We start from the raw sequence: 72,089 nt of genomic DNA on the forward strand, positions 1-72,089 counted from the left end.
CGTCCTATGATAACCCATATCGGCTCGGCTGGAGACAGATCTGATAATCGAGTAGGCCAAGGGAACATGTTGACACTTAAAAATGGCTTGCGGTCGAGCGTTATCCTGTTGGAAAATACCCCCTGAAATGATATTCATGAATGGCAGCACAACAAGTCGAATCACCAACTTGAACTGCAGATTTGCAGCCAAGGTGCGTGGAATAACCACGAGAGTGCTCCTACTGTCATAAGAAGTAGCACCCAGGACCATAATTCCAAATCTAGGTTCAGTGTGTTAGCACACAGAGGAGTTGATTGCAGGCCCTCAACTGGCCTCGTCCAACAGACGGCCAACACAGGCACCACGGCAGAACCAGCTCTCATTAGAGAACGCAACAGACCTCCACCCTGCCCTCCAATGAGCTCTCCTTGACACCTCTGATGTAGTGGATGGGGTGGTTTGCTCTCAGTGGAATGTATGCTAGAGGGTCTCTTGGCTCAGAGCTATCCTTGAAGTAAATGACTTGTAACAGATCTTTCTGTCAATGGTTGCCAACTGCGCTCGAATTGCTGCTGCAGAAGCAGTATAATGGGCCAGAACCATAAGCCGAACACTATGGTCTTCCCTCTTGCTAGTGCCACATCGCCGTGAGGACACTCTTCTTGTGAACGTACATTCTCGTAGTCAACGCTGCCAGCAAACACGTACAGTAGCCGTATACTCCTGCCAATTGTTTCTGCAAGATCGAAGAAGGAACATCCAGCTTCTCGTAGCCCTAGTACACGACATCGTTCAAACGCAATCATATGGTGATAACTGGGTCTCTGTCGCCTTAAAGGCGTTCTTGACTAACATCAGCTCGTCATATCCAGTGCGCCGGTGGGTTTCTGGCGCCGGACGATATCGATTCTTACTTCTATCTTTGATCGTTGTCCCTGTGCCTTGTTCTCTTTGCGTCTTTGAGGCAGGTTGGTTCAAATGGCTCTGAGCACTATGGGACTTAACATCTACGGGCATCGGTCCCCTAAAACTTAGAACTACTTAAACCTAAAGACATCACACAACACCCAGTCATCACGTTTGAGGCAGGCTATTTATGATGACACTCGTGCGCGAGTCGAGGAGAGTGTGTCCGCGCATGAGCCGAGTCTGTGACGTGATGCGCTTTTGATGTTGTCGTTGTGGGGAGTTGGCGACACCATGTCACGTGGCACGGCCGTATGCCATGAGAGCCAGTTCAGTTGGAGCAACGAAGAAGCATGGGCCGCTGCCGGAAAGTGTTAAAGTTGTATTGACACGGCTGGCCAGTGGCGACCAGGATTTGCTAATACCTCGAGAGCTATGTGGATGGATGGCGTGTGAATTTCACATGAAGAAGAAAAAGTTAATCGCCAAGCTTTCGTGGTGGGTTCCTCCTTCTATATGTAGCGAATATTATTGTGTACTTAAGGACTGTTGACTGTTGCAGTTGCTCGTGCTAGTGGCCAGCAAAACATTCACTGCAGTGGTGGTGAGACGAGTTATGTTCTGGTACGGCCATGAAATTATGTTAATAAAGTGCCTAGAAATAGCGCCTCGCATTTGTAAGTTTGGATTTGGTGCTTAGTGACACGCTGAAGGTAGCTGCTTCACTTGAACGTAATTTCTTAATTTACGAATTAGTGATAGTTGTTGTTTCTTAATAATTTCCTGTGTGTGTGGAAGGCAAGTGGCCATGATAAATTTAGGTCACATTGTGTTTTACGGTCGGATAGAGGCCGTGTGTATTTTTGTCTATGGGCATACGGGCCGTGCTTATTGCATTAGCGACCTATTGAAGTGACATTAGTTTCTATTGCAATTTCAAATACCTATCTGAAGGTTGATTGGCACGTTAGGTACTGCACGTTTGATTTATGTGCTGTCAGCCATCCAGCAAAGACCGATTATTTTGTAAGGTGGACCTTAAGTCATTGGGTGTGGACTGACACCTCTTTTTACGTAGTATCTAGATTTTTTTAAATCATATATATATATATATATATATATATATATATATATATACTACACTTGTATATACTACAATGTGTCTGCAGCTCATGTTTTCCTGTTTTCAGAAACATGTATAGTGGTCGACGCGAGCAAACCTCGCCCCACGAGCTTGCAGGGTGACGGAAATTGGCTCTGAGCACTATGGGACTTAACATCTGAGGTCATCAGTCCCCTAGAACTTAGAACTACTTAAACCTAACTAACCTAAGGACATCACACACGTCCATGCCCGAGGCAGTATTCGAACCTGCGACCGTAGCTGTTGCACGGTTCCAGACTGAAGCGCCTAGAACCGCTTGGCCACAACGGCCGGCGTGACAGAAATCTCAGGATTGAACTCAGGACATCCCGGACCTCGTTAACGCGCGATTTCTCTATTCCGTTAAACGAGAGGCTTGTTTTAGGCAGGAGATTTCCTACTGCCCAAAGTTGACTATAAGTTCACCCTTTGGATCTTGTGTTTGTGAAATTGTAATAGATTAACATTTGCTCGCGTCCATCACATATTCATCAAATTGACGTTTTGCCTTAAGCTTGCATAAAGTCTAGAATCTTCCGGACGTTGAATGTAGTAGAATGCTAAGTGTAAACAGAACAAGTAATAGTACCCTTCAGGTCAGATAGTATCAAATTAATTTTACCTTTACAGTAAGTGTAAAACTGAGTGAGAAAGGCGATAGCCGACATTGAAAACGTTTGGTTATCTATTTCATCTATTATTTTGTTTGTTGTTACCGGCACGTAAAGGGGCCGTTGTCACAAGTGTGACGGTTAATATTGCAAATACTAATTGTGGATAGGGTCTTGATATGCAGATGTTGTTAATTGATGGTTACTGCTGATGAATTCATTTGTACGTGTAATCAACAAAGAAGTGTTGTAACTACAAACTGGTTGTGTTACTGGTATAAAAGGTTAGATTGTGCAATCGCCACACCACAGTCGCAAATGTAACTGAAGCTCACCGCCGTTACAGCGTGTGTTTAAAGCAAACCTGTGGCGTTCCTCTGGATCCCAGGACATGTTGGTATCTGTGAAAATGAGGCGGCCGATATAGCGGCCAAGGCTGCAGTCTCTCTTCTTCGGCCAGCTATTCACATGATTCCCTTCGCCGATCCACGGAGTGTTTTATGTCGTCGTGTTGATCTTTTATAGCACGCACATTGGTCGACACTTCCCAATTATAAATTGCGGGACGTGAAAGATCTTCCCTGTGCTTTGACCGCTTCCTCCCGAACTTGTCATCGGGAGGAGGTAATTTTAACTAGACTCCGGATAGGGCACTGTCTTTTTAGCCATCGATATCTTTTAAGCGGCGATCCTCCCCCACTCTGTCCCCAGAGTGGACGGTGAGACACCTTTTACTTGAGTGCCCCTATTTTACTCCGTTACGCGCCCGTCTACAGCTGTCGCCTGATCTATCTTCCGTTTTAGCAGATGACATCCGATTAGCCGATCGCGTTATCGAGTTCATTAGTGCCAGTGAGATGACGTCAGTAATTTGAAGCTCTTTTTGGTGACAAACAACCCCCCTTCTATAGTGTTTTTTTTAAGCTTTCCTTCTGTTTTTGGTTTCCCCACTTTCTTGAGTTTTGCTCCCATTGCTGCTGGTTTCCAGTTTCGTTTTTTTAGCTTTTCCTAAGTGACAGACCGGGCGCTAATGACCATAGAAGTTTTACGCCCTAAAACCATGTTGTTGTTGCGGCCTTCAGTCCTGAGACTGGTTTGATGCAGCTCTGCATACTACTCTATCCTGTGCAAGCTTCTTCGTCTCCCAGTACGTACTGCAGCCTACATCCTTCTGAATCTGCTTAGTGTATTCATCTCTTGGTCTCCCTCTACGATTTTTACCCTCCACGCTGCCCTCCAATACTAAATTGGTGATCCCTTGATGCCTCAGAACGTGTCCTACCAACCGATCCCTTCTTCTGGTCAAGTTGTGCCACAGACTCCTCTTCTCCCCAATCTCGTACAATACCTCCTCATTAGTTATGTGATCTACCCACCTAATCTTCAGCATTCTTCTGTAGCACCACATTTCGAAAGCTTGTATTCTCTTCTTGTCCAAACTGTTTATCGTCCTTGTTTCACTGCCATACATGGCTACACTCCATACAAATACTTTCAGAAACGTCTTCCTGACACTTAACTCTATACTCGATGCCTAAAACCATAGGCAAAAAAAAAAGCAAATCTGATTTGCGTTCTCATAATGGCCTACTATCGCCGCTCTTATACAACTGGTGCGAAACGAATTCTTGTTTTACGTGTAGAAATACGTCTATCAAGTTTCGTTATGTCACACGTGCTTTTGGTGTTGCGGCTTTTATCCGTCTATGTATTAGTCGAGTCAAATGAGCAGCAATCAGTGTTTTGCAGCCGGGCACCCATTGCTGTGCCGGACGTGAACACGATTGTAATGAAGATGTAGGGTAGCTTGACAAGACCAGTGCAACGACAGACAAGCGGGTCAACGGCCGGAACAGGTGCAGCAGCGGCTGGCGTGGCCACAGTAATTAACGGGCGAATTTGTCCGGCGGGTCGGGTCTGCGCGACACGGGCAGGCGGAGGGAGTGGAATCGATAGCGGCGGACCGCTGGCCCAGACAGCGTGGCGGCCGGGACGCGCCGCGCCGTTGTATCGCCTGAATATTCATCCCGACCCGCCGCCAAATGTTGAGCGCACACTCATGAATGATGAACAGACCGGCGGCCCGCCGCGCGGCCACCGCTGCCGCGGCAGGTGGCGCCGCCGTACTTCACCGGTCAGCGAGCGTTATTATGATGAATCCACTGGCCAGGTGGTTACCGAATGAGCTCCTCCCTTCTGTGTTTTTCACGAGGTGTTGAGAAGCAGAGGTGCTAACGGCCCCGGGTAGTTATAAAAATTCTTATTTAGTGTATCTTCGGGGTGTAAATTATTTTCAGTTGTAGAGGAATACTTTCTTGTCTGGAAATGTTTATCGCTGTAAGACATTAATGCTACCAAGATACACATATGGATAAGAAACATTAAATTTAGAGTCAATGAAAGCAACTCAAGAAATCATGAAAAAGAATATACTACTGCCCATTAAAATTGCTACACGACGAAGCTGAAGTGCTACAGACGGGAAATTTAACCGACAGGAAGAAGATGCTGTGATATGCAAATGATCAGCATTTCAGAGCATTCACACAAGGCCGGCTCCGGTGGCGACACCTACAACGTGCTGATATGAGGAAAGTTTCCAACCGATTTCTCATACACAAACAGCAGTTGACCGGCGTTGCCTGGTGAAACGTTGTTGTGATGCCTCGTGTAAGGAGGAGAAATGCGTACCATCACGTTTCCGACTTTGATAAAGGTTGGATTGTTGCCTATCGCGATTGTGGTTTAACGTATCGCGACATAGCTGCTCGCGTTGGTCGAGATCCAATAACTGTCAGCAGAATATGGAATCGGTGGGTTCAAGAGAGTAATACAGAATGCCGTGCTGGATCCCAACGGTCTCGTATCACTAGTAGTCGAGATGACAGGCATCTTATCCGCATGGCTGTAACGGATCGTGCAGCCACGTCTCGATCCCTGAATCAACAGATGGGGATGTTTGCTAGACAACAACCATCTGCACGAACAGTTCGACGACGTTTGCAGCAGCATGGACTATCAGCTCGGAGACCATGGCTGCGGTTACTCTTGACGATGAATCACAGACAGGAGCGCCTGCGATGGTGTACTCAACGACGAACCTTGGTGCAAGAATGGCAAAACGTCATTTTTTCGGATAAATCCAGGTTCTGTTTACAGCATCATGATGGTCGCATCCGTGTTTGGCGACATCGCGGTGAACGCACATTGGAAGTGTGTATTCGTCATCGCCATACTGGCTTATTACCCGGCGTGATGGTATGGGATGCCATTGGTTATACGTCTCGGTCACCTCTTGTTCGCATTGACGGCTCTTTGAACAGTGGACGTTACATTTCAGATGTGTTACGACCCGTGGCTCTACCCTTCATTCGATCCCTGCGAAACCCTACATTTTAGCAGGTTAATGCACTACTGCATGTTGTAGGTCCTGTACGGGCCTTTCTGGATACAGAAACTGTTCGACTGCTGCCCTGGCCAGCACATTCTCCAGATCTCTCACCAATTGAAAACGTCTGGTCAATGGTGGCCGAGCAACTAGCTCGTCAAAATACGCCAGTCACTACTCTTGATGAACTGTGGTATCGTGTTGAAACTGCATGGGCAGCTGTACCGAAACACGCCATCCAAGCTCTGTTTCAATCAATGCCCAGCCGTATCAAGGCCGTTATCACGGCCAGAGCTGGGTGTTCTGGTTACTGATTTCTCAGGATCTATGCACCGAAATTGCTCTAGTATAATATATTTGTCAAATGAATACCCGTTTATCACCTGCATTTCTTCTTGGTGTAGCAATTTTAATGGCCAGTAGTGTAGAAACACTTTGAGGTTGATAATATTTATTTTATTTTATTTATTGATTTATTTAACCTGGCAAGATTAGTGCCATCAGGCCCTCTCTTACATCTAACCAGGCATTCTACTTATTTTACATTCATACGTTTTAGTAGGCATGTTAAGCTACATCTAGTACAAAAAGTGAAATAAACAATTAGAAAGGTACACATGGAAAAATACATACATATAGAGTTTATATTCGTAGATCGTAAGTATTGTTATAATTAGACATTATTGAAGAGACAAACTTTAGATAGGAGCGCTGGCAGCAGGGAGTTTGAGGGAGACTCATGGTGAAGGGAGGAGAAGAATAGACATGATGAAACATAATTAAGGAAATATAAAGGAAAAGAAGATTGCCTGGCTAATAGAGATAGATGAAGAGGAAGGCATCTCAGGACCAAGATAGGAGACGCTAGCTTTGCTATTTGACAGATGAGAGGATTGACCTGGTACATTAATTTTGTGGAGAACTTTATGAGGATGATAGTAGGAAATGCTTCAACTTCTTCTTAAAAGCAGCAGGAGATTGAATTTTGCGCAAGGTAAGGGGCAGTTTGTTCCAGAGGCGGACAGCGGCAACTGAGAAGGAGTTTGCAAAAGTTTTTGTTTTGTGAGTGGGCACAGTTAGGATACCAAATAAGAGTGGCCTCGTGTTTCGATTATGATGGCATGACAGGTTTTTAATCTCTGAAGCGAGGTACTGGGGTGCTTGCGCGACGAGGAGTCGGTGGAGTAGACATAGAGTGTGGTAGTCACGCAATTTGTCCGGCCGCAGCCGCTTTAGGTCGGAGTATGAAGCACTAACATGATCATATCGGCGAATGTTGCAGATGTAACGCACACAGGCATTCATGGTTAGCTCTAGCCGTCTTCTGTTTTCACTACTCGTGCCTTGTTGAATCACATCACAATAGTGGAGGTTCGGTAGAACGAGTGCTTGCACGAGCTGGCGTTTCAAGTCCTGTGGAAATATGTTCCGAAACTTTTTGAGAGCATAGAGACAAGCAGACGTCTTTCGGCACACTGCGACTGTATTCTCCGCCCAGTTGAGATGCTCATCCAAAGTTACACCCAAGTTCTTCACTGTTTTCTGATATGGTATTGGAGTACCGTCGAGCAGAATAGGAGGTAGCCGTTCGCGGAAATCTGAACTTATTAATTTCTGATGGGCTATTAAGATTACTTGCGTCTTTTTTTGCATTTAGATTAAGCCCCAGGTTTTTCGCCCATGTCACTACTGAAGACAGATCATCATTCATCTGAGCGATTGCAGTGTTTACATCTTCAGGTCTGGCGCTTAGGTAGAGCTGGAGGTCGTCGGCATAGAAATGATATTTACAGGAGGACAGAACCGACGAAATATCGTTGACATATAAAGAAAACAAAAGTGGTCCTAAGACTGATCCTTGTGGCACTCCCGAGGAAACATGTTTCCAGGAAGATTTTACATTTACGCAGACAACACATTGCTGTCTGTCTTTTAAGTAGCTTTCAAACCATCTCATTGCACTATCAGAGAAATTAAACTGTTGCATTTTTCTGAGCAATATGTCAAAGTTAACAGTGTCAAAAGCTTTGCTGAAGTCCAGTAGCGTCAATATTGTTGCCTTTCGATTGTGGATGGCACATTTCAGGTCATCTGTTACTTTAATTAGAGCAGTGTTTGTGCTGTGATGTTTACGGAAACCGGATTGAAATTTGTCACATAGGCTGAATTCATGCAAGTGTTCAGTGATTTGGTCATGAACAATATATTCGAGTGCTTTGGAAACAGCAGGCAGTATGCTAATTGGTCGGTAATCACTAGGCAGTTGTGGGTTTTCGATCTTAGGGATGGGACGAATTATGGTTCTTTTCCATGCAGTGGGGTATATTCCGTTCACGAGGGAAAAATTAAATATGTCAGTTAAGACAGGTACTAAGATATCGGCAACATTCTTAATCATGGTTATACCGATACTGTCGTTGCCTATTGCATCAGAAGAGATTCTCATTATTGCTTTTCTTGCCGTATTTGTTGTTACATGTTTTAGATGGAAGCTATCGATGTTAGTTATCCTGTTTGGGGATTCTTGTGGACGGTAATTATCAGCCGTGCTGGTATTCAGAGGTGCAGAGAAGAATTCATTTAATTCGGTAGCTGACACATGAAAAGTAGTTTCCGATTTTGCCTTTCCGACCCCCAAGCTACGGAGATTCTTCCATAGAGTCGAGGGCGTCAGATCGCTGCAGACAAGGGAGCGAGCGTGCCTGATTTTAGCATTGCGAATAATAGGAAGTACGAGTAGAAGAAAGGTAGGAACATTGCAAATACAGACGACATCAGCGAATGGCCTAAGTTCTGTGACCACAACTAAAAAATAAATCCAACGAGACTGACAAGAAAAGCTAAACACAATTGGCTCGGAAACGTGCCTGAGTAACTTCAACTAACTGGTACAAGTAAACAAGAGATTGACTATAGAACAACATATAAAAAAAACTTTAAGACGAGAACATAGTTCTTAACAGAATACACGCTAAAGAGAATGACGCACCACGTAGAAATTATCGGAATGCGACGGAAATCGCAATAGGTGATGTATATGTACAGACAGACAAACGATTTCTTTAGAAAAAAGTGGATGAATATTCAACAGAAGGGTTCACAAACTGAGCGAATGAGTGATCCTTTGGTCCACGTCTGGCCCTTATTGATTGATACTGTTGCTGGATGTCCTCCTGACGTATAACGTACCAAATTCTGTCGAATTAGCGCATTAGATAGTCAAAATTCCGAGCTGCAGAGCCCTGACCACAATTCTCTAGACGTCCTCGATTTGGGAGAGATTCGACGACCTTCCATGTCCAGGGCAGCGCTTGGCAAGCACGAAGACATACAATGTCTCTCCGTGAGCGTGCGGGCATTATCTTGCTGAAATGTAAGAGCGGGCTGCCTTGTAAGACTGGGCGTAGAATATCGCCGCCGTACCTCTGTGCTGTGAGAGTGCTGCGGACGACAATCAAACGGGATCTTCTATGAAATGAAATAGCACCCCCGATCATCACTATTGGCTTTGGGCTGTTTGAACGTTGCCAGACACGTCTTCGCTGATCATTGGTACTCAGTTTGAAACAGGACTCATCAATGAAGACAATTCTGCTGCAGTCAATGAGCTGCCAGGCCGGCCATGAAGGTCGCCTAATCTCTTCCCAGTTAACTTTTGGACCATCACGGGCAGGGCCCTCCTTCCGTCTTGAGGATCTGGACGGTATTCCTAAAGAGCACATTGAGCAACTGTGTCAATCATTGCAAGCCGAATGTCTGCTTGCACGAGCATAGTGGAGCATAGTGTTTTTGACGCTCTTTCTCAAAATGGTTGAAATGGCTCTGAGCACTATGGGACTTAACATCTGAGGTCATCAGTCCCCTAGAACTTAGAACTACTTAAACCTAACTAACCTAAGGAAGTCACACACATCCATGCCCAAGGCAGGATTCGAACCTGCGACCGTGGCAGTCACGACGTTCCGAACTGAAGGGCCAAGAACCGCTCGGTCACAGCGGCCGGCGACGCTCTTTCTCTTGAATGAATTATCCAGTTTTTCTGAAATTGTATTGACGTGTTTGCCTGTACATGGACGTCACATCCATCGATTATTTTTTGTGATCGAGTGTATTTACTGCTTTATCCATCATCATATCTGTCGCTTTGGACATTGTATTTTTGAACAAACTTTGTATCGGTATACCAACCGCCACAGACTCTTAAGTGTCTTGCACAGTGCAGATACAGCCGCTGGTCCCCACGTGCATGAAATTACGATCTTCAGAACATAATGAGTACCAGACTTCAGAGGCGATATGAACATCGATTCTCTGGAGTGTCAGTCAAGTACCTTGATCTCTGAAGTGATCTCGCTCGGTGATTCACATTAGAGATGAGTGGGTCGTCACTGATTTGTTAGGAGATCGAAACAGTAATAGAAACATTTAGTAGACTCCAGTGAGAAACGCCACAACAAAGACACTGTCAATCGCGGCCAATGATGATATGAAACTCCTGGGAGCTCACACTGCCAAGACGACTGAAGAAACATATTACTTCCTGCAACTTACGTCTGCCGAAATCAGCACGAGTGTAAAATCAAATAAATTGCGGACCTTGCCGTTGGTGGGACGACTTGCGTGCCTCAGCAATACAGATGGCCGTACCGCAGGTGCAACCACAATGGAGGGGTATCTGTTGAGAGGCCAGACAAACGTGTGGTTCCTGAAGAGGGGCAGCAGCCTTTTCAGTAGTTGCAGGGGAAACAGTCTGGATGATATGCCAACTAGCTCTGCAGACGATGAAGAAATTGATGAAATGTATGATGAGATAAAAGAAATTATTCAGGTAGTGAATGGAGACGAAAATTTAAAAGTCGTGGGTGACTGGAATTCGAGAGTAGGAAAAGGGAGAGAAGGAAACATAGTGGGTGAATATGGATTGGGGGAGAGAAATGAATGAGGAAGCCGTCTGGTAGAAATTTGCACAGAGCATAACTTAATCATAGCTACTATTTGGTTCAAGAATCATAAAAGAAGGTTGTATACATGGAAGAATCCTGGAGATACTAGAAGGTATCAGATAGATTGTATAATGGTATGACAGAGATTTAGGAACCAGGTTTTAAATTGTAAGACATTTCCAGGGGCAGATGTGGATAACAATCTATTGGTTATGAACTGTAGATTAAAACTGAAGAAACTGCAAAAAGGTGGGAAGTTAAGGAGATGGGACCTGGATAAACTGACTAAATAAGAGGTTGTACAGAGTTTCAGGGAGAGCATAAGGGAACAATTGACGGGAATGGGGGAAAGAAATACAGTAGAAGAAGAATGGGTAGCTCTGAGGGATGAAGTAGTGAAGGCAGCAGAGGATCAAGTAGGTAAAAAGACGAGGGCTAGTAGAAATCCTTGGGTAACAGAAGAAATATTGAATTTAATTGATGAAAGGAAAAAAATATAAAAATGCAGTAAATGAAGCGGGCAAAAGGGAATATAAACGTCTGAAAAATATGATCGACAGGAAGTGCAAAATGGCTAAGCAGGGATGGCTAGAGGACAACTGTAAGGATGTAAAGGCTTATCTCACTAGGGGTAAGATAGATACTGCCTACAAGAAAATTAAAGAGACCTTTGGAGAAAAGAGAGCCACTTGTATGAATATCAAGAGCTCAGATGGAAACCCAGTTCTAAGCAAAGAAGGGAAAGCAGAAAGGTGGAAGGCGTATATAGAGAGTCTATACAAGGGCGATGTACTTGAGGACAATATTATGGAAATGGAAGAGAATGTAGATGAAGATGAAATGGGAGATACGATTCTGCGTGAAGAGTTTGACAGAGCACTGAAAGACCTGAGTGGAAAAAAGGCCCCCGGAGTAGACAAAATTCCATTAGAACTACTGACGGCCTTGGGAGAGCCAGTCCTGACAAAACCCCACCATCTGGTGAGCAAGATGTATGAGACAGGCGAAATACCCTCAGACTTCAAGGAGAATATAATAATTCCAATCCCGAAGCAAGCAGGTGTTGACAAATGTGAAAATTACCCATCTATCAGTTTAGTAAGTCACAGCTGCAAAATACTAACTCGAATTCTTTACAGACGGATGGAAAAACTGGTAGAAGCCGACCTCGGCGAAGATCAGTTTGGATTCCGCAGAAATGTTAGAACACGTGAGGCAATACTGACCCTACGACTTATCTTAGAAGAAAGATTAAGGAAAGGCAAACCCACATTTCTAGCATTTGTAGACTTAGAGAAAGCTTTTGACAACGTTGATTGGAATACTCTCTTTCAAATTCTAAAGGTGGCAGGGGTAAAATAGATGGAGCGAAAGGCTTTTTACAATTTGTACAGAAAACAGGTGGCAGTTATAAGAGTCGAGGGTCATGAAAGGGAAGCAGCGGTTGGGAAGGAAGTGAGACAGGGTTGTAGCAGATTGTTAGAGCTAGACGAATGGGACGTTGTATTTAGGAAATCGTTGTGGAATTCAGTGTTCCCAGATACACAGTGTCAAGTAGGTGCATTACCTCTCATCATGGATAACAAACTGGTCGATGGCCTACACTTAACTACCGAGAGCGTACAGTTTTCAGTGCTAACAGATAAGCAACGCTGCGTGAAATATCCGCAGAAATAAAAGTGGGAAGTACGACGAACGTATCCGTTAGGAAATTTAGCGTTAATGGACTGTGACAGCAAAGGACCGATACGAATGCCTTTGCAAACAGCACGGTATTGCCTGCAGTGCCTCTGCTGGGCTCAAGACCATATTGGTTGGACCCTAGACGACTGGAGAAACGTGGCTTGGTCAGATGGGTCCCGATTTCAGTTGATAAGAGCTGATGGTAAGGTCGACTGTGGCGTACACTCCACGAAGTCATAGAGCTAGCCTGTCAATAAGACACTGTGCAAGCTTGTGGTGGCTCCACAATGGTATCGATCGTGTTTGCATGTAATCGACTGGGTCCTCTGGTCGAACTGAACCGACCATTGACTGCAAATGGTTATGTTCGATCACTTTGACACTATTTGTAGCCACTGAAGCCGTTCATGGACGGCGATGCGCCGTCTCCCGACCACAATTGTTAGCGACACGTGTGACCACGCAGATCGCCTGACATGAATTCAATCGAATACTTATGCGACATAATCATGAGGTTAGTTCGTGCACAATACCCTGCACCGGCAACACTTTCGAAATTATGGACAACTATAGAGGCAGTAGAGCTCAGGTTTACGGCAGTGGACTTTCAATAACTTGTTGAGTCCATGCCGGTCAAAACGATGTCAGACATGATGTTAGAAGGTATCCGATGATTTTTGTCAACTCAGTGTCCAAGGTGTTCAGAACCAGTCTGAAAAGCTTTTAAGAGCGTTCCAGGGAAAACTGCGCTGAGAAATCACTGTTTAGAAAACAACTCTATACGTTTCGTACTTTCCGGGTTATTTAGCAATGAAGTTAACCAATCAGGTCGTCACACAGGCAGTTTCAAGCAATCTGCCAGAGGCGCTCCTCGTTTGATTTCCTCAAACCGAACATACGTAACTTGTATTCACCTGGCTTAAATATATCACTTCCGAAAAAGGCACGTTAACTGGTAGTGAGCATTTCAGTAAGTGTGTAAGTAGGCTGTTTAGGTTTTCATGTTGGTAACGCCACGTAGCGCTCTGTATGAAAATCACTGACTGTGCTGTGTGAAGGCTGTGGTTGGTTTGCATTGTTGGAGTATATGCTATTGTAATGTTGGGCAGTTGGCTGTTAACAGAGCGTACCATTGCGCAGTTGGAGGGGAGCCGCCCGCAGTGGTGGATGTGGCGGAATTTTGAGAGCGGACGATCTGGACTTGTGTCCATCAGAAAGAGTAAATTTGTGCGTCTGGATGTCACGAACTGAAATATATATATATATATATATATATATATATATATATATATATATATATATATATATAATGACTTTTGAACACTATTAAGGTAAATACATTGTTTGTTATCTATCAAAATCTTTCATTTGCTAACTATGCCTATCAGTAGTTAGTGCCTTCAGTAGTTTGAATCTTTTATTTAGCTGGCAGTAGTGGCGCTCGCTGTATTGCAGTAGTTCGAGTAACGAAGATTTTTGTGAGGTAAGTGATTTGTGAAACGTATAGGTTAACGTTAGTCAGGGCCATTCTCTTGTAGGGATTATTGAAAGTCAGTTTGCGTTGCGCTAAAAATATTGGCTGTCAGTTTAGTGTTGATCAGAATAGGTAAAGAGCGAAATGTCTGAGTACGTTCAGTTTTGCTCAGCTGTTTGAAAATCAAATAATGTAAGAGGTTTATCAGCACAGTAATTCATTAAATTTTCTTAGGGGACGTTTCAAGTGGTAACTGAAGGATCCACAGATGTTTGTCCGTTACCGCTTTTTAGCGCATGCAACTTCTTGAATTTCCCCGTGCAAAGATCTGACTGTTGTTGTTGTTGTGGTCTTCAGTCCTGAGACTGGTTTGATGCAGCTCTCCATGCTACTCTATCCTGTGCAGGCTTTTTCATCTCCCAGTACCTACTGCAACCTACATCCTTCTAAATCTAGATCTGACTGCCTAACTTCATTTCTAAATAGCTCGGAAACGGCGAAACGTATCGAATTCCTTTCTTAACAATTATTTCTCATCACAGCTTCTCCTGTACGACCCTCACAAACTTTACAAACTATTTCTGACCAAGCAGTATACCCTGCGAACGTCCTTAAAGTACACGGTGAAAGATACTTCGTACCACTGTTGCCAAATTAGCGTGCTGAGCGAAAGTTTGTCTGTATGGCTCTGTACACGGATTGACCTCAATCAATTTATTCTCATGATCGATATGCAAGACATGCGTTCGTGACAGTACAGTGGTAGCACAATTTTCTTCGAATACAGGTTCTCTAAATTATTCGAACAGGCCTTCGCGATTACTACCTCGTTTTTCTTCATATGATTCCTGTTTAAGCTACCCAGTGCATTTCTGTTAATCTTTCATAAATGCTATACTGGCCTGTTACGATCCTAGCAGTGCGTCTGGGTGTCTGTTTTGGTGCCTTCTTGACAAGCGCTCCAAAACACTGGAGCAATATTTAAGAATTGATCGTACTAGCGTCTCGTTTACATTTCTTTTACAGAGACATTGCCTTCTCCCAGAAACCACGTAAAGAGTCAGTCTGCGAATTGCATATCGAGCCTATTAAACAGGCTGATCCAAATAACAGAAGAACTGATTGGGGACAACCAATGCGGTTTCCGCAGAAACAGATCCACATTAGGTCACTTATTCACCCCAAGACAAGTAACTAAGAAGACGTGAGAATTCAATGTAGATATCCACATATTATCCGTAAATTTTAAAATAGGCCTATGATAACATACAGTGACAGACACTCCTAAATATAATGAAGGTATTTAAATACCATCAAAATTAGTCAGATTAGTTAAAATGTGTATAGACGAAACTTAATGTCGCATAAAGACACCGGTAGGAGAAACTGAAGATTGTAAGGTGTACAATGGACTGAGAGAAGGGGATGCCAAAAAAAATGGTTCAAATGGCTCTGAGCACTATGGGACTTAACATCTATGGTCATCAGTCCCCTAGAACTTAGAACTACTTAAACCTAACTAACCTAAGGACATCACACAACACCCAGCCATCACGAGGCAGAGAAAATCCCTGACCCCGCCGGGAATCGAACCCGGGAACCCGGGCGTGGGAAGCGAGAACGCTACCGCACGACCACGAGATGCGGGCGAGGGGATGCCATTTCACCTATTTTATTTAACCTTGTCCTACAGAAGATCGACAGAGAATTTTCTAAAACCAGTCCACAAGGGATCCAGCTACAGGATATGAACATTACAAGACTTGCCAACGCAGATGATGTAGCACCAATAAGTAGTTCCAAAACAATTTATCAGAATGATGCAAAACTTGCTGAGTAAACAGGATTACATGTTAACAAAGAAAAGACAGAATACCCTAGTGGGTACTCAGAAGATCTGCAAGCGTGTATATGTCCACTAGCCGCGTTTTCTATGTCTACTCAGCACTGATTTTGCGTCTATAAAAATCTCCCACCAGCTCTAGCCAGTGGCGTAATTGTTATGTTACCGTTTTCTTCCTGCCAAAAACTGTGTAAAAGTAATTTTCCGATCGCTTAGGTTTTCGTCTGCAATGTTCCAAAAATGTGGTACTCTTGAGAATGTCTCATGGTCTCATTTCTTTATTGTACCAATCTACAGTCCTTTCATATACAAACTTTCAGAAAACGATTCCTGGCCTCTCATTCTAGTTGTTTCTTTCCTGCATATGGATGGAGAAAAAATTTCCCATTGCTGCGGGTCTTGGTGTCTGTTGGTCATGACGCTTCCTTCGAGTGGTGAAAAACACAGAGTATGAATTGTTGAACCGCTTTTTGAGCGGCAGGCAGATAAAGATCTGTTCCAATGAGTCCTCTTTTCATCTGCCTTTTGATAAGTCAGTGAACAATGTACACTGCCCTCTGCAGGAAGCATTTTGACGGAAGGGCCCAGCGGAGAAAATACCTAATTTATTTACTTGGGCGAGTCTCCATGGGTCACCATTTTTAGCGTGCTGCTGTACTCTCTTATTGTGTCCTGTTTCGTAGAACATGTGGCAAAAGTCGATTGCGGACTCCAGTTCGACGCCTGAGCTGTAACATTTCTGGACGGCCGCATACCTGCCGAGTCCCGCTGGATCAACATCTCCTAGCACTGGTCAGGATTCAACCACGCTCCACAGAGAATAACATCGGCTAGCGTCCCCTCTCCGCTGGACTCTCAAGATCTCTCCTGACACAGGCGAAAAATCCACTATTGTACGCACAGAAGTGTAATTAGAATATACAGGTGAAGTAGGGATGGGAAAAATCGACCAGTTAAAGCCGATATTTTTCGGTATTTGTTTTGTCTCGGTTGTAAAAGGCGGTTTTTGTTTTCTAATAATAACCGAGTACAAAAACGAAATATCAATTAGCCATGGCAACGCTGCTAAAATTTTTCGTATTTAAATAAACCGTTTGTTTTTAAAGTAATTTGTGTTCGTTAATTTGCATTGTTTTGAAATACTGCGTTTTTACAGAAACTGGGAAAATGGATCAATGGTATTTTGATAACAATGACGACAGAAACGAGCAATCAGCACATGGTATAAGAAATGATACAGCCTTGCTGAGACAATAATGTTCCTCTTGCCGTCTTAAGATACGCGTGTAGGTGCAATGTGTAAGACTTGCCCCAACATGGACTACATGGTAGGTTCTCGCTGTTGTCGCCGCACATTCGTTGTATTACTAAAAGGCGCCAACCGTTGTCTGGAAATATTTTTACAAAGTGAGGAAGCTGTGAAGTAGAGCAGTGCAATAGCAACAAGGGAATGCTCCATTTGCTTTACACGATTAAAGATTTGACTGCCATTCCTATGAAATAATAGAAGAGGAAGAAAATTATGGTAACAGTGATAAATCAGAAACTTAGCAGCAATAGTATTCAATAAAAATATAAAGTAGCCCGTCTGCTGCCTGTGTCTGCATAATATGCCTCAATCTGCTTGTAGCCCTTGCAAACGGACAAAGTGAATCAATTAGAATACTGTTGATTTTATGTAGTGTTCAAATCACTTATCACTTTTTGAGAAAAGCAGCGAACGGTAGACGGACTAAGTTTTCTTTTATTTGCCTGTTTAATTTAATATTTTGATTCTATATATCTTGAAACTGAGTGAGATCAGATTTTTCAATTTTGTCGCAGTGGTAACACCGGTTCCCGTCAGATAGCCGACGTTAAGCGATGTCGGGCTTGGATGGGTGACCATACGGCCGAGCGCTATTGGCAAGCGGGGTATACTGAGCCCTTGTGAAGCAAAATGAGGGGCTACTTGACTGAGAAGTAGCGGCTCCGGTCTCGTAAACTGATATACGGCCAGGAGAGCGGTGTGCTGACCACATGCCCCTCCAAATCCGCATCCAGTGACGCCTGTGGGGTGAGGATGACACGGCGGCCGGTCTGTACCGTTGGGCCTTCATGGCCTGCTCCGGTGGAGTTAGTTTTAATAGAAAAAAAACGAAAATCGGCTATTTCAGAAACCGGTTGCTTTGTGCGGTTTTAAAAGTCAGTTTGAACTGACGTAAAAAAATAAAATAAACGATGTAAAGGAAATCTGTTGTTTCAGCGATAACCACCATCCATAAGGAGAAGATTAGAAGGTGACTTGACCCTTACAATAACTGTTCTTAAACTTGTCAATCGAATTAAAATTAAATTGATTGGTCTACATGTGACTTTAATCGATCGTTATTTGAATGTGTTAGGTCGGGAATGGCTTGATGTTTTCCAAGTCTCGCATTCGCTTTCCGTTTTCGTGTAGGTTCTCAGCATTACACCTGAATCGTTATACGGGTAATGTGTTTACGACATTCACCACTAACCTTGTAGTCAGATACTACTGGAATCTTTTCTTTTGTTATAGCCATTATCATACAGTTAAACACGTTTATATAGATCTGCTCAACTGGAAATTTGGTCTAAGTCTTTCTAAAGTTTCTTATGATAGTCCAGCGGCGCTGTGAATAAAAGCATCGTTAGTGAACATACTTACAGTGCTGCCAATCCTGTCTGATAAAATCGTTTACGTATACTTAGGGTATTTGAGGTCTTGTTACGCTCCCTTGATTGCACCTGATACTACTTCCGTTTCTGTGGAGCATTCACCATCCAGTGAAACATATTGGGTTCGATTACTAAAATGTGAGGGCTAATCGGAAATTAAGGCCCGATAGGTCGCGAAATGGAAACTACAGTGGGAATCCGATGAAGCTTTGCATAGATGTGTTGGATAGTGTCTCTAGTACGCCTATCGACCGTCTCACGTCGCTCTTTTCGATTCAGAGCACACAGTGAGCACCGAAAGATACACAGGACTACAGTGTCTCCCGCCAAGTATGGGTGCCCGCTGCAACGTTTCGCCTAATCCCATGTAACTCCACGTAACGTACCTGTCATGCGTTCCCTTCTTCATAACAACGCTTCGTGGCACACTGTAGGGGCTATGAGGACGCCCCTGCCGCGTTTTCGATGGGAAGCGTTTTATCACCCACCATACAGCCCGGACGTCACCCCCTCTGTGGTTCATCTCTGCTCACCTGAACTGCTGGCCATGTAGACAATATTTTTCCACAGACAGCTAACTGCAGATGTAGAGGAAAGCACTGACAGGTGCCTTCTGTGACAAGAGTATTGGAAAGTTGGTACGACGCTACGACAAATGTCTAAGTCGGAGTGACGACTATGTAGAGAAATAGCTGCAATGTGTCACAAACTGTTGCAAATAAAACAATTTTGACTTTCAATGTGGTTTCCAAATCACGACCAATCGGACCTTACTTTCCTCAAGCCAATCACAGATTTACGAATTTACTCGATATGGTGCTATCTTGGTTACTAGATGATGGTGTAGTACTGTGTCGAACACCTTTTGGAAATCTAGAAGGAGGCAATCTTCCTGTTCACCTGAATTTATTATTTTCAGGATATAGTGTATGAACAAAGTAAACTACGATGCGTATATGCAGACTGAAGTGACGAATGAAAATTTATACCAAGGCCTGTATTCGAACCCATCTACAACTACATCTACGTGATTACATCTACATCTACGTGATTACTCTGCATTCACAATAAAGTGCCTGGCAGAGGGTTCAGTGAACCACCTTCAAGCTCTCTCTCTACCGTTCCACTCTCGAACTGCACGCGGGAAAAACGAGCAATTAAATTTTTCTGTGTGAGCCCTGATTTCTCTTATTTTATCGTGATGATCATTTCTCCCTATGTAGGTGGGTGCCAACAGAATGTTTTCGCAATCGGAGGAGAAAAATGATGATTGAAATTTCATGAGAAGATCCCGTCGCAATGAAAAACGCCTTTGTTTTAATGACTGCAACTCCAATTCACGTACCATATCAGTGACACTATCTCCCCGATTTCGAAATAATACAAAACGAGCTGCCCTTCTTTGTAGTTTTTTGATGTCATCCGTTAGTTCCACCTGATGCGGATCCCACACCGCACAGCAATACTCCAGAATAGGACGGACAAGCGTAGTGTAAGCAGTCTCTTTAGTAGACCTGTTGCACCTTCTAAGTGTTCTGCCAATGAAACGCAGTCTTTAGTTTGCTCTACCCACAATATTATCTGTGTGATCGTTCCAATTTAGGTTATTTGTAATTGTAATCCCTAAGTATTTCGTTGAATTTACAGCCTTCAGATTTGTGTGACTTATCGCGTAATCGAAATTAAGCTGATTTCTTTTAGTACTCATGTGAATAACTTCGCACTATTCCTTCTTCAGGGTTAATTGCCACTTTTCGTACCATATAGATATCTTATCTAAATCGTTTTGCAAGTCGTTTTGATTATCTGATGACTGTACAAGACGGTAAATGACAGCATCATCTGCTAACAATCTAAGACGGCTACTCAGATTGTCTTCTGCTCACTAGACAGATGTGCTAATCAGTACGCCTCCCTTGGCACAGTGGCTTTAAACAACAGCACGGACTGGTCTAGCATGCATCCCTCCTCAATTCAAATTTCCAATCTCAAATTCTCCTTGTAAAAAGATTTATTAATCACTTCAGTTTGCATATATACAATACAGACGTTTGAGACATGGAAAAGCACTTTAAAAAAATACTATGATTTACACTACTGGGCATTAAAATTTCTGCACAACGAAGATGACGTACTACAGACGCGAAATTTAACCGAAAGGAAGAAGATGCTGTGATATGCAAATGATTAGCTTTTCAGAGCATTCACACAAGGTTGGCGCCGGTGGCGACACCTACAACGTGCTGACATGAGGAAAGTTTCCAACCAATTTCTCATACACAAACAGCAGTTGACCGGCGTTGCCTGGTGAAACGTTGTTGTAATGCCTCGTGTAAGGAGGTGAAATGCGTACCATCACGTTTCCGACTTTGATAAAGGTCGGATTGTAGCCTACCGCGATTGCAGTTTATCGTATCGCGACATTGCTGTTCGCATTGGTCGAGATCCAATGACCGTTAGCAGAATATGGAATCAGTGGGTGCAGGAGGGTAACACGGAACGCAGTACTGGATCACAACGGCCTCGTATAACGAGCAGTCGAGATGACAGGCATCTTATCCACATGGCTGCAATGGATCGTGCAGCCACGTCTCGATCCCTGAATCAACAGATGGGGACGTTTGCAAGACAACAACCATCTGCACGAACAGTTCGACGACGTTTGAAGCAGCATGGACTATCAGCTCGGAGACCATGACTGCGGTTACCCTTGACGCTGCATCACATACAGGAGCGCCTGCGATGGTGTACTCAACAACGAACCTGGTTGTACGGATGGCAAAATGTAATTTTTTCGGATGAATCCAGGTTTTGTTTACAACATCATGACGGTCGCATCCGTGTTTGGCGACATCGAGGTGAACGCACATTGGAAGCGTGTATTCGTCATCGCCATACTGGCGTATCACCCGGCGCGATGGTATGGGGTGCCATTGGTTACACGTCTCGGCCGCCTCTTGTTCGAATTGACGCTACTTTGAACAGTGGACGTTACATTTCAATTGAGTTACGACCCGTGGCTCTACCCTTCATTCGATTCCTGTGAAACACTACATTTCAGCAGGATAATGCACGGCCGAATGTTGCAGGTCCTGTACGGGCCTTTCTGGATACAGAAAATGTTCGCCTACTTCCCTGGCTCCCACATTCTCCAGATCTCTCACCAATTGAAAATGTATGGTCAGTGGTGGCCGAGCAACGGGATCGTCACAGTACGCCAGTCACTACTCTTGATGAACTGTGGTATCGTGTTGAAGCTCTGACTCAATGCCAAGGCGTATCACAGCTGTTATTACAGCCAGAGGTGGTTGTTCTAGGTACTGATGTACTGATTTCTCAGGATCTTTTTTTTTTTTTTTTTTTTTTTTTTTTGTCATCAGTCTACTGACTGGTTTGATGCGGCCCGCCACGAATTCCTTTCCTGTGCTAACCTCTTCATCTCAGAGTAGCACTTGCAACCTACGTCCTCAATTATTTTCTTGACGTATTCCAATCTCTGTCTTCCTCTACAGTTTTTGCCCTCTACAGCTCCCTCTAGTACCATGGAAGTCATTCCCTCATGTCTTAGCAGATGTCCTATCATCCTGTCCCTTCTGTTTATCAGTGTTTTCCACATATTCCTTTCCTCTCCGATTCTGCGTAGAACCTCCTCATTCCTTACCTTATCAGTCCACCTAATTTTCAACATTCGTCTATAGCACCACATCTCAAATGCTTCGATTCTCTTCTGTTCCGGTTTTCCCACAGTCCATGTTCCACTACCACACAATGCTGTACTCCAGACTTACATCCTCAGAAATTTCTTCCTCAAATTAAGGCCGGTATTTGATATTAGTAGACTTCTCTCGGCCAGAAATGCCTTTTTTGCGATAGGGAGTCTGCTTTTGATGTCCTCCTTGCACTGTCCGTCATTGGTTATTTTACTGCCTAGGAAGCAGAATTCCTTAACTTCACTGACTTCTTGACCATCAATCCTGATGTTAAGTTTCTCGCTGTTCTCATTTCTACTACTTCTCATTGCCTTTGTCTTTCTCAGATTTACTCTCAAACCATACTGTGTACTCATTAGACTGTTCATTCCGTTCAGCAGATAATTTAATTCTTCTTCACTTTCACTCAGGATAGCAATGTCATCAGCGAATCGTATCACTGATATCCTTTCACCTTGTATTTTAATTCCACTCCTGAACCTTTCTTTTATTTCCTCGATGTACAGATTGAAGATTAGGGGCGAAAGGCTACAGCCTTGTTTCACACCCTTCTTAAAACGAGCACTTCGTTCTTGATCGTCCGCTCTTATTATTCCCTCTTGGTTGTTGTACATATTGTGTATGACCCGTCTCTCCCTATAGCTTACCCCTACTTTTTTCAGAATTTCGAACAGCTTGCGCCATTTTATATTGTCGAACGCTTTTTCCAGGTCGACAAATCCTATGAAAGTGTCTTGATTTTTCTTTAGCCTTGCTTCCATTATTAGCCGTAACGTCAGAATTGCCTCTCTCGTCTCTTTACTTTTCCTAAATCCAAACTGATCGTCACCTAGCGCTTTCTCAATTTTCTTTTCCATTCTTCTGTATATTATTCTTGTAAGCAGTTTCGATGCATGAGCTGTTAAGCTGATTGTGCGATAATTCTTGCACTTGTCAGCTCTTGCCGTCTTCGGAATTGTGTGGATGATGCTTTTCTGAAAGTCAGATGGTATATCGCCAGACTCATATATTCTGCACACCAACGTGAATAGTCGTTTTGTTGCTACTTCCCCCAATGATTTTAGAAATTCTGATGGAATGTTATCCATCCCTTCTGCCTTATTTGACCGTAAGTCCTCCAAAGCTCTTTTAAATTCCGATTCTAATACTGGATCCCCTATCTCTTCTAAATAGACTTCTGTTTCTTCTTCTATCACATCAGACAAATTTTCGCCCTCATAGAGGCTTTCAATGTATTCTTTCCACCTATCTGCTCTCTCCTCTGCATTTAACAGTGGAATTCCCGTTGCACTCTTAATGTTACCACCGTTGCTTTAAATGTCATCAAAGGTTGTTTTGACTTTCCTGTATGCCGAGTCTGTCCTTCCGACAATCATATCTTTTTCGATGTCTTCACATTTTTCCTGAAGCCATTTCGTCTTAGCTTCCCTGCACTTCCTATTTATTTCATTCCTCAGCGACTTGTATTTCTGTATTCCTGATTTTCCCGGAACATGTTTGTACTTCCTCCTTTCATCAATCAACTGCAGTATTTCTTATGTTATCCATTGTTTCTTCGCAGGTACCTTCTTTGTACCTATGTTTTCCTTCCCAACTTCTGTGATGGCCCTTTTTAGAGATGTCCATTCCTCTTCAACTGTAGTGCCTACTGCGCTATTCCTTATTGCTGTATCTATAGCGTTAGAGAACTTCAAACGTATCTCGTCATTCCTTAGTACTTCCGTATCCCACTTCTTTGCGTATTGATTCTTCCTGACTAATGTCTTGAACTTCAGCCTACTCTTCATCACTACTACATTGTGATCTGAGTCTATATCTGCTCCTGGGTACGCCTTACAGTCCAGTATCCGAATTCGGAATCTCTGTCTGACCATGATGTAATCTAATTGAAATCTTTCCGTATCTCCCGGCCTTTTCCAAGTATACCTCCTCCTCTTGTTTCTCTTGAACAGGGTATTCGCTATTACTAGCTGAAACGTATTACAGAACTCAATTAATCTTTCTCCTCTTTCATTCCTTGTCCCAAACCCATGTTCTTCTGTAACCTTTTCTTCTACTCCTTCCCCTACAACTGCATTCCAGTCGCCCATGACTATTAGATTCTCGTCCCCCTTTACATACTGCATTACCCTTTCAATATCCTCATACACTTTTTTTATCTGTTCATCTTCAGCTTGCGACGTCGGCATGTATACCTGAACTATCGTTGTCGGTGTTGGTCTGCTGTCGATTCTGATTAGAACAACCCGGTCACTGAACTGTTCACAGTAACACACGCTCTGCCCTACCTTCCTGTTCATAACGAATCCTACACCTGTTATACCATTTTCTACTGCTGTTGATATTACCCGATACTCATCTGACCAGAAATCCTTGTCTTCCTTCCACTTCACTTCACTGACCCCTACTATATCTAGATTGAGCCTTTACATTTCCCTTTTCAATTTTCTAGTTTCCCTATCACGTTCAAGCTTCTGACATTCCACGCCCCGACTCGTAGAACGTTATCCTTTCGTTGATTATTCAATCTTTTTCTCATGGTAACCTCCCCCTTGGCAGTCCCCTCCCGGAGATCTGAATGGGGGACTATTCCGGAATCTTTTGCCAATGGAGAGATCATCATAACACTTCTTCAAATACAGGCCACATGTCCTGTGGATACACGTTACGTGTCTTTAATGCAGTGGTTTCCATTGCCTTCTGCATCCTCATGTCGTTGATCATTGCTGATTCTTCCGCCTTTAGGGGCAATTTCCCACCCCTAGGACAAGAGAGTGCCCTGAACCTCTATCCGCTCCTCCGCCCTCTTTTGACAAGGCCGTTGGGAGAATGAGGCTGACTTCTTATGCCGGAAGTGTTCGGCCGCCAACGCTGATTATTTTTCAAAATTTAGGCAGTGGCGGGGACCGAAGACGTTTTGATCATGAATCAAAGACGCTACCCCTAGATCTCAGGATCTATGCACCCAAATTGCGTGAAAATGTAATCACATGTCAGTTCTAGAATAATATATTTGCCCTATGAATACCCGTTTATCACCTGCATTTCTTCTTGGTGTAGCAATTTTAGTGGCCAGTAGTGTATTTGCTAATAATAGTATGTATGGACCAAGTCAACGATGAAATAGCTGAATACATATACCTCCAAAATCACTGATCCACAGCTAACATCCAAGAATCTTACTCACTTCTCGCATTGAACAGAACTTTTTTATGTGCAACCGGCTGTCCCCGGAGAGAAGCGAGAAGCCCTCGACAGCTTTGTTAGCTGCTGGAGATGGTAGCACTTGCAGAGTCTCAAGCGGCTCTGCGGAAGAGATTAAGGTGATAGATGGCGCGGGGCGGCTGACCCAGTGCAGAAGGGAAGCAGCTAGCGTCCGGGAGCAGATCGGCTGTCAGCCGGCCGGCAGCTGTCGATACGGCAGTCGATAGCTCGAGGGCGAGCGATCGCACCCTGCCGGCGCAGGCGGTGCGTGTCAGGTGCGCCAGACGCCTCACTTTCTCCGTGTCTCGGGCTAGAGAAATGGCCTCCATTCCCATTACTTGCTGATGGACGAGTGCGTGCGGAGGAATGAAAAGCATCCTCTGTGGCCCACTTATTATATTAGTAAACTGCTGGTTGACAGAATAAATGAGTGCAACCCGTTAGTATTAAACAAGACAGGAAAGCGCCAAAATACTGTGGTAACGCTGGAGGAGTCAGTAATATAGACATTGCAATAGCAAACAAAAACTCTATACATATGACGGTAGTATCTGTCCCCGAAAGAACAGTTACCGTGGATGACCATGCAGCTTTGCTAGAAATGAAATGATAATTAAATAGAACCCTAGCTGCAAGCAGGCGTTGATACACTTCATTGGGGACATGCTGAAAATGTGTGCCCCGACCGGGACTCGAACCCGGGATCTCCTGCTTACATGGCAGACGCTCTATCCATCTGAGCCACCGCGGGCACAGAGGATAATGCGTCTGCAGGGACTTATCCCTTGCACGCTCCCCGTGAGATCCACATTCCCAACATGTCCACAACACTACATTCGTAGTGCGCCTAGTAGATGTTTGCCCATCATACTCATTACTCGTGGCAGATTAATCTACCAAGTCCCGTACGAGTTCGGGCATAGCGTGTGCGTTCGCACAAGAAGGTCAAAGGCCGGGAACCCATATATTTTAACTATATATACCCGTGTTACAGTATATAAACACTGTTGGTTGGCAAGTTAACGATACGTTTCACTTGAGAGGGACAAAGCGAAGAAGGTTTGCAAAACACATGCGTAAAATTACAACAATACGCCACTCGAAATTAGTCTGCACCAGAGTTAAAGACATTACTGTGTGATTACAGGAAGGGAAAACTGAATAAGCTCTTTTTATTCAAATGATAGAAGTTAGCTCTCTACCTTCCAGAATATCCCAGCTATGTTTCGAATATCTTGAAAGGCACAGCTTTTTAATATTTTATGTCTGGTTTTACGCAGCCCGCCACGGCTTCCTCTCCTGTTCCATTCTCTTCATCTCAGAGTTCGGCTTCCACCAAATGTCGTCGATTATTTGTAAGACATTTTCCAATATCATGCATCTTTTACACTTCGTTCCCTGTCCGCCTTCCTCTAGCACCAGGGATGTTACTCCCTCATCTCTTAACACACTTCCTATCATTCTGTTCCCTCTTCCATCAGTGCTTACATTTCCTATGCTCTTCGACTCTGCGGACGATCTCCTCACCTGTTATCAGGCCACTGAATTCTTAGCAGCCTTCTGAGGCATCGCATTTCAAATGCTTTGACTAAGCAAAGATGAAATGTAGCCTTAATCTTTGGAGGTTGTAATCACAGTAAATCACAATACAGTGTTACTAATACGGTGTTACTTCTGACTGAAAAGGTGTAACACATACTGAAGAAAAATGGAGAGGAAATTGCGGAGAAAATAGATAAAGGAAAGACCAAGAATTTTCGCGAGAAAGAGGAAAGTACCGAATCAACGGCATTAATCACTTTCACAAAACAGATGTAACTAAACCTGTTTGCCATAGCTCTAATGTCATGAGTGTGTATAAATATGTAGGTTTCCGTCGTAGGTGTTAACATTATCCAAATTTTTCTGAGCTTCAGCCGGTAAGGGAGACTGCTGCGGCTCAGCCAAAATCTCATATTATTTTAATAATTTTCTGGTTGAAGTGTCTTACGAGGTGCGGCTAGAAAAAAACCGGACTGATGCTGGAAAAAACATTTATTTACAATTATTTACAATTTCATGTTATCTCCTTCAATGTACTCTCCTCCTCGGTCCCTACACCGCTCCATACGAATTTTCCACTGTTCATAGCAATGCTGCAGATCATTTTTGGTAAGTCATGCATTACTTCCGTCGCTTTTTCTTTTACTGCTTCAACAGTCTCAAATCGAGTTCCTTTCAAAGCTGACTTGACTTTAGGGAAAAGAAAGAAGTCACAGGGGGCCAAATCAGGTGAGTAGGGTGGATGATCTAAGATGGGAATGTTATGTTTTGCCAAAAACGTCTTCACTGACAACGCATTGTGAGCTGGGGCATTGTCTTGGTGAAGGATCCATGACTTTTTTCTCCACAAATCGTTCCGTTTTCTCCGTACTCGCTCACGTAGGGTAGCCAGGACGCTAATGTAGTAATGCTGATTCACTGTTTGTCCCTCTGGTACCCAATCAATGTGCACAATCCCTTTGATGTCAAAAAAAAAAAAACAATAATCATTGCCTTGAATTTCGATTTTGACATTCGTGCTTTTTTTGTCGTGGAGAACCAGGAGTTTTCCAATGCATCGATTGGCGTTTAGTTTCGGGATCGTAAGTAAAAAACCACGATTCATCGCAAGTAATAACATTTTGTAAGAAGGTGGGATCACTTTCAATGTTTTCCAGGATGTCAGAACAAATCATTCTACGGCGTTCCTTCTGTTCAATTGTGAGACACTTTGGAACCATTTTTGAACACACTTTGTTCATGTTGAAACTTTCATGAAGAATCTGCCTAACACTTTCCTTGTCAACTCCTGTTAACTCAGACACTGCTCTGATTGTTAAACGGCGATCTTGTCGAACAAGTTTACCGATTTTTTCGATGTTTGCATCAGTTTTTGCTGACAATGGTCTGCCAGTGCGAGTGTCATCACTGGTGTCTTCGCGGCCATCTTTAAATCGTTTAAACCACTCAAACACTTGTGTTCGCGATAAACAATCATCGCCGTACACTTGTTGTAACATTACAAACGTTTCACTTGCAGATTTTCCTAGTTTGAAACAAAATTTGATGTCAACACGCTGTTCTTTCTGTACACTCAACATTTTCCGACGCACAGACAAAACGTCAACTACTTAAAACAGACGCCACGGGCAGACTGAGTGCAGGAGGCAGATGAAACTCGAGCAGTAGGCGGAGCGAGAGTCATGTGACAGGCCACGCGACTTTCAGCCTTATTGCATTCGTTTTATTGTTTCACCAGTACTAGTCCGGTTTTTTTCTAGCCACACCTCGTATATGACGTGACAGCAGTACACCCTGAAGGATCTTTATGACGACGTGACAGTGAGAGCCGTCGTAGGAGGACTTGTAGGCCCTACACACGAGGCACAAGTCTCCAAAGTTCTAAAGTTACTTTCTATGTTCTAAAGATATATTTTCAAAGAGTGGATACTTGGTTGCAGCTTTGTTTATGATTCACGTGTGTGTCATCGGGAGCGCTATTTAAAATCTGAAGAACCTGCTTAATAGCACGTGTCAAAGAACAACTTTGTATACAAACGCATCTCTTTATTGATAGCGGACATTCTTAAAGCAAAGATCGACAGTTCTTTTAACCTGACGACTTACTTCACAAAATAGTAACAATCACCTAAAACTGCTTTTGGCACATCGCCAGTAATCCCTAAAGATAAGTTACTGTTTACGAAATCGCATATGGAAGTTAAGGCTCCTATACTAAAATCGCATCTGTGCATGCGCAGATTCACGATGAGAAAGTCAACGCTACCATCTTGACGTTGCTCAAAATCTTCTGCGGCGAACGTTTTTCAGGTGAGCTCTTCCGAGGGTCTGAGTCATGTTTTACCGAGCGTGTGCAAGTTTACGTCTATTAAAAGATTGTTACAGATGCCTATAAAATTACTCAAATAAACCATGTGATTCACAAAGAAATTCTCCCATAATTGCCTTCACGAGGCTGTAGCTAGAATTCAATAATTAATCACAACAGTAAAAATGTGTCGCTGCTAGAGTGTTGCAGGTGTTACCCGTGTAGCCGTACACAATCCATCAATGGGACAGAAGCAAACTATGAAGTGTTCCCCACTTCTTCTATGTTTATCGTTCTCTACTATCTCCAATGTTTGTACTTTTCATTCTGTATCCCTAAGGGTAGAGCGCACTGAGTTCTGATCTGTTAAAGTCTTCAGCCAAAAACTATTATAATCTACTGTATACGCAAGTGTATTTTTTAAGATGTACATAAATTCAGTGATATGGCCGGTATAAGCATTGTACACTGGTCGCAAGCGGCGCAATCGACGGAGCGTCCCTCCTAGAGTCCAACACAATTTAGTATCTCGCCTTTGGCGCACACGTGTTCTTCTACCGGCCACTGTTGATAGTACAGGCGACAATATATCTGAAAATAGCATTCTTGATTCACATACTATAGATGTTAGTTGGCAATTAATGTGGTTTTGCATGCGGGAACAAAGTGACTCATATGGCTTATCAACCATTTATATTAAACATTCCCTACACTGAATCTCAAATTTGATTCTCAAACCTCAGAGTAATCGATCAATTTTGAAAATAAGGATTAGAAGATCGAAATTAGTGGTGATTTACATGGGTGCGAAACATCAGGTACTTGAATTAGTTAGCAGCATACAAACAAAACATGTGATTATTTGGAATGCCATTAGGTACAACATGTAAGTCCGATTTCTTCATATTGAGGATAATCTGAATAGTGACAGGATAGCTGTGTCAAGGACACTGTTGTCCTTTCGGATTACTCCAAATCTCAACAAGACAACACGCGGATACTTCTGGCGAGCAACAAGTCCCTACGTTTACCAGCCTGACGGTTATGTGACATATAGTCCAACGAGTATGCCTGGATTGTAGCTGGACATTAACTTGTGCATCACTGCCCTTAAGTAACCACTGTCAACGATTTGTTGAAGAAGAGTAAATACGTCAATGTTAAAGCTACCTTTAGATTTCACCAGTGTGGTGAGGAGATTAGAATTTAAAGATGCCTCAGGCAAGAATATTCTATACCGCAAAAAACTTTTCATCTCTAGAGTAAATTCTCGGATCCCTAAGTTATGAGAACGAAGATAAGTTACGTGTTAATGGATCATATCAGAATCACATTTGTTTTGCTATTGGCGTTCGTTGTACTGCTTGCCTTTGATGTAGGGAAGCTTCAAAAACGAATGGATGATTTTAATAGAGCACGTTTGAATACCTGAAAAGCGAAAACCGCTAAAATAGAGGATGGCTTATTACGCCTCCGACATGGAAGTCTTTAGATCACAGATCATGTAAATGGAACCAGCATATCATTTAGCCAAAAATGTGCACAAGAAGAAATCAATATCCAACATACATTGCAGTAACGTAATATGCCCAAGGGCCCTAGATGTCACAGAAAGCCTTATTATGAATGAAAAAAGCCTGACCGAGAAATTAGAAATAAGGAATTGACATATCTTGAGGAAATCCAAGGTCTTACCAAACTCTACGACGACATTGCTCTCAAGAGTCAAACAAATTAGAACAGTTGGAAATTCCGCCATTTCCTCAACAAGAAAAACTAGGAGGCGTGCTGCACTGAGGTAGAAAACGACCTGAAGCAAGTGTGACTAACCTCGTCAGGTATCTAGGAATATATTCCGATCAAGAAGAAACTCCAAGAAGAAATAGGTTTACAAGAAAACCAAAACTAATAAACAGTTGGACTTCAGGGAGGAATGAACAGTATAAGAAACAAATGGAACAATGTCCTAATGCACAGGCACAAGGAAAAGGAGAAATACAATTAAAGAAGTGTGGTCCGCAAAATGTCGAAATTTACAACACGATCAAGTTTATAATGTACTATCCACCAACTGAGGAACCCGACGACGCACGGGTCAGAATATATGGCATGGTAGAAAGCATGAGTACCATTCTAGACATAAGATGTATACAGACGTATATCTCATTAAGGATGTTATGAATACAGTTATCCCGTAAGTAAAGTAGTTTGGTCGCGGAGCGTGGCGGTGGGTGAGTATGGTGGGTAAAACTCCGCACAGTATGGAGCAATAAATACTTAAAGCAAAGCTAAATAATACATGACTTACGGACATTACCGTATATGTAAAAATGTTTTTATTGTTTCATTCACGATATAGTGTAAAGATAATAGATTCCTGAACGTGCTTAATCCATATTGTGGTGGGTGCAATTGGGTGATTGTGGTAGGTAGATATCTCAATATAATGCGTGATGTGGAATTCTTAATTCTCGTAGAAAAAGCTGTGTTCGCTATGGCTTTTGAACTTTACCGTATTAGTGAATATACTCGTTTATACAATCCTCACCCTGTTTCATCCATACAGCCATTAACATTACATGACACAGACATATTTAAACGCGGGTAACACCACAGGTCCAATGCTAGCTTAGTAATATTGTCTTAACATGATAGTATTTAAATGAAGCTGGAAAGAAATAGAAGTTCCTTTACTTGATTAAACATTTACTTTTCGTTGCATATACACGCAAGAGTGAGTGAACGAAGTTTTACGCTTCGTCAGTTTGTCTAGAAATGAAATTATGTAATGGGCAATGTTAAATCACCCACAGTAAGTAATAGAAGTACGATAAGGATTACAGTCACGAACAATAATGCAGAAAGAATAAGCGATGGAGGGATGTAGGTTGGGGGTTACTAGGACAGACAGTAGAAAACCAGAGCGATGTGACGCTTTGGTTAGCACATTCGACTCGCATTCGGAAGGACGATGATTCAGACCAGCGTGCAGCCATCCTGGTTTGGGTTTCCGTGAATTCCTCGCTTAAGGCAAATGCCCGGATGACCAACATCCTTCACTAATCCGGTGGAACTGATGACCTCGCTGTTTGCTCCCCCCCGCCCCATCGCCCAAAATCAACCAACCAACCAACAGTAGGAAAAAGTGTTACATCCACTAAAGAGTAACGAACACTTTCACAAATTAACATTTGGCAGTTCGCAACACCAATCCTCGCCAGGTCGTCGTAAAGTAGTAGACACACATCAAGATAAGAATTCAGATAATCCGTTATCACTAAAGTGTGGCAGCATCCAAGTATTCGCAATAAAAAGCGTTGTCCAAGTGGGGTTTAGTAAGCAGCCCAGTGTAATGACACATTCCGACGCAGAGACATACAATACCTTAAAAGCTGCGCCAAAGATTAAATTGAGAGGCATGTAGATTATAATCTTTGTAATGTTCACATTGGATTCTCTTTTGTTTCATACTCCAAGGAGCTAAGGGACACTTTCGATTGTTGCCTTGTGGAGGATGGACGTGATTTTTGGACTGTGCGGAAAGGCAGCCATATAGTTAATAATTATGGTTTGTGCGACGAGCACAGCAAGTCTTATTGTGTTGTGAATAAAAAATAGTGAGAAGTATCGAAGTGTTACGGAAATTATTTAGAGCGACGTAGCATTGTGTTCCTTGATTTCCACCGTCTTCGTGAAGTGAACCGATGCCGACTCAGGACGATACACACGGTCAACAAAGAGAAGAACACCGATGGCGACTAATGAATTAATATTGTGGCAGCAGAAGGACTAATTCTACGTCTAAGGTGAGAGCTCTGATTAAATCAACAATGACGTAGAATTCAAAATGTAATTAATCGGTATGGTAAATTATATTACAGGCATATTTCACGCAGCACTGTATTTGTCCGCATTCAAGCCGGTCAATACAGTCCGTAAAAAAGCCCTTCAAAAATTGTAAAGTTACAGTTCCATGTCCGTAATTTTTCCTCTTTTCAAAAAACCAATAAATTTTTTTTTTTTTATTTATTTCGCCACACCAGTCACGAACGTTAAGTGTCAGCCAGGCACACAGCTCGAACCCACATGAGAGCTTGCTGGTAAGGTGGTTGCTTTTATTTATTTCATGACGTTAGAGTTCAGGCCCATGTGACTTAACAGCTCATACAACCATACATCCAAGTTACTGACAAGAATAATATACAGAAGAATGGAGAAGCAAATTGAGGATGTCTTAGATGGCGATCATTTTGTCGTTAGTAAAGGTAAAGGCACGAGAGAGCAGATTCTGACGTTGCGGTTGATAATGGAAGCAAGACTAAAGAAAAATAACGACACGTTCGTAGGATTTGTCGACGTGGAAAAAGCGTTCGACAACGTAAAATGGTGAAAGATGTTCGAAATTCTGAGAAAAACAGGGGTACGCCTAAGGCAGAGAGGAGGCAACGGCCTTGCCGCAGTGGATACACCGGTTCCTGTCAGATCACCGAAGTTAAGCGCTGTCAGGCGTGGCCGGCACTTCGATGGGTGCCCATCCGGGCCGCCGTGTGCTGTTGCTATTTTTCGGGATGCACTCAGCCTCGTGATGCCAATTGAGGAGCTTCTCAACCGAATAGTAGCGGCTCCGGTCAAGGAAAACCATCGTCACGACCGGGAGAGCTGTATGCTGACCACACGCCCCTCCTATCCGCATCCTTATTGAGGATGACACGGCGGTCGGATGGTCCCGATGGGCCACTTGTGGCCTGAAGACAGAGTGCTTAGAGAGAGACGGGTAATACACAATACCTACAAGAGCCAAGACGGAACAATTAGAGTGGACAACCATGAACGAAGTCCTCGGCTTAGAAAAGGGTATAAGACAGGGTTGTAGTCTTTCGCCCCCACTGTTCAATCTGTGCATCGAAGAAGAAATGATGAACACTTAAAGAAAGGTTTAGGAGTTGAATTAAAGTTGAAGGTGAAATGATATCAATGATACGATTCGCTGATGACATTGCTAGCCTGAGTGAATGTGAAGAAGGGTTATAAGATATGCTGAAGGGAATGAACAGTCTAATGAGTACAGAATATGGATTGAGAGTAAAGCGAAGGAAGACGAAAGTAATGAGAAGTAGCAGAAATGAAAATAGCGAGAAACATAAAATCAAAATTGATGGTCAGCTGGCTATTCAACAAAATAACCAATAAGATTTTTGAAAACATAGTAAGCGATCTTAAAAGTAGTTAAAATAAAAATTTAAAACAGTCTTGATAGCAATTTTGTTGGCAATGCATATGATGGCAGCTGGCGATACCTAGGCACTCACTAAACCCAAGACCTTCCATCGGATTGCCACTGGGTAAATCGTGAATCATATTCCAAATCAGTCATTTCCAGTGAAAGAGTGTCCAGCGCCGTTGCCGTTTACGTAACCTCAACTGTCAATTAATACTGGCTACAGAAATATTTGGTTTGTGAGGAGCTGCCAGACTAATGTACCCCATTCATTTTAAATCTCTAAACGCAATCACTGTGCTAACTGTAGTGCCAGTAACGCTTTGGAATTCACGAGTGCTTCTTCCTAGTGACATCATGTGCTTTTTACGAACACACTCTGCAATGCAAGGCGGTCCTCTTCTGCCAATACCTTTTTTGAAACTCCATACATGGGAAAACTTATAATAGACATGCCTTTAAGATCGTAAATGCCTTTAAGATCCAAGTTATAATTCAGTATGCACAATTTTATTGCATAATGCAAATGATTCAAGGCCCACGTTATAGATCTTAAAGTGGAGGTTTCCGTAGGGGAGTAATGCAATATGAATGGCAGGCATTTAACAGAAGCAGTCATTCGTTTAACACAATAACTTATTCAGTTAAAAACATAATGATTCCATACAGATCCTGAATGACTCTGCAATGATTCACAAACTCCAACTAATGGATTTGTTACCTAGCAGCGTTACTTGAACCAATAGGAAGTATGCCCTACTGGTTGGTTGGTTGTTTTGGGGAAGGAGACCAGACAGCGTGGTCATCGGTCTCATCGGATTAGGGAAGGATGGGGAAGGAAGTCGGCCGTGCCCTTTCCGAGGAACCATCCCGGCATTTGCCTGGAGTGAATGCCCTACTGACAATCCAGCGAAGTGGCGCAGTGGTTAGCATACTGGACTCGCATTCGGGAGGACGACGGCTCAGATCCACCTTTGCCCATCCAGATTTAGGTTTTCTGTGGTTTCCCTCCATCGCCCCACGCAAATCCATGGATGGCTCCTTTGAAAGGTCACGGCCAATTTCCTTCCCCATCCTTAAGAACATCCACCTTTAATAACCTCGATGTCGACGGGACGTTAAACCTCGTTTTCCGTCCGTCCTTCCTTCCTTCCCTATGACAGTAATAGCGGTCTGAAAGCCAGCTTTGAATCTTATTAATACCACTGAAAAACAGTGTCTGTGGCCCTGACAGTTTTTTATGAAACTCACCCATTCACTACAGCTATGGTGGACCTGAGGGAAGTGATCTTACTGGTTTTCGCAAGTTCGGACCAAGAAATGCCGTATCACTTCAGTGTTGCTGATTGTCCTGACTACAATTATTCACTGACAGCTGTGCAGAACGTTGACATGATGAAAAGTGTTCTAAGGTAGACGACAACGGGTGCGAAGCAGTTGTAACAACTCTGGACCCCGCTCATCAGCCAGGATGCATCATTCTGCTGTCTCCCAGATACTTGGCTACTATGCGCAAGATGCGCACAGTTCTGTGTCTCTTCACAAACTTTTATTTCCAGATGTTCCCAAGGCGTGCATAGCACAGCCTCTTACCGCCAACTCATAAATATTACTTAAGCTCTAACTTATGCCCTGCTACTGTATACCGCCAAACAGGACATACCAGCCAGTAGCGGAAGATTCATACATGAACTCCCCATAGCGATGTTGCATCAAACAAAGAAAATCCCATGAAGAAAATGTGTTGTAATGAAACACCAACCACTATACAATGCGCCGTTCTGAAACAACTCTTGTTCAGCTCCACCCTCATGACATCACTGACGAAGTAACCAATGGCGCATGTTTGTGCCAGCAACTAGCCTCGCATAAGCGGTCCTCTGAAACTATATACCTGCTTACCAGCATGGCTCATTATTTTCAGCAAGCTGTGTTTCCTACAGAAAGCGTAAGATATGGTTCAAATGACTGTGGGCAATATGGGAGTTAACGTCTGAGGTCACCAGTCCAGGTCACCAGTCCCCTAGAACTTAGAACTACTTAAACCAAACCAACCTAGGGACATCATACACATCCATGCCCGAGGCAGGATTCGAACCTGCGATCGTAGCGGTCGCGCGGTTCCAGACTGAAGAGCCTAGAACCGCTCGGCCAAACCGGCCGGCAAGCATAAGATAGGTATCTTCAAAGGGCTCCCTCCAAAACATCAGAAAGCGCCGCTCTCCTGCTGCCATGGTCGCCTTTCGGCCGCGTTTCGGCTGCTAGACTGGGTTGGTTGTAAAATGCGCAATAGCTAGCTATCCCTTACGGGTAGCTCTGGCACAACTGCCTTCCATAGAAACTATTCCTGAGGCTCCAGTCTGGGTTGACGGCAAGGGGCTGCTTTTTTCGCTGCATACTCTCTGCCGCCAGGCCCAAATCCAGCAACTGCCCCTTCCAACTCACACTGAAATCATCCAGAAGAGTAAGGGAGTATCACCCCACGGTAAAAGAAACGAATGAAGCTACAAAGAGTTCAGTATGTGAAGTTACTCTAATTCAGAATAACAGTGTAAAAACATTGCTATTCGAATCTGGACCATTATTACCTAACAACTGAGAGAATTAACGTGATGACGATGATGATGATGACGTTGGTTTGTGGGGCGCTCAACATCTTGGTCATCAGCGCTCGTACTAGTTCCCAACCTTTTCAGTCTCGCCACGTCCCAAATGATGATGAGGACAACACAAACATCCAGTCTCCGTGTGGAGAAAATCCCCGACCCGGCCGGGAATAGAACCCGGAAAATTACCGTGAAATCTGCCTAACGCCTAATGCGTCCAAGTTGATGAAAAGAATAATATGCAGAAGAATAGAAAAGAAAATTCAGGATGTGTTAGATGACGATCAGTTTGGTCTTGGAAAAGGTGAAGTCACCAGGGAAGCAATTCTGTCGTAGTAATTGATAATGGAAGTGAGACTAAAAAAAAAATCAGGACACGGCCATAGGATTTTCTACCTGGGAAAAGCGTTCGCCAGTGTGGAATGGTGCAAAATATTCGAAATTCTGAGTCAAATAGGGGTAAGTTATGAGCAAAGATGGGCAATATACAGTAAGTACAAGAACCAAGAGGGAACAATAAGAGTGGAACACCAAGAAAAAAGTGCTCGGATTTGGAAAGGTTTAAGACGAGAGTGCAGTGTTTCGCCCCCACTGTTCAATCCATACACTGAAAAGCAATGAAGAAAATAAAAGAAAGATTCAAGACTGGAATTTATCAATGAGAAGATTCGCTTATGTCATTGTTACCCGCAGTGAGAGAAATGAATTACAGGATTTGCTGAATGGAACAGACAGTCTGAGTATAGTATGTGGCTTGATAATTAATTGAAGAACGAAGAAAGCAATGAGATATAACAGAAATGAGAACAGCGAGGAGCTTTATATCAGGAATGGTGATCTCGAAGTAGATGAAGTTGAGGAATTGTGCTACCTAGGCAGCAAAATGACCCTTGATGGACGGGGCAAGGGGGCCATAAAAAGGAGACAAGTGCTGGCAGAAAGGGTATTCCTGCCGAAGACAAGTCTACTAGAATTAAAGATAGCCCTTAATTTGAGAAAGGAATTTCTGAGAATAAACTTTTTGGCACAGCATTGTATGGTACTGAAATTATGGACTGTTGGAAAACCGGAACAGAAAAGAATCGAAGCATCTGAGCTGTGATGATGCAGAATAATTTTGAAACTTTTTTGGACTAATTAGGTAAGTAAGGTTAAATGTAGAGGAGAGAGCGGATGGTGGAAAGAATACATTGAAGGCATGTGTAAGGGGGAAGACTTATCTGTTGGTGTGATCAAATAAGGCAGAAGGGATAGATAACAGTCCGTCAGAATTTCTAAAATCATTGAGGGAAGTCGAAACAAAACGAGGGGGAGTGAAAACAAAACGGCTATTCACGTTGATGTTGTGAATGCATGAGACTGGCGACATACCATTTGATCATCCACACAATTCCGAAGGCTGCAAGAGCTGACAAGTGGGACAATTGTCGCACTATTAGCTTAACAGCTCATACATCTAAGTTGCTGACGGGAATAATACACAGAAGAATGGAGGAGAAAATTGAGATTGTGTTAGATGACGATCAGTTTGGCTTTAGGAAAGGTAAAGGCACCAGAGAGGCAATTCGGATGTTGCGGTTGATAATGGAAGCAAGATTAAAGGGAAATCTAGACACTTTAATGAGTTATTGACCTGCAAAAAGCATTCGGCAGTGTAAAATGGTGCAAGGTGTACGAAATTTAAGAAAATTTAAGAAAATTTGGGGTCAGCTATAGGGGAAGAATGGTTGTATACAGTATGTAAAAGAACCAAGGGGGAACAATCAGAGTGGAAGACCAAGAACGAAGAGCTCGGATTAAAAATGGTATAAGAAGCGATGTACTGTTTCGACCCTACTGTTCAATCTATACATCGAAGAAGAAACGATAGAAATAAAAGAAATGTTCAAGACTGGAATTAAAATTCAACGTTGAAGGATATCAATGATGAGTTCGCTTATGACATTTTATCCTGAGTGAAAGTGAACAAGAAATACAGGTCCTGCTGAATGGAACGAACAGTCTAACATGTAATAAATATGGATTGAGATTAAATCGAAGAACGATGAAAGTAATGAGAAGTAGCTGGAATGAGAACAATGAGAAACTAAACCTCAGGATTGGTGATCACGAATTACATGATTTGAGGAATTCTGCTAGCTAGGTAGTATAATAACCCATGACGAGCGGAGCAAGGAGGACATAAAATGGAGACCAGCTCTGGCAAAAAGTCCATTCACGGCGAAGAGAAGTCTACTATTATCAAACATAGGTTTTAATTTGAGAAAGAAATTTCTGAGAATGTACGGTAGTGGAACATGGACTGTGAGAAGACCGGGAAAGAAGAGACTCGAAGTATTTGAAGTGGTGATACAGAAGAATGTTGAAAATTATGTGGACATATAAGGTAAGGAATGAGGAAGTTCTCCGCAGAGCTGGCGAGGAAAAGAATATACAGAATACACTGACAAGAGGGAGGGATAGTATGGTAGGACATCAGTTAAGACATCTGGGAATAACTTCCATGGTACTGTAGAGAGTAAAAGTTGTAGATTGAAAGATTGAAAGTGCTGCTACCTAAGAGGTGTAAGGGTTGGCACAGGATAGGAATTCGTGGCGGGTCGCATAAAACCAGACAGAGGACTGATTACCTAAAAAAAGGCAGTGACAAGCGGCGATCCATTACTGTGTTTCACTAATGTTGGTTTTATTGAGGTCTCGAACTTCATTAACTTTTTGAGATGAATTGTTTAATATTACTTAATTGTGACTGTTTTACAGTGTTCTCTAATAAATGCTCCCTAACGGCATCCCGAGACTCATTTCATACTGTGAAAGTCGACTAAAAACGCCTAACTCATTGAAAAGATACCTGAAAGATGACTGCAGGTGAACACTACATATTATCCTCACTGCTCGCTTTAGTGGATTACATACTCCGTGTCTTGAGTGATGAGTTGACCCACAAAACTATTCCATAAGGCAAAATAATGTACGAGGTTGATTCGTTTGTTTCGAATACTAGTAGTTATAAGAAGAGCATAAGTTCAAATGGTTCAAATGGCTCTGAGCTCTATGGGACTTAACTTCCGAGGTCATCAGTCCCCTAGAACTTAGAACTACTTAAACCTAACTAACCTAAGGACGTCACACACATCCATGCCCGAGGCAGGATTCGAACCTGCGACCGTAGCGCCTAGAACCGCTCGGCCACCCCGGCCGGCTAAGAGCATAAGTGGCCTTGGCAATACGACCTTTAGATAACATTGCACCTTACGACAGGGGTGGGAAAAACCGACCCGATAAAACCGATATCTGCATTTTAGTTCTGAATAACAGGTATTTCTCGGTATAAGAAATGAGTAATTTTTATCTGTAAAATATGCATTCCTTCGAAATATTGTGTTTTTATAGGAGACTGGAGAAGCTATTCCTGCTATTTTAATAACAATGTCGACAGAAATGATCAACAAACACATGGCATGAGAATTGGTACATCACTGCTGAGACGATAATGTACCTGTTACCACGAGGCGTGACCAATTAGATGGTGTGCGTGTACATGCAGTGTGCAAAACCTGCCCCTCAATGTCGTCGCCTTACGTTCATTGTACATCAAAATTGCACCAATCATAGTCTGGAAATATTTTAGGAAGTGACGTAGCAATGAAGTATAATGCTTCATTAGCCTTAAATATTAATAACTAAGAAACTTCAGTTTTCACCCTTCAGCTCTGCATATTCGTAATGTCCAAATAGCAGAATGATCCATGGTTTTTGGGCAGAATTTCAAAAAATTAGAATCAGTAGTGATTTTTTGTAGTATTCAAGCACTTACCACTTTTCGAGAAAAGCAGCGAAGGGTGGGCGGACTAAGCTTTCTTTTATTTCCTTACTGAATTTAATATTTGATTCTATGTACCCTGACACTGAGAGAGTCAAAATTTTTCAATCTCTATTCAATTTCTACTTTTACTACAGGAAATAATAAGAATAAAAAAACCGAAAATCGTCTAGTTCAGAAACCGGTTATTTTGAGCGGTTTTTAGTCAGGTTTAACTGTCGCGAAAAGAATTATAGAAACAAAATACGGTTATTTCAGCAATAAACACTAATCCTACATTACGCTAGCACACGTCGAGCATTTTATTACGGTGCTGCTTATGCAGTACAGCTTATTATCTAATTAATATCACTACTGTACATTTAGCGTACTTGCGGTTTACCCAGTAAACACCACAGAAAATTCGCGTATAAAGTACCCAGCCATGATTGCTAAGATTACGTTTGTCTAGTTTTATTATTCAGCTGAAATCTTTATGTTCAGCTTATTCGCTTCATATTTTACGATAATGGGTCCACGTCTGTGTAAATTCACACAAGCATCCATGTATTTGTTGCTTATTGCCTATCGTTTTATGCCTGTAACTCCACCACTGAACACTTCAGAGATCTACTAATCTGGAAAAATTTTCTCCATTCGGTGTCCGCGGCCTTGTTATGACCTCATCATGAGGTTCTTTTTGACCACAATGCACATGTCGATTCTGGCTGTTTTACGAGGGGCGACTAATAAATAAGGAAACACATTTTTTTCCTGAAAGCAAGTCGCTTTTGCTTAGGATCCCATACACCACATTATTCCCCACTATTCTTGCTACAAAATTCTGTTTTGCAACACAGTCTCCGTTCAATGCCACGGCCTTACGCCACCTTGCTGGGAGGGCCGATCTCTTGCTGCATCAGTCACCTTCACATCATCCGCGAACTGCTTTCTATGGAGAGCATCCTTCATTGGGCCAAACAGATGGCAGTCGGAACTTGCTAGATCCGGGAAATAGGGTGAAGTTTTATGAGTTCCCGTCGGGTACACACACTTGCGTGAGGTCTTGCATTGACTCTGAGGAAGAGAAGTGTTTTGCATTTTTGTGGCGACGAAGACGCCGAAGCCGTTTCTTCATTTTCATGAGGGTTTCACAGTACACTGCAGTGTTGACTGTTGCAGCACGAGGGAGGCTATAAAACAGAATAATCCCTTCAGAGTGTCTGAAGACTGTCACCACGACTTTACCAGTTGAGAGTGCGGCTTTGAACTTTTCTTTTTCGGAGGAGATGCAAGTTGCGTCAATCCGTGGATTGCAGTTTTGTTTCCGGTTCGAAGTAATGAACCCATGGCTGATTGCCTATGACTACGTTTGTCACGATCACCATTGTAATTCGCAAGCAATACCGCACAGATGATATTTTAGGCTGCTAGGAGTCCAGCGGGCAAATACATGTGTGTCGTGTCTGGTGGGCGAATGAGTCAGGACTACCAACAGAGACATTTAGTTGAGCAGCCAGGTGTTTGATTGTGATCCGTCGATCACTTCCAATGAAACTATCCGGACTTTCCAACACTGCAGGAGTGTTAGCTCTGTGCGGCCGGCCAGCACGCGGAAGATCGGATTGGTTTGCGTGCGTACCTTGTTGCGATGATGACAGACGCCCCACCCGGCTACTCAAAATGCTTTTGTTTAATGTCATGCCTCGGTAGACATTCTGTAAGTGCCTATGAATATCTGCGATGCTCTACTTTTCCGCCAAAACAAAATCAGTCACCTCTTTGTGCTTGGAACGCATCTCCGCTACAGATTCCATTTTGGAGGCTACGTGTAGCACCATCGAACTTCATGAAACTATATGGGTTGAAGCGAGAGTATTCCATCAAGTAACACAGAAAATTTCGCATTTTTTCAACCAAAATTGCTCGAGAAAATTTTTGTTGCGTTATTTATTGAAGACCCTTCGCAATATCGTTTGTAACCCAATAATGGTGTGGTCCAAAAGGCGACTTCAGTATTAATCTCCGATAAAGGCGGCATCGAATGGCTGGGAATATTAAGTTTGTGGTCAGAAGGATCAAAGGCTATGGATGTTTTTAGGCGGGGTACAAGGGATTGCAGCTAATCTCGGGGGAAATTTATGGCGGGATTTACTGTAGAAGTGTCAGCTGGAAAACGGCGCGTGGCTGGAATATAGGAGGAGGAGGGGGGAGGACTGGTGAGGGGAGAGGGGGCACTGTCCCGGTTGTAGTAATTTGTGGTGCGCGCTTGGGCAAGTTTCTGGCGGCAGACGTCTGCTCTGCATGCAGCCCGTCTCCTAGGCGACGGCGGTCCGCGCTGTGTTAATGGTCAGCGGTTTTTGAGGTCCTCTAATGGGACGGAACCTCGTGAGAACAAAAAGCGTTCTGGCATCGCCGAGTGCGAGCTCTGTCTCCCCCACGTAAAAAAAAAAAAAAAGTTGGCCCGCTGGTGAGCAAAGTGAGACGAGAAAAGGGGCCAACGGCTGGTGGGGCTGGAGTGAAGAGAAGGTGAAGGGGGATGGGGGGGGGGCCGAATCTTTTTGCCAGCCGGCCGACTGGCGCGGCACGCCCAAGTGGCGCCTAATCGTCATGAAGGTTCCAGATTGATGGCTCCGTCCCCGGTGTACGGCTCATCTGCTTCGCCGCGGGTAGCCTGCAGCGACGGCAGCGCCACACACGTCGGTTGCCGCAACTCGCGGACAGAAGAGAGTCTCGGTTCGCCTCGGCTCGGCTCGGCGCGGCGCGGCGCTGCGTCCTCTCCTTCATCACCGGCGGCGGTTTTTCCCCGCCTCTGACGTCCCGTAAACAAGCGCCGGTGGGCGAAAAAAGCGTTATGCTTTCTCTTGCAGCGGCAGGAATAGTAGGCGCCGAGCCCTCTATATATTCGCAGGCACCAAGCTTGCTTGGCAGAACAAAGAAGACTGTCGTTCCGTGACTCTACGCATTTGTCTTGCGGTCTCAACACGTTCAGACATTCTAAATCGCAGTCGTGCTCGATAAAAGACGAAGTACTTCCTCATGATTTACTCTCACGAAAATGTTCCTTCACGAAATTGTTCCTTCACGAGCGTTCTGCCACATTCCATCTGGCGTTTTATCTATACGACAAAAACATTTCGGAATTCATTCATAAAGACTCGTACGCTGGTGATTTCCACTGCTCACGTATCCTCTTCCAGTTTTTCTGACACTGAATATAACGTACGTAATTCCAAAATTTCGAAAAAGGATAAAGGAAGATTGAGTTTAACGTCCTGTCGGCGTCTAAGTCATTAGAGACGGAGCACAAACTCGGATTATGTCAAGAATTGGACAAAAATAGGTTGTGTCCTTTTGAAGGAACCATCCCGGCATTTGCCTGGAGATATTTAGGGAAATCAGGGAGATCCTAAATCAGGATAGCCGGAAGCGGGTTTGAACTGTCGTCTTCCCGAATGCGTATCCAGTGTGCTAACCCTGCGTCGCCTCACTCTATCGCAATTTCGAAAGCAAGAACAGAAAGCTACAAGAGAAAAGAAAAAGTCATCAACAGCTATACTCCTCAAGTCGCTTTACGGTCTACAGCGGAGGGTATCTCTGGTACCACAATTTTCTTTTTGCTCCTACTCTGTTCCATTCGATAATGCGGAGTGGTAAGAATTACTGACTGTAATCTTCTGTGTGCGATCTAATTTTTCTAATATTTCTGGCGTTTGTTACTTCGCGGGACATATTAAGGGGGATGCACTATGTCGCCCTACTCTTCTTCTCGGAACTTCAACAGAAAACCTCTCCGTGAGACACAACGCCTCTATCGTAGCGACGGTTGCGGGAGTTTGTTGTGCAACTCGTTGACGCTATTGCGCCGTCCAAACGATCCCGTGTCTCAACATGCCTCTCTTCGTAGGAATTTCTCTACCTCTCCTGTTAATCCTTCTGGGTAAGGCTAACGCCTTTATAATCAGTACTCATGAACCGCTCAAATAAGTGTTTTATAAGCTACTACATTCGTGTATGAATTACGATTACGTTACATTCTTCCCATACAACTTACCCTTGCATCCGCTTTTCCTACAATTACACTACTGGCCATTAAAATTGCTACACCAAGAAGAAATGCATATTATGAACGGATACTCATTGGACAAACATATTATACTCGAACTGACATGTGATTACATTTTCACGCAGTTTGGGTGCATAGATCCTGAGAATTCAGTATCCAGAACAACCACCTCTTGCCGTAATAACGGCCTTGATATGACTGGGCACTGAGTGAAACAGAGCTTGGATGGCGTGTACAGGAACAGCTGCCCACGCAGCTTCAACACGATACCTCAGTTCATCAAGAGTGGTGACTGGCGTGTTGTGACGAGCCAGTTGCTAGGGCACCATTGACCAGACGTTTTCAATTGGTGAGAGATCTGGAGAATGTGCTGACCAGGGCAGCAGGCGAACATTTTCTGTATCCAGAAATGCCCGTACAGGATCTGTAACATGCGGTCGTGCATTATCCTGCTGAAATGTAGGGTTTCGCAAGGATCGAATAAAGGGTAGAGACACGGGTCGTAACACATCTGAAATGTAACGTCCAATGTTCAAAATGCCGTCAATGCGAACAAGAGGTGACCGAGACGTGTAACCAATGGCACCCCATACCATCACGCCGGGTGATACGCCAGTATGGCGATGACGAATACACGCTTCCAACGTGCGTTCAACGCGATGTCGCCAAACACGGATGCGAGCATCATGATGCTGTAAACAGAACGTGGATTCATCCGAAAAAATGACGTTTTGCCATTCGTGCACCCAGGTTCGTCGTTGAGTACACCATCGCAGGCGCTCCTGTCTGTGATGCAGTGTCAATGGTAACCACAGCCATGATCTCGGAGCTGATAGTCCATGCTGCTGCAAACGTCGTAGAACTGTTCCTGCAGACGGTTGTTATCTTGCAAACATCCCCATCTGTTGACTCAGGGATCGAGACGTGGCTGCACGATCCGTTACAGCCATGCGGATAAGATGCCTGTCATCTCGATTGCTAGTTATACGAGGCCGTTGGGATCCAGCACGGCGTTCCGTATTACCCTCGTCAACCCACCGATTCCATATTCTGCTAACAGTCATTGGATCTCGACAAACGCGAGCAGCAATGTCGCGATACGATAAACCGCAATCGCGATAGGCTACAATCCGACCTTTATCAAAGTCGTAAACGTGATGGTACGCATTTCTCCTCCTTACACGAGGCATGACAACAACGTTTCACGAGGTAACGCCGGTCAACTGCTGTTTGTGTATGAGAAATCGGTTGGAAACTTTCCTCATGTCAGCACGTTGTAGGTGTCGCCACCGGCACCAACCTTGTGTGAATGCTCTGAAAAGCTAATCATTTGCATATCACAGCATCTTCTTCCTGTCGGTTAAATTTCGCATCTGCAGCATGTCATCTTCGTGGTGTAGCAATTTTAATGGCCAGTAGTGTGACTTTATGTGGTCATTCCACTTTATATGTCTCCAGATGGATGGTTACTCTTCGAGGCAGAATGGTTATTTTACTTTCAAAGTATAATCTACACTATTTACGCACAATACATCACATTCATTTACGATCTAGGTCAACCAGCTGTCACTGAACTAACCACGGATCCTCTGTACGTCTTCCTGCAATTAGTATAGTCTTCTGGCGTCGCGACCTCCTTACAGACAGTCGCATCATCTGCAGTGAGCCTTATGGAGCGTCCTGACTTTATTTACTTCCTTATTTATGTATATTGTAACATCCCAGAAGTAGAATCAAGAACAGGTGCCAACATGAACTTACTCGCACAAGTAAATATCCTCGGTGTAGCGAAGCAGGTTAAGTCACTTAATAAAGTCAAATCTCCGGCCTGGTATACTTTCGAGCATCCTTTCAGGGTATACCGATAAAATAGCTCCATACCTAGCAAGCACATAGAACTGCTCACTCGTCTGAAGATCAGTACCTAAACACTGTAAAGTTGCATAAGTCACACCAATACCCCAAAAAGTAAATAGGGGTATCCGCTGAATTACACATATCACAAATTCTTTACAGACGAATGGAAAAACTGGTAGAAGTCGACCTCGGGGAAGATCAGTTTGGATTCCGTAGAAATGTTGGAACACGTGAGGCAATACTGACCCCACGAATTATCTTAGAAAATAGATTAAGGAAAGGCAAACCTACGTTTCTAGCATTTGTAGACTTAGAGAAAACTTTTGACAATGTTGACTGGAATACTCTCTTTCAAATTCTGAAGGTGACTGGGGTAAAATACAGGGAGCGAAATGCCATTTACGATTTTTACAGAAATCAGATGACAGTTATAAGAGTCGAGGGGCGTGAAAGGAAAGCAGTGGATGGGGAAGGAGTGAGACAGAGTTGTAGCCTGTCCCCGATGATATTCAATCTGTATACTGAGCAAGCAGTAAGGAAACAAAAGAAAAATTCGGAGAAGAAATAAAAACATTAAGGTTCGCCGATGACATTGTAATTCTGTCAGAGACAGCAAAGGACCTGGAAGAGCAGCTGAACGGAATGGACAGTGTCTTCAAAGGAGGATAAAAGATGAATATCAACAAAAGCAAAACGAGAATAATGGAACGTAGTCGAATTAAATTGGGTGGTGCTGCGGGAATTAGATTAGGAAATGAGACGCTTAAAGTAGTAAATGAGTTTTGCTATTTGGGGAGCAAAATAACTGATGATGGTCGAAGTAGAGAGGATATAAAATGTAGATTGTCAATGGCAAGGAAAGCGTTTCTGAGGAAGAGAAATTTGTTAGCATCGAGTATAGATTCAGGTGTCAGGAAGTCATTTCTGAAAGTATTTGTATGGAGTGTAGCCATGTATGGAAGTGAAACATGGACGATAAATAGTTTAGACAAGAAGAGAATAGAAGCTTTCGAAATGCGGTGCCACAGAAGAATGCTGAAGATTAGATGGGTAGATCACATAACTAATGAGGAGGTATTGAATAGAATTGGGGAGAAGAGGAGTTTGTGGCACAACTTGACCAGAAGAAGGGATCGGTTGGTAGGACATGTTCTGAGGCATCAAGGGATCACCAATATTGGAGGGCAGCGTGGAGGGTAAAAATCGTAGAGGGATACCAAGAGATGAATACACTAAACAGGTTCAGAAGGATGTAGGTTGCAGCAGGTATTGGAAGATGAAGAAGCTTGCGCAGGATGGAGTAGCATGGAGAGATGCATCAAACCATTCTCAGAACTGAAGACAACAGCAACAACAACACCGTAATGTGTTCGATATTATGAATCACCTCGAAGAAACCCAGGAAACCATCCCCTGACACACAGTACGCACGAATTCAGATATTGTGAAACACAACTAGTTCTTTACTCTCTTTAAGTAATAAGTGCTATCGACAGGGAACTCATACTGATTCCATATTTCTAGTTTTCCAGAAGACTTTTCACACAGTTCCTCAAAAACAGCTTACAAATAAATTATGTGTCTGTGGAGTATCCATCTCTGTAAATAATGAAAAGTGTGAAGTCATCCACATGACTACGATAAAGACTGGTAATCCAACTAAATACCTAGGAATTATAACTATGAACAACTTAAACTGGAACGATCACACAGGTAATGTTGTGGATACGCCGAGCCGTGGGCTGCATTTTATTGGCAGAGCCCTTCAAGGTGCAACAAATCCACTATAGAGACTCCCAACACAGTGCTTGTCGTTCTCTCTTGGAGTACTGCTGCGCGGTATGAGATCCGTATCAAATAGGATTGATGGAGGACGTCGAAGAAGTTCAAAGAAGGGCAGCTCGCTCGGTTTGTATTATCGAAAAATAGGGGAGAGTGTGTTACGGATATGTTATTACGGATATGTTACGCGAATTGGGGTTGCAGTCATTAAATAGAAGGCATGTTTCGTTAGGCGAGATATTTTCATAAAATTTCAATCACCAACTGTCTCCTCCGAATGCGAAAATGTTTTGCTGTCGCACAAGTGCATAGTGAGAAATGATCATAGCAAAAAAATAAGAAAAATCAGAGCTCGCGTAGAAAGGTTTAAGAGTTCGTTTTTCTAGCACACTTTTCGAGAATGGAACAGCAGGTTGAAGATAGTTCGACGACCCCTCTGCCAGGCAATTAATTGGGAATTGCAGAGTAGTCATATAGATTTAGGTGTAGATTGTAAACAGGGACGGAGTCGTCACTCATCCTCGGGTAACTCTAAAAATCACTGTTACATCAGTCTATTTTGTTCCGTTAAAGTGACGTGTTGAGTTCTTCCAGTTCCATTCGCGTACTGAGCGCGGTAGGACAGCGTCTCGATAAAATATCTTTTCCTTTAGAAAACAATAACGGAGCACAAAGGATGTACCTACGGAGGAACGAGGAAGTGAAACTGCCAACCACTAGAAAAGAATATCTTCACAAACTGAATTCCTGCCCCTCCAGATAGAAATCAATGCAGTATCACTTACCGACAATCGGTAAGTGTACCCAGGGCCGTTTGCCGTGAAATCTCAAAACTAGTACGGACCTCAGAGAGTAATTTACACATGGGTTTCCTGCAGACACAGTCTGCTGCGGTTCGGATAACAGGTGCATCACAATGTGGGAGTGAAAAGACGCGTTGAACACAGATACAGGATAGAGAAACAATTAAAACTGCTCGAAAGACGAAAGGCCGCTGGACCTGATGGGATACCAGTTCGATTTTACACAGAGTACGCGAAGGAACTTGCCCCCCTTCTTGCAGCGGTGTACCGTAGGTCTCTAGAAGAGTGTAGCATTCGAAAGGATTGGAAAAGAGCACATGTCATCCCCGTTTTCAAGAAAGGACGTCGAACAGGTGTGCAGAACTATATACCTATATCTCTAACGTCGATCAGTAGTAGAATTTTGGAACACGTATTATGTTCGAGTATAATGACTTTTCTGGAGACTAGAAATCCACTCTGTAGGAATCAGCATGGGTTTCGAAAACGACGGTCGTGTGAAACCCAGCTCCCGCTATTCGTCCACGAGACTCAGAGGACCATAGACACTGGTTCCCAGGTAGATGCCGTGATTCTTGACTTCCGCAAGGCGTTCGATACAGTTCCCCACAGTCGTTTAATGAACAAAGTAAGAGCATATGGACTATCAGACTAGTTGTGTGATTGGATTGAAGAGTTCCTAGATAACGGAACGCAGCATGTCATTCTCAATGGAGAGAAGTCTACCGAAGTAAGAGTGATTTCAGGTGTGCCGCAGGGGAGTGTCGTAGGGCCGTTGCTATTCACAACATACATAAATGACCTTGTGGATAACATCGGAAGTTCACTGAGGCTTTTTGCGGATGATGCTGTAGTAGAGGTTGTAACATTGGAAAATTGTACTGAAATGCAGGAGGATCTGCAACGAATTGACGCATGGTGCAGGGAATGGCAATTAAATTTCAATGTAGACAAGTGTAATGTGCTGCGAATAAATAGAAAGAGAGATCCTTTATCATTTAGCTAGTATATAGCAGGTCAGCAACTGGAAGCAGTTAATTCCATAAATTATCTGGGAGTAGGCATTAGGAGTGATTTAAAATGGAATGATCATGTAAAGTTGATCGTCGGTAAATCAGATGCCAGACTGAGATTCATTGGAAGAATCCTAAGAAAATGCACTCCGAAAACAAAGGAAGTAGGTTACTGTATACTTGTTCGCTCACTGCTTGAATTTTGCTCAGCAGTGTGGGATCCGTACCAGATAGGGTTGATAGAAGAGATAGAGAAGATCCAACGGAGAGCAGCGCGCTTCGTTACAGGATCATTTAGTAATCGCGAAAGCGTTACGGAGACGATACATAAACTCCAATGGAAGACTTTGCAGGAGAGATGCTCAGTAGCTCGGTACGGGTTTTTGTTGAAGTTTCGAGACCATACGTTCACCGAGGAGTCAAGCAGTATATTGCTCCCTCCTACGTCTATCTCGCGAAGAGACAATGAGGATAAAATCAGAGAGATTATAGCACACACAGAGGCATACCGACTATCTTTCTTTCCACGAACAATACGAGACTGGAATAGAAGGGAGAACCGATAGAGGCACTCAAAGTACCCTCCACCACACACCGTCAGGTGGCTTGCGGAGTATGGATGTAGATGTAGATGTAAAGTCAAACTCTGGCGATATATAGACCAAATGCAATGTCGCATGCAGCCGTAGTGAAATGTTGACAGTAAATGTTGAAAGAACAGACTGGTTTGGAGAGATTTTTCAGCGATGGGGTTGTTCATGTAGCGTCTCTCGAATGTCTCTCTGACCGAGTGGAGAACTTTTATCGCCAAGAAATTGAACGACTGCTAGAATGTTCCAAACGTTGTTTATAGAGACTTGGTGACTATGATGAAAAGTAGTGTCACCTTTCTTGGTCACTTTGTAGTGCAGCTTTCAATAAAAGGTAACTGACCTTCCTTAATAATGTGTAACTTGCTTTTTGTGGTCCGCTCGTGTTGTATTCCTGTCGATTTTTTCTCCTTGCAGCACCAAATGCGAGATGTCTCCAGACTCTAAATGCTTTCAGTAGTGTTGTACCTTCAATGTTTCAGTTTTGTACAGTATACATTTCCTTAAGAGCAAAGCTAACATATGAAAATAGCAACCCAATCCCAAACACAACATTCTTTCTTGGCGAAAATTGTATAATTATACGTATGGAAAACGTGGGCAAAAAAGGGGATGGCAAACCTTAGAAATGGCAGATTCTATATTTATTAATATGAATGGTTAAGTGTCACGGTTGCGAAAGATTCCAGATGAGCAAGCAAAAATCAGAATGAGACTGGAGAAATTTGTTCAGGATGTGAAAAAGACGACATATGGAATGAGTCGTTCGTTCTCCAGAGAAGTGCGCGCTGTGTTGAAACTTTCTTACTGACTAAAGCTGCGTGCCGGACAGTGTCTCGAATCCTGTATTTTGTCACTCACGGACAATATTCTTACCAGCTGAACTATCCAGGCAGACTCACAGCACGCACCCAATGCTTCAGTTAAGTTATGTCAGTATCTCCCTCTGACTTCACAGAATCCACACATCTCGCCCTCCTGTCTTCCCGAAGCACCATTCCTAAGAGAAATCGCGGAGAAAAGACAGCAATACACAGCCTTGGAGTTGTTTCTTATCAACGTCTCATCCGTGGATTGAGCGGTGCTGTGAAACTTCCTGACAGGCTAACACTGTTTACCCAACACGAACGGAAAGACGAGTTCTGGGTCCGTATCTCGGCTCCGCACACGGTTCACTCTGTCAGGAAGCGAGATGAATCTTCTGTCCTGTATATATAAAGAAGAGTGTCCCTTTGCTTGTCTGTAATTCACATAAATCCACTGTTTCATTCCAATCTTGATTCTTGATGAAATTTTGCACACTTTATTTTCACGACAAGAGAAAAATCACTGTATACAGAAGATTTCGTATTATAAATTGAAACAAATATTATCTATGTAATGTATAAAGGGGAAAGTATGTAACCAAATATCTCTAAAAGTTCTTGGCCGATTTATTTCAAATTTCTATACGATCCCCTAATGAACACTGGGCGGACGTAGGACATACATATAAAAGCAGAAGTGTTGTTACCAAACATCTCGATAAGTACCTGACCGGTTTACTTCAATAGTCCTGTCAGATTTCGTTCATATTTCCACATTCAGATGAAAAAATGAAGAAAATTATTGAAAAATTAAAAGCCCTGCAATCTAAATATGTGGAGGCCAACTGACATTAATTCTTATCGTGAGAATAAATTACCATAGAAATACCCGTCTTGGAAGCAGTACTATGAGATGTCACTAGTCCGCTGGATGAAATAAAACTCGAGAATCTGCCAGAAGCATGATCGCAATCTCTTACATACTAATTAGTTGACATATAACCTAGAACTTATTTTTAGTACTTATTTTATAGTTAATTTATTTTTAAAATCCACAGTGACATAAAAATGCTAAGGCATATCGTGGATATAGTACCAAAAAAAAGCAATTGATCGCCGGCCGATCAAAAGACTGAACGAAACCCGAGCTATCCCGAACCGTTACGTAAACTGTACGAACAGTTTGAGTCGTGCTTAAACGCAGGCCTGTTTGAAACAGCGAAATCTGAGCTGAAACAATACAAGGTAATCAGAATGAGACTTTCACTCTGCAGCGGAGTGTGCGCTGATATGAAACTTCCTGGCAGATTAAAACTGTGTGCCCGACCGAGACTCGAACTCGGGACCTTTGCCTTTCGCGGGCAAGTGCTCTACCAGTGGTAAAGGTCCCGAGTTCGAGTCTCGGTTGGGCACACAGTTTTAATCTGCCAGTAAGTTTCAATACAAGGTAATTATCGCAAAATGGAAGAACAGATGGCCCAAATGATCATCTATGCATACAGGTGAAGACGTTATCATTCGTCGCTTTCCGTTGACACCCAGTGATTCAAATATGCCCTTCTATTGAAACCGTTTCCAGTTTTCCATGCCGCTTGCATTCGATGTGAATATCAAGAAAGCACGAGGCCGATCAGTTTGTGTTGCATATATTAAAAATCTCGGGAAATACAGGCAGTTAATATGTAGTTGCAACGTATAAATGGACTTGAGGACAAAGACAACCTTTTAATTAAATTCTGTTAGGAAAAGTGGCAGGCCGCCATTCAAATAAGAAACAGAGGTCCGAAACGTAGTGGTTTCTGTTTCAGCTACATGGAAATTGTATAAGACCCCACATGTAGTGCATTTATCCATAAATAACTCATGATATAATTATAATGAATGCACTGCTCTCAAAATTCCGTACTAAGGGCCGTAGTAAGCAGGATAACAATCGACTGTTTCAGATTAACAGCTCTTCGGTTTTCTAATCTACATTAACACTTATTAAAAGTTGATACTGATGAAAAAAATATCGACTACGGTATACAATTATTTGGTTGTTCATATCTTAACAAATAGTACTGTTTGCAAAATTTATTATTGACTTTTATTGGTAGAAGCACTTTTTATTTACAGAGAGTTCACGAGTTTTGAGGTCGATAGCTTTCAGGAGTTAATACAGCCAAATCTAAAACGAAAACACTGCACAATTTCATATCACTGACATTTTAGAAAGAGTTCTTGAACGAAATCAGCTAACCCATCAAAGGTCCAAATCAAAATACAACGATACCGTCACCTATTTTCCTAGCCAAGATAGTATTATAATTAAAATGAGTCAACTGAAACATCAGCATGGAGACATGGATTACTTTTCATAAATGTAATATGGAAAAAATATTCCAGATTCATATTTCTCAGCCGGCCTCTGTGCCCGAGCGGTTCTAGGCGCTTCAGTCCGGAACCGCGCTCCTGCAACAGGTTCGAATCCTGCCTCGGGCATGGATGTTTGTGATGTCCTTAGGTTAGTTAGGTTTTGGTAGTTCTAAGTCTAGGGGACTGATGACCTCAGGTGTTAAGTCCCATAGTGGTTAGTGCCATTTGAACCATCATATTTCTCACATTAGCTGCTGTCCTCTCATATACGTAACGATACATCACATTTAATATTTACTTAGCAGTAGTAAGGAATTTTTTCCCATGCTCCCCGACCCCCCCCCCCCCCCCCCCCCCTGTACCCGAGGTCGCTAACGTATGCGTGGTTTTGGCGCTCGACTCAAACGTACGTAGTCTCGACACCTGTTGGTTCAAAATGGTTCAAACGGCTCTGAGCACTATGGGACTTAACTTCTAAGGTCATCAGTCCCCTAGAACTACTTAAATCTAACAAACCTAAGGACATTACACACATCCATGCCCGAGGCAGGACTCGAACCTCAGACCGTAGCAGTCGCGCGGTTCCAGATTGTAGCGCCTAGAAATGCTGAGCCACTCCGGCCGGCAAACCCTGTTGGTAGGTGAAACTTCCGCTGCCAGTATTTGGAAGAGGTGCGAGGTGGTGGCGTAAGGTTCCTGATCACCACTCTTTGTGTCACTGTCCTGGATTAAATTCCAAAGTTCTCGGTAGTGTATGAGTAAGGGCATGGGGCACTGTTGATGATGATCCAACCGGCGGTTGGGAACGTTAACTTTGGCGTACGCCTTGACTCTATTCGAGAGGAGTAGGCTATGTGCAAGCATTGGTTTTCAGCCTATCTAATCCTCATCATCATCATCACCATCATGCAACATAAACATAATACTACTCTACAGACGTATCCACTACAGTCACCTACGCTCCACAAACACAAATGCGACACAATCTTGACGTATCCACAAGGAGAGGGACCAATATGTGCAGAGGATGAACATTCTCTCCAGGTTGCTGAACCCATCCCCTAGGATTTCCCAGCCAACAAATTCGTATGTGATTTACATATTTATGGAAGTTTTTTTCATCATTCTAGCGCTTTCCAGTCACATGTCATACCAGTTCAATAATAGTTCTGTAAACATATTTTACATGAGCAAAAAGTGATACACATATGTTTCCAGAATGAGATTTTCACTCTGCAGCGGAGTGTCCGCTGATGGCTAAGCCATGTCTCCGCAATATCCTTCCTTTCAGGAGTGCTAGTTCTGCAGGGTTCGTAGGAGAGCTTCTGTAAAGTTTGGAAGGTAGGGGACGAGATACTGGCAGAAGTAAAGCTGTGAGGACGGGGCGTGAGTCGTGCTTGGGTAGCTCAGTTGGTAGACCACCTGCCCGCGAAAGGCAAAGGTCCCGAGTTCTAGTCTCGGTCCGGCATACAGTTTTAATCTGCCAGGAAGTTTGATACACATATGATTCACTGAATTATTCGCTAATTGGCGCTCAGACAAATTTAAAAAGCACTATTTGATCTGCGAGCTACTGGGTCGTTATTACATGTGCGCCCTTGACTCAAGAATAGTAACGAGTCACAGATTAGTTTATGGCTGGGATAGAGACGCGGTGTCCTCGACAAGAGTTGTTCGTAGAGCTGTAAGTGTGTATGTGTAACAGAGAGCCGGCACAACCGATATCAGCCATAATGGAATTGTGATAATGGGTGCTACTGTCTGTTTTTATTTCGAAGTGATAAATAAACAAGTTTACAGTGTTATGCAAAGCAGCTCATTTATTTTACTCGTTGGCCATATTAGAAACAAACGCCCGAACACAAAGACCTGCACTTCTTAGCGGAACGAGGACAAACTGTAAGAAATAATGAATTTACACTTTGTAGCGGATTGTGCGCTGATTAGGAAGTTCGTACCAAATTAAAATTCGGAGGCCGACCGAGACTCAAACTCGGAACCTCTGCTTGTCGCGGACAGATTATCTACTGGCTGCTCGTTAGACCCGTGAAGTGTGCAATAGAAAATCTACGCTTTGTGGAAGGTTGGAGGAAGTACTGGAGAGAGTGAAGCTGCCGGCCGCTGTGGCCGAGCGGTTCTAGAGGCTTCAGTCTGGAACTGCGCTACCGCTACGGTCGCAGGTTCGAATCCTGCCTCGGGCATGGATGTGTGTAATGTCCTTAGGTTAGTTAGGTTTAAGTAGTTCTAAGTTCTAGGGGACTGTGACGTCAGATGTTAAGTCCCATAGTGCTCAGAGCCATTTGAACCACTTTTTTTGGAGTTAAGCTGTGAGGCCGGGTCGTTAGTCGTGCCCGAATGGCTTGGTTTGTAGAGCATTTGCACGTGAATAGCAATGTTACCGTTTTCGAGTCCCGTTCTGTCACGTAGCTTCAATCACTATCCACGAAAATTATGAATTTGTCGATCTGGTTACTTTCCTTAATGGAGGCTTGCAAAAGTTATAAAGAACCAAATAAGTAAGCTAAAAAAGTTAGGTAGTTCCAGATTACTGCAATTCACCGGTAAAAACTAATCTGAGAACGTTTCTGTAGCCCCTGTATAATAATTCAAAAACATTTTCGCAACAGCCTCTAATCTCGCGCACTTTGCGATATCTCTTTGTTTTTGCAGAAATTTTTAGTGTGTGTGATCAGCTTTTAGAACCACAGAGCTTACATCTCCAAAAGGCGTCGAAATTAACACAGAATGCTTAAAGTGCTGTTTTCCACTGGCAAAGAAGTAAAAGAAGAAACGGAACTACAGGAACATCGGAAAAAAGCTTGTAAGTGCTCAAACATGACGCGTCATTTTCATGGTGAGAGAATTCGCTTCTCTTGCTTAAGTGCCAACGTTATCATCTTATTTAGCGCTTAGCGCTCTTTCCTTTCGTTTTGCATAGACGTTTGACGGAGAATCACATTACTCATCAAGAATCTCCTCGGGTCGGCTAAAACTGTGTCCCGGATCCAGTGTTGTTCTTGACCTGGCACATGGAGGGTACACGCACGTCGCATGTCCTCATTCGACGCTTCGTCATGTCACACAACACTGAGGTGTGGCGAGTGCCTGGACAGCACCTTTTCATTGTTTTTATTCTGTTTTTGACACACTGAAATGAACATACCTTGTGACTAGAACGAGATTCTCACTCTGAAGTGGCGTGCTACGGTAGCTCAATTGTTAGGACACCTGCCTGCAAGACGCCAAATCACGAGCTCGAGTTTCGGTACAGCACAGAGCCTTAATCTGCCAGTAAGTTCCATATGTTCTCACTGTATAATACGTAAATTCTTTTTCTTTCGCAGAACTTTTATGCTGTGTTTCTGATTCGGATCTGCCAGGAAGTTTCATATCAGCGCACACTCCGCTGCAGAGTGAAAATCTCATTCTGGAAACATCCCCCAGGCTGTGGCTAAGCCATGTCTCCGCGATATCCTTTCTTTCAGGAGTGCTAGTTCTGCAAGGTTCGCAGGAGAGCTTCTGTAAAGTTTAGAAGGTGCGAGACGAGATATTGGCAGAAGTAAAGCTGTGAGTACCGGGCGTGAGTCGTGTTTCGGTAGCTCAGATGGTAGAGCACTTGCCCGCGAAAGGCAAAGGTCCCGACTTCGAGTCTCGGTCGGGCACACAGTTTTAATCTGCCAGGAAGTTTCAAAACTGTTGTTAATAAACTGGAAGTGTTTTATGACCATTGGTAAACTGAAGAGTAGGCCCTGAGCATTTGACATTCCGTACTGTTACTGAATATTTGTGATATTTCATTGCATTCTTTGCTAATGTAGTACACATCGGTAATGCAGTTGAGGATCCATTTCCCACAACTTGTTAGTGTTTTTGTTTTCACATACATTTTATTACACTTTTCCGGATTCATGTATTTTCAAATCCGTCTACGAAAGATAGACTGAACATTTAGATTTATGATATATAAAAAAGAAAAAAATAAAGAGGCTTGATGTTTACTGTAAATATAAATTTGAACCGTCCTTAACTGAATGTGACCATAATTAAGAGGTTTTAAAGTAGATCAGATAACGTGAGTGGTGACTAATTACGTAAGATTTGTCGTAGTCATAGAGTTCCTTAATTCACTGTGGAGAAGAGAATTTAAGTACTATGGGCAGTACCGATATTTGGTTAAAATTCATTCAGCACAGTAACATAAGATTTAAATATAAAAACAAATTTAAAAAAAGTCATGCTTGCCGTCACAATATCAAAATTCGTTGTGACTTTCTTGCATTGGCTCTAAATGAACCTAATTTCTTAAATATTTTGGACTCGGCGCCATACAGTCTCGTGTCTATAGGCAGCATTTCAAGATTTTATGAGACGCAACTAATGCATTGCGTCAGTGAGGATTTTAATCGAGAAGGAGGAAGACGGAAGAAGGAGGAATCGCATATGGTTTTCCTGTTAGGAACTACTGCTTTCACAAACCATAGAAGAAAATTAGAGAGAATGTACTGTGTTACTCACTGGCACTCACTAACTCACCAGACTTTTCTTTTAGAGAATGCAACTAGCCTGATGGGATTTTTCGTGCACGTTGAGAGATTGAAATGTAGATTTTCAGGTAATCGCAATATCTCGCGCCTGTCTTCGCGCTGCAGACGAGAGCTTCGTTTCCGCAGACAGCAAACGCAGCTTGGGTCGCCAGTATTGACATAAGTAATGGACGAACAGCAGACTCCATTACTCGACCGTGTTTAGTGCGCGAGATGACCTTAATCGCGCCGTAATCTGGACCGACACGCAAAACGGGAAATCGGAAGCGGGTTCCAGATTACGTTCTCACATTATTTTCTCAGAACCGACATGGAAATGTGTTCCACGTGTTTACGCAATTCGCTCACGCCTTCTATGTTCATTGTAAAATTCAAGTAGAGGCTGCTGCGGGCAAACCTTTCCTCGTGAGTGTGAAATACTAACGGCTTATTTATAGAACATATTTCGCTTGTTCTCTTTTCTGATGTCACTTGACACTAAATTGATCAATGTGAAGGTAGGTCAAACTGTTCAGCGGTGTGTCTATACAGGTTGTATCAACAATGTCCTTAAAATCTTGAAAAACTTGTTCATACGACGTACCGAGACTTCGTTTTGGTGTTCTCTTCAAGTAAAATAGATTAAGTTTTGCCGCACGTGGCACGCTAGTACAGAACCGCGCCACCGATGGAGCTAGCGGCATTTCCAGCAAAGATGGCTGCCTTAACCTTTCCTGGGCATTACCTCAGTGTGTTCTGGATTGAAGAGACAAAATCTGCGACAAACGTGCAACGTAATTTTCGCACAGAGCATGGCATACATCCTCCCAGTAGGCCTACTATTTATGAATGGCGTAATTGGTTTGTTTAAAATGGATGTTCGGGTAAAACGTAACAAATCCTCAGATCGTCGCTGTTCGTCTGACAACGTCGTAAAGACTGAGACAAAGCTCTGTGAGCAGTGCTAACAAATCGACCTGGCATGCTTCTCGAGAGCTGGGCGTCCCACATATGACTGGTGGCATGTGTTAAGAAAACGTTTGCATCTCAAACCATGCAAGTTTATGATGGTGGAAGAATCTAAAGAGACTGATAGGTGTGCTTGCAAGGACTTTCTTGTAGAAATGGCACATCGGTTAGTTGAAGACGGAGATTTCATTGGATGATGCGTTGACTTTTCACTTAAGTGGTCAAGTTAATAAACTCAACAGTAGGATTAGGGGCAATGGAAATCTGCGAAAATCCCTGGAACATTAACGTGATACCTAAAAATTAAATGTGCTTTGTGCATTGTGCAAGATCAAAGTTTACTGATATTTCTATTTCCAGGAGGAAACTATTGACGGAATAGTGTACTTGGATATTATGCAAAACGTTTTAAACCACCACATCGTTATTGACGAGCAAGAATGCGATGCACTGTTCATGCAAGATGGCGCACCCTCTGACGTATGGGATTTCCTAAATATCCCTTTTCCAGGTTCATGGATGGGCCGAGGTACGCCAGTTGCATGTTTACCGGCCCTGTTTTTGGCAATTCATCAAGGATACCGGGTTTGTTCCACCCTTACTACCTCCTCCACTAAAACTCAGTGCTACAACCCCCTGCTTCGGAACCAAACATGTCATGCCTGACTTGCTGCAGCGAGTTTGGCAAGAAATTGACTTCAGGTGGGATGTGTGCCGTATCACCAACGGAAATTGTATTGAACCGGTTTAGGTATAAGTTAAAAATCCGGATGTATAGGCCTATCTCGATAAAGTAACACAAAACCATATTGGCAAGGCAAATGAATAAACCAATACGACTTTTCAAAGTTGTAAAGTCCTTTTTTGATACATACGTAATTAATAAACGCTCACGGTGACGCATGTCTAGTTGCAGATTGCCAATCTAATGGCTTGCAGGGGCAAGGAACGTTTCACTTTCGGTACTTTATATAATTACTGAACAAATTTAAAAATTTAAAATGCTGTCATGATCTATACTTCAAGAGACACAATCTTAAGTTAAAGGATTAACACAGTAAGCCCAGCGTTAAATTTAGAAACTGTGTAATTTATATGTCTTGAAGCAAGGTAGATCATCACGTGCAAATTATCCTTGCTATATTCATCCAGTGTTTGAGAAATAGGGCAACTAGAGACATACAAAAAGCTTTACTCATAATTTCAAGCGATTTTGAAGCTTTTTCTTGCCGAATCCCTCCCCGCAACCTCTCCCCCACGCCCCTCCGCCCCCCACCTACCAGGTACTGCTCTGCGCGAATAATGAAAGGAAATAGACCTTTTCGGTGTTGATGCAATAAAACTTCAGCATCAGAAATGACGTATTAATTTACAACTTCTATATCAGTAGCTCCATCCACTACATAATTTGTATAACGTATCCACACACAGCACAGAATGTGCCTGTAAAATTATATCAATACACAGCACATAATTCACAAGATATGTCGTCTTGAACATTGAGACGTGAGAAAATTAACTTCTTTTCTCAAAACGGAGTGCATCGTCAAATATTTGACGCATTAACTTGTTTTTAATGTAATCATACGTCTGAAGGTGTTTTATACGTGAACGTTCAATTATTTAAGGAAAGGGGGTGAGGCATTATCGGCGCTGTCATTTGGTATGGGATCGATTGTTCATTATTATTATTATTATTTATTATTTGACAATTTTATTGTATTTTAATTTCGTGTTGGATAACCTTTTATTTCTCTACAATCATCAAGTAACTGTGGTAGGGTAGTGGTGTGACTGTGAAGCGTATTAAGTTTATTTCATGCGTTATCTATTGCAACTACTCTTGTATTATATTCTCTGATGCGGAGATTGGGGATAAGCCCAGTATTTACATAAATTAACGATGAACGAGGGAAAGAGCCTAAAAATCATGCGCATTTAGGCTAGTGCACCATATGAAGATACATCCACTACTGACAGGTATATCTTTTTCTCTTTTCCTGTCATTTCTTTCGCTTTCTTAGACTACGTATTCATATCTTCGATGGTGCAGCATAGCTGTGTTTGGTAATAATATTAAAAAGCAACTGCAATTTATTTCTTTTTCTCAAATGGATTCTTGTGTTTTTTTATGATTAGGTGAAGTCTTTAAAATTGTTTGTATTACTAACTGTGATGTGAAGAATTGCTGTGTAAATCGTAGACACGAAAGCACAGAGCAGTAACATACGATGAGGGTGTGTTTGTAAGTGTGTTGCAATATGGCAAGACGCGTGTTGTTGATTTTAGAATCGTTGAACCTTTCGACTGACGATTCGGATTACCGTCACAGTGCGAAATAGAATTTGAAGTGCTCATTATGAATGGAAAGGTCGAACGGTTTGAGTATTACTGAAAGGACTCTGCCTCAATAGGCATTCAAAATGCTCTCCTGAACAGACATGATATACTAAGGTGAGAAGCGTCATGGTATATCTGCCAATATCGTGTCGGGTCTCCTGTTGCCCGGCATAGTGCAGAATCTCGACATGGCATGGAAGTCGTTGGAAGTTAGAAATAACCTAGGTGAGCAATGTCCGATTATTTTCCCTCAGAAGAACTCGTTTTAATTCCGAATTGTGTGGCTGTGGAGAACGTGATTCGAGCTAGTCACTAAATTATGTAAATCACACACGATTTTGTTACTAATCCCGAAAAAGTTTAAGATTGGACTATTCATCTGTTATCCTCGTAATCATCAAAAACCAAGTAATTACGCGGGAAAGCGTGGCAACACGACTCTACGTCTGATATAAACGTAACCTGCGTGGTATGACTGCTGTCACACTCAATTTACTCTCGCCGCGAAGCTGATGAGTACAGGGTAAGCGAACAGATGCATAGCCTAATCCTAGAATTTCACGGGATTGGCAACAGAATCGTGGGTGATTTACATAATTTAGTGACTAGTTTGAAACATGTCTCCACATCCACGCAATTCGGAGGTAAAACGAGTTCTTTTGCGGCAAAAACATCAGACATCACCTCAGTCAGGTTGCTTGTAACAAAATCTAGTACAAATACACGGTCTAAAATCCAACGAAGTACACCTCTGAAGACCATTTTCTCCATAACGAGACCAACGGTCTCGAAATCGCCGCAGAGATACTAATCCAGGTTTGGCTCAACTCCACGTCTTGCAAACTAGGGGGTTGTGCGCTAAGCTATGCGAGCAGCCCAGCGGCGCAACTAGAAATGACATTCAAAAGTTTAGATTAGTAGAACTGTATCGCATTCCAAAAATGAAATGTGGTTTGTCTACTGCTGTCCACAACCACGATTAATATGGAAAAACAGAAGTGGCGTGGAATTATTTAGTTACAGTCCGATTTGTTTTATTTTATCAAAGTAATTCCTACATTCATTACACTTTTTCATCCTTCAATATCGGACAAATAACCATTCTTATGTTTTCCGAGAGGTAAGTACGTCTATCGGTCCAATACTGTTAGAATTCTTCACCAATAGCAGATCGCCGTCTCACCAGCGCAGTATTCACTTGGAATAGAGATTAAGTTTATGGTTGTTTAGAAACAGACAAAAAACTGTGGATTTGGTTGTCTATCTTGAGCCGGCTTAATATCTTCAATTGTAGTGATTAGCGCCTGCTTTTCACACAGTTACTGTGTCCAGAATCGGTCTGCTTGACTTAAACTAGTACTATGGATTTTGGAAAACGTATGATGTAATCTTGGTTTTATAATTGCATATTTGACTACCGTGAACATGGCCGTTGACTGAAACCGTTTGGTAAATAAATTGCATTAATTGATGAAGGTTTCACGAGTTTCCAGCCGGGTGGTAGCGCTGATATCTCGCGACGTTTTGGGAAGTGTCATAGTACCCACCTTCGCCAGATAGTATGACTTCTGCAGAAGATGGGTAGTGTGACACTTCCCAAGTCGTCGCGAGATATCAGCGCTACCACCCGGCTGGAAACCCGAGAAACCTTCATCAATAGCTTACGCCGGGAAAGCCTACAGTCACAAATTCCATTAATGTCAGCTTTTGTGTGATGCCTTTCCTATGTTATTGTGGAATTCCTTGTGTGGGGCAAATAGATAGCTGTTTCTCTACCAGATTCAGAGAACACGTGAACAACAGCAAAAAGCGTAAATCCTCATTTAGTGCATACCAACTCTCGTGCTTAAAACAGCTTCTAACATCGGATTACTTTACAAACTAGTTAATTTGTTAAATATCTGACGATAAGCACGTAAAACCTAATTTTATTGGTTTTATTAGTTTCGAACTATTCACCCAAAGACTAATTAAAAATTCAAAACCAATATACGTTCATGTAATTTTTTATCGCTGTAATGCTCTGTGCCAAACCATTTCAAGAAAAGCTAGATTTTCACACATGCTTATGGCCTTAGTCAGCGATGTATGTGGATCCTCTCTGCATAATGTGTACAGAGTGAGTCTGTAGTAAACAAGTACTAAATTAAAGGGTCATTCCTGGTGCTGAAGTTTCGCTGCATGAACATGCAGTATTCGAAAAATGTAGTATTCGAAAAACTTTTTTTGCTTTCATTGTTTTGTGAGTTTTGAAATTTTTTGTGAAAAGTCGCTAAGTGCTGTGCTCTCACTCTCCAATACTGTATTAGCATAGTCTGGGTAATGCGTACGCAGTGTGTTACAGTGCCTCAAGATACGTACACACTTTCCAACTTCAACAATGGACATAGCGTGTTAAACTTAGTTAGGTTTAGGTAGTTGTAAGTTCTAGGGGACTGATGACCTCAGAAGTTAAGTCCCATAGTGGTCAGAGCCATTTGAACCATTTTGCTATCTTCCTCCATTTACGAGTTTTCTGTCTCTTTCCCACTTCCACTGTCTCCTTCTCCCTCAGCATAAAAAAAACGCGAATGTGTTCGCATGTCAAAAGTTTTGGGAGAATTTTTAATGGTGCTGAGAAAATCACAGTAAAGCTGCTGGTGAGTGATGATCTCAGAAGTTAAGTCCCGTAGAGCTCAGAGCCATTTGAACCATTTTGTGGCGAGCAATTAACTTCGGTAACTAGAAGTGTGGAGAGTGGATACTATGGTCAGTATGTTCTCCATCGCTTTCTAGCTAACCACAAAAATAGTTTTCAGGAGCTCGTAGATGATGGCGAACAATATTTCTTATTTCTTATTGTTAACCCGCCGCTCCACAGTGTATTATATTCTATCTTTGACCCTGTCCAGTAGGATAGTTACAGTAAGACGATCCTTCTTTCGGGTGTGCAATGGTGCCCAGCCCAACGGCTATCAAAACACCTGACCTTACCTTTTTATCACCAATAGAATATTCGTAAGTACATTTAGAGTTAGATGCCTGCTCGAAAACTTCAAAACATACAAAGAAAGACATATATCAGTGGAAAGAGCGCATCTCCAAGTATAGAGTCGTAATGCGCACCGTGGCGTAGTTGAACTAAGATGCAGGCGTGTCAGAGCTCGTAGACACACCGACTGCTCTGTGTTATCGCCTTGAATCCGTTTGCGTCTACAGATATACCTCTCCAGCTGTTGTCGTGCTTCCATGTACAACATGTGTCAGCGACTCCAATGAGTAACAGATGAAAAGTCCGAGAAACGATTGAGATTTCAATAGAGTAGCTATAGGCTTCCTGCTTGGTGGATTTCAGTCATCAGGGAAGTAAATACGCAGCCGGTGTGTGCGAGGAATAGAAGCAACGTTCAGTAAGCCACCTCCGTGGCACGACAATAATATTTTGATAGACATTTCCGTTCTCTTTCTTGCTCTGTTTCACTTCTATCCTACGGCGATAGTCCACCAGTTTGTAATATTATTGGATTTCACATACTTTGCATATGAGGTATCCGTCATAAAAGAAAAGGACAGTCAATGAGCTGTAGTTAGTAAAGATGCTAAGCATCACAGCGCGAGAGTAAAGAGACGAAATATTTTTATAACGTGAGCTTATACCAAGACGCGCGTCCAGCGTTTAAATGCTTTAAATAAACACTATGACCCGCTGGGCGCAGATATTTAAAATCAGTATCGCAGCGCTTGATAGCGAGAAGCTGCGAAACAGAAGAAAGAACAATCTATCCTTTATTAATAAATATTCTAGAGACTTCATTATCCTTCGTACTTTGGTCGCCGACATGTTAAGACGTACTACATAGCATTGCTACAAGTTATATTTTTATTTTGTGTAAAACTATGTGAAACGACGAAGAAACGTTTCGGTAACTCGGGTGATGATATAATGTACTTACGCGCACCCAAGGACATTTAATTTTAAGAAGGAAAGGACTGACAGAGCAGCGATTATTCGACTGCGCCATGTACAATAGAAATATCAGATGTAAGTCACGTATTTATTGTGTATTTGTCTATGTCTATAAGTTTAAAGCCAATTAGTTCAAAATGTATTAATATTTTACGATGCCGTAGTTTCCTTCTTGTTCTTTTCTTTCACTTATCAAAAATGATGTTCAAATGTATATGAGCTTTTTTAAAGATTCGCTCTTTATCACGGTGTCTCGATTGTATTTGGGAGACCACTAATGTGTTCAACTTCCGATCTGTTAATCTTTTTCTTGCGAAATTCCACTAATTTCTTTTCATTTCCATTTTCATATTCAAATAGGTCAGTTAGGTATTTTCATTGAAGATTGTGATTGCGTGAATGCAATCCGGATCAAAAGGCCGATTAAGAAAACGTAATCAATCCGTAAGTCTCCTGAACACAATCGAGAACCGACGCGTCGGTGATCAATTAATAATCTCTCTCTCTTTTCAAGTCATACTGAAAAACGGTCACAGTGGATAGCCGTAAGTACGCAATCTAGTGTTAGGTTGCATTTTGCCAGTAAATGTTACCAACCAACAGTGACAGCATTTACTACTATTTCTTATACTGAATAAACAAGTTCCTAACGCCAGAAGTGGTATCCACAGGAATCATATCCAACGGTCCGCCTTCTTCAAAATAGGCGCAGGGAAACGCCCCATTTACCAGTGAAAGCAGCACTTGTCTTTTACAGTGTTCAGCTAACCTTGAACACCACAAGATCCTGAAGAAGATCGAAGTAGAGGAGTCAGAACGTCGATAGAGTAGAAAAAAGTGAAGAGGAACATCACGCTGCCTAACATCCTTGGAAATTTTACCTTCAATATTGATGCTTAGAGATACTTTAGGGTTAAGTAAGTTCTGATGTTGCTCTACAACGAAACACCGAATGTTAAAGAATGCGCTGCGCATCTTATCTTGATTGTAACAAGAGCGGATGGCAATTATTGTTCTGGCGTAACCACAATGGCCAGAACAAAGAAGAAAAACGAAAGACCAGAGAAGGCAGCGAAACGACGTCGGCCAATGGGGCGCTGATTAGGTCCGCGCCATGACAGGAGCCACACCTGCAAGAAGTGAATATAAGCGATGGTCCCGCCAGCCTCGGCCGGACGTTAGTGCTCTGTTCGGCGCCGTATACGGACATTAGAGGACAGTATAGGCACAGCTGTAGAGCGGCACTCGTATATCAGTTATCAGTGACGTGGGTCAACTTGCAGGAACATTGTGTATAGCAAAAACTCGGACTTATGGTGTATGTCGCCCATCGTTTGCTACACCTTCGTAAATACAAGTTAAGTATTGTCAATTTACTGTATAGAAATACAACTACTAATGTTATTTTCTTGAATTGTTCTACAGCATTTCGAGGACGCAGCATCCTTTAGGCAACCTATACGAGACGTATGGGCAAAACCCAACAATTATTATGTCAAGGAGTTCTTAACTATGTGTGACTGTTTTGATCAGAAACTCGCCATCCCAGAATTTGGAGATAATTAGTGATGAACATCCCTTAACTACTGAACGTTACTACACGTTGAGGTACATTCTCACTAGATAAGCACTAACAAACTTCTTGCTGTTTTAGACTTAACAAACGTAACAGCAGGGATGTAGTGAGGATAATTCCTGCTCTGCTTGATGCTTCTCCGAGCACCAATTGAAATAAGAGTGAAACTTCATTCTTATCAAAAAGGCTCCGATTTCTGCTATTTTCCAGACTTGATAGGAGGGACATAAAATTTCGAAGGTAAAATATAAATTCTCCACAAAAAATGAATCAGTCAGATCAAAATACGTCACCCTATAGAAGAAAACGTTTCCCATACTTCAATGAATAGAATACTAAAAACATTTCTGGGTACTATAATTACCTGAGTTCATTTCTAATGTTCGGTAATTCCAGTTACCTAACAAAAAATCTCATTACCAAAGTCTAACATTAATTGCGGGGTTGTTCTCAATTTCAGGAAATGACTGCACAAAAATTACAAGCGATACAGAAACAGACACACATGAATGGATAGAGCACCTCTCCAAGATTTAAACTCGCATTACAGGTGTTCTGTATGAGAACCTTTTGTGATGTGGCAAACGTCAGTACAATACTGAAGGCAAAATCTCCAAGGAAGTTACGCCACGTAGTGTTCCTTTTCAATTTCGTCTACTCTATCGACGTTCTGACTCCTCTGCTGAGATCTTCTTCAGGATCTTGCGCTGTTCAAGGTTAGCTGAATACTGTTAAAGACTAGTGCTTCGTTCACTGATATGGGTGTGTTTCCCCGAACTTATTCGGAAGTAGTGTGGCCGCTGGATATGATTCCTGTGGATGTCACTGGTGGACCATCGCCATTGGATGTAAGTGAAACAGAGCAAGAAAGAGAACGGATATGTCTATCAAAATATTATTGTCATGCTGCGGAGGTGGCTTCCTGAACGTTGTCTGTATTCCTCACTCACGCCAGCTGCGTATTTACTTCGTACATGACTGGAAACCACGAATCTGGAAGCGTATAGCCGTCTACTCTATTGAAATCTTAATGGTTTCTCGGACTTCTGTTATGTTGCTTTCCTCTATTAGTACACATGCATTGTTGAAATCAATGTAGTAGAAATATTGACAGCTGCGAACAGCGAACGTTGAGGGCTATACATTCCAATGTTAATGAACATTATATCGTTGATTAGACTCACATACTCAGTGTATGTAGGATGTGGCACTCCTTCGGTGGGCAGCAAAACTACATTACATTTTCTGGTTTTTGGTGTGTTGCTCGTGGCGGTAATAGGCTGACAATAAGAGCTATACCTTCGTGTGGTTTTAGAACCGTTTTTCATTACCACGTGACACCTAGATCTGGAAAGCTTCTCTACCGTGTTATTGAACGCCAAGATACCTGTAGGGGGCAGACATGGAAGGTATTCATAGACGTAAGTAAAATCATTTTTATAAATGAAGCAGTTCAGAAACATTAAACATATTTGTAAAGAACGACAAGTGCCTTCCGTTTAGAATCACGTGCCCTCAGATCTTGAATACAAAAAGAAAATTTATTGAGAACCTTCGGTTGGTTAATTCTGATCTCATATGCGTGGGTCGTTGCTGCCTATAGTTTAACTTTTATTTTATCCTATAAAATGGTCTTAATACGGTAGACATGTGATGTTACACATTAAAATAACATTTAACTTCTCCGAAGTAATAAGGCTACTTAATTTTTTCCGATGAGTACACTATGATCCTAAAACAATACCCTGCAGAAGCTCATTTTTTCAGTATTTATAGTTCCACGTCATTGTCAGAAAGCACAAATCTTTTACGCATGTGTGTCTTTATGACGCGTATTCAAGAGCTAAACTCACTTACGAAATCTGGCAAATGTCTAACTGTAAATATAAACTTACCCGTGCTGCATCGAAGACGGCTCGTGTAGCAGCCTGAAACAGAAAAGTAGTTATTATGTACAGTATCCTCAGTTATTCAACAATGATTTATGAGACACACTAGAAAAAAACTCACGATCCTCTTAATTATACACAGTGATGCAGAAATTTTCAGAGAAACACACACGTATGCATAATTGTATTATTCCATTTTGTGCAGCCAGATAGAGCACCGCGCAGCGTGCGGAAATGCTCTTGCACCAGTCGGCAGGTTTTATTCCGCAACTAAAACGCAATAAAACTATTCAAAAAATAAAATGTCGCTGTGTCTCGCTATAAAACAGAAGTCGTCGGAAATTCAAACAGAGGGACGAGCCGGCGATAACTTCGGTTTATGCGAGAGGGAAGGACATAAATTTTACGAGTTGGAACGGAACTCTCTCAAGAGAGATTTAAACTGGGTGGTTGAGGTCCAAGGGTGCTTGGACCTTTGACATTCACGGCAAATGCGACAAATCCCACGGTGTAATTTCGAATGCTGTGATCGGAAGATCATAAATTGGAAACGCTATGTGTGATACCCGTCAATCTTTCTCCAGAATTATACTGGCGCGAGTCTTGCGTGGAGGAAGACGTGCTGGGACGTGTTATTAGACGTGTTCAGTAGTAGTGAGCGGGATGTCTGCGCCGAAATATTAATGATTAGCTGATTACCTGCCGTTGATCGTTACTTATATGTCCCAGTTATTCATTACATAGAAAAAGCAATGATATCTGCCTATGGAGTAAGAACAAACACAATTTAGTTAAAAGTTAAAACATTACTCCAAGTGTATCAAAGCGTGCTTTACGTGTCGCCTCTTATGCACACCAGGTGGAAGCTCTCGCAAGTCGATACAGACATACACCTACACAATGTGATCGAAAGTATCCGGATATCCCCAAAAACATACGTTTTTCATATTAAGTGCATTGTGCTGCCACCTACTGCCAGGTACTCCATATCAGTGACCTCAGTAGTTATTAGTCATCATGAGAGAGCAGAATGGCGCGCTCCGCTGAACTCACGGATTTCAAGCGTGATCAAGTGATTGGGTGTCACTTGTGTTGTACGGGAGATTTCCACTCTCCTAAACATCCCTAGGTCCACTGTTTCCGATGTGATAGTGAAGTGTAAACGTCAAGGGACATGTACAGCACAAAAGCGTACAGGCTGGCCTTGTCTGTTGACTTATAGAGAACGCCGACAGCTGAAAAGAGTCGTCATGTGCAATAGGCAGACATATATCCAAACCAGCACATAGGAATACCAAACTGCATCAGCATCCACTGCAAGTACTATGACAGTTAGGCGGGAGGTGATTTCATTTTCGAGCGGCTGCTCATAAGCCATACAATACGCAGGTAAGTACCAAACGACGCTTCGCTTGGTGCAAGGAGAGTAAACATTGGACGATTGAACTGTGGAAATACGTTGTGTGGAGAGACGAATCACAGTGCACAATGTGGCGATCCGATGGCAGGGTGTGGGTATGGTGAATGCCGGGTGAACGTCATCTGCCGGAGTGTGTAATGCCAACAGTAAAATTCGAAGGCGGTGTTATGGTGTGGTCGTGTTTTTCATGGAGGGGGCTTGCTCCCCTTGTTGTTTTGCGTGTCACTGTCACAGCACAGGCCTACATTGATGTTTTGAGCACCTTCTTGCTTCCCATTGTTGAAGAGCAATTCGGGGATGGCGATTGAATCTTCCAACACTATCGAGCACCTATTCATAATGCACGGCCTGTGGCGGAGTGGTTACACGACAATAACATCCCTGTAGTGAACTGGTCTGCACAGAGTCCTGACTTGAATCATATAGAACACCTCTGGGATGTTTTGGAACGCCGACTTCGTGAAGAGCCTCACCTACCGATATCGATACCTCTCCTCAGTGCAGCACTCCGTGAAGAATGGCCTGCTATTCCCCAAGAAACCTTCCAGCACCTAATTGAACGTATCCCCGCGAGACTGGAAGCTGTCATCAAGGCTAATGGTGGGCGAACACCATACTGAATTCAAGCATTACCGATGGAGGGCATCAAGAACTTGTAACTCACTTTCAACCAGGTGTCCAGATACTTTTGATCACTTAGTGCATCTCGAACGACGAGCCTATCAGCAATTAATTGACGTGTCAGAAAAAGCTATTGCCTATCTAAGATATTATTCATTCTCCACTTACACGACGCGATGAAATGGTGGAAAGCAATATCTCCAGTAAGAATTCGGATGCAGCAAGATACTCCCTTACAATTACAAGGCCGCAATAAAGAAAGCAGCTCATCTGCCGTATAACGTAGCAGAAGAAACAATTGTGAAATCTCAGTAATCAAGTCATGGCATTCTAGAAAAGAAATTGTAAGATCACTGATTTTCTTAGACACACCTTGTCACATCTCTGCTGTACGGTACGATAGGTAGCAAGCAGAATGTATTTGAAATTTATTTGAAATAACTACAAGCGTTCCATAGTTACGTTTACATGAGGCTGCGGTCTC

General features: G+C 42.8%; 1 non-coding gene across 1 annotated transcript; it reads right to left on the reverse strand.

Annotated features, from left to right (window-relative positions):
* Positions 1 to 26,247: 26,247 nt before the first annotated feature.
* On the reverse strand, positions 26,248 to 26,322 carry Trnat-ugu. The gene has a single exon. It is a non-coding gene; the product is annotated as a tRNA-Thr (tRNA).
* Between the last annotated feature and the right edge of the window lie 45,767 nt (positions 26,323 to 72,089).

This window comes from Schistocerca americana, chromosome 1 (genome assembly GCF_021461395.2).
Source record: "Schistocerca americana isolate TAMUIC-IGC-003095 chromosome 1, iqSchAmer2.1, whole genome shotgun sequence".
NCBI classification, from domain to species: domain Eukaryota; kingdom Metazoa; phylum Arthropoda; class Insecta; order Orthoptera; family Acrididae; genus Schistocerca; species Schistocerca americana.